The following is a 72,089-nucleotide window of genomic DNA, read 5'->3' as shown; positions in this document are numbered from 1 at the left end:
TTCTTATTTTGATAAAATTTAAGCGTATGAGAGGGTAAAACTGTAATTTCCTTAAAACACTTCTTTTATTCTAATTAAAACTCTTAAAAGTCAATTTATCAATGCTAATCAAATTATGATTTCAAAAGAACCTTCTAGAAGATTTTAGAAGACTATAATCAATCCTAATCGCATTAGAAATTATAAATCAATAATAGGCCCTCCTCTAGATCATTGGGCCGCATATAAAGAACAAACCGGGTCCAATTTAGTAATTTGGCCATAACTTCCTCATTATTCATCGGAATTGGGCTTATAATATAACGTTGGAAAGCTCTTTTCGAACCCGACCCAACTACACCATTATTGGACCCTTTCCATGGACCAAACTAAACTGGATTGGTTGTTTTCTTAAAATAGGTTTTCAAAAACAGAAAGAAAGAAAAGAATTAAAAAACTAAACACAATACTAGACTTTCCACACTTTCACTTCATTCGATTATGATTCGACGTGAAAAGTACTCATCACCGGGTTTGGTTTTGGGGCGACACAAATGGGTGTCTACACAACCCTACTAGCTTTAGGAATAATAATAGGCTCTCCTCTAGATCATTGGGCTGTATGTAAGAACCAAAACGGGCCCAGTTTAGTATTTTGGTCATAACTTCCTCATTATTTATCGAAATTGGGCTTATAATATATCGTTGGAAATCTCTTTTCGATTCCAATCAAACTACATAATTATTGGACCCTAATCATGGACCAAACTAAACTGGACTGGCTATTTTCATAAAATAGAGTAGGTTTTCGAAAACAGAAAGAAAGGTTTTTTATAAAAACTAACCACAACATTAGACTTTTCACACCTTCATTTCATTCGATTATCATTCGACGCGAAAGGTATTCATCACTGGGTTTGTTTTGGGGAGACACAAATGGGTGTCTACAGAAGCCCCCACTTTGACTGAGTTTGGAGAAACGCAAGTTTCGAAAACAAAAGTCAAAGTAGCGATAGGGACGGAGAATGATTCAAGGCGTTCTGCGACCCTATATCATTCTTGTATTGCCGATACATGCGAACTAGCGTTAGTTAAACAGATAAAAGAGTTAAGAAACGCGTATCTTGCACCGTCGAGCACATGTCACTGAAGTAATCGATTCTTGCACTTGTTGAAGACCGCTCTGCTTGTAGCTACCTCCAATTTCCGTTGTGATAGTCTTCCGCAAGCTAGGAAACACCATCGAAGATAACTCTGCTTGTAGTCATCCTCTGCCGTTTGTGACCATCCTCCGCAAGCTAGGGAACACGATAGAAGATGAATCTACTTGCAGCCATATTTAGTTGTTTGTGACAACTCTCCACAAGTTAGGGAACGCCGTCGAAGACCATTCTGCTTGTAACGATCCTCAATTATTGTTGCGATAATATTCCGAAGAAAATTACCGAAGACCACTGCTTGTTGATCCTCAACTCTTGCTTGAATTGTGCTGTTGCGATATTTGCTGTTATGCTAGTACGTCGACGCATTCTGTTGTTTGTGAACCATTACGTCGGTGCCTAGGGTGAGCCAATGCTTAGGCACTTTAAGAGATGTGAGACGATCATTTATCAAGTCGATCACTTTCTGCGATTGTAATTGAGCCTATTACTAAATCATGTCAATTTCTTATAGGGGCTAACTAGCGCACCAAGGAACCCAAACTGCTGCACGAGGTCCGCATAACCATATTACGGGGCCACACGCTTTCTTGCCGCACCAGCGCTTGCTGGAAGACGCTATCGCTGCACATTTTCCTTGTCGCCAGGCGACGAATTTGTCATCTGGGGTTGCAATCGGGATTTTTTAATAAATCCCCTTTTCTTCTTCATTTCGCCGTTGCTGCTGCTGTTTGCTCATGTTTGCTCAAGACTCCAATTTACTCGTTCTTGCTCATTTATCAACCAAATTCGCTCAAAACATCTTGCAAATTAAATCTTAGTTCATCTAGTTTCCCGATGCATGTAAGTTTTCTTCAAACTCACCTCGGTTTTTGCAGAATTTTCGCATGTTTGTTCACGAACTTTCTGAAAATTCAAAATTTGCTTTGCTTAATTTGCTTTGTTTGTTGAATTTCATGCCATGAAATTGCTTTATTATGCTTTTATATTGTCTTGGGAGTATTCTGAGACTTGTCTGACTCAATTTGGTGAAGAAACGAACAATTTACCATTGTCGAACCTCTTGAGTTCGTAAGAACAATGTTACTTGTTCTTCGCGTTGTTGCTAGCTATTCTTGTACAATTTGTCACAATAATTGTTATAGTATTGCAAGAAATTGTTTGACTGCTTGACAATGCCATTTATGCTTGAATTGAATTTGTGCTCTGTTTTAGTACTACGTACTCTATTTTTTGCAAACATAGTATCATGCGGCTAGGTGAACCTTAGATACTATAGAGCCTTAATTTACTATTATTCTGCATAATATAGCATGGCTAGACAACGCGGCTCTAGTTCACGGTCTAGGGACTCTCCTCGGGAGGACGAGCCCGTCGGCGAGGGCGAGGAGCCATCCACTACTCTAGGACCCTTCCCGGATAGGGATAAGCGCACTTTGTTCTTTGTTCCCGAGCACCATATCTCAGAGCGAGTGCGACGCGGGATTGTCAGCGGTAGGACTCGTAGCCATGGCTCTGGCAACGAGTCCATTGACTCGTTGTACGACACTTATTTTCGCAACCATGAGGAGTTGCGACTGCTATGGGAGTCTTGTGGGCTGACTCCCCTGCTTCGGGAAACTCAGGCCATGTATTCTTTTGATGCGAGCCACCACGTGGTTCGAACTTTGGCGGAGTTCTTTTGGGACACCACCAACACCTTCCACTTTCCTTAAGGCGAGATGACTGTTACCCGTGCTGACTTCAGTCTTATCTCGGGACTGGAGTTTCGTTCTGATGCGCTGCCATTTGATAGTACAATCACTGTCTTTTCTCTAGTGGTTGAGGAGTTGTTGGGTTCGATTACTATTTAGGCCCGTGACGAGGCTGAGCCGACACGACTTAGTTCTTAATGTATCCGCCGGTCCACTCTCGTGATGGCCTTTCAAGATGGTGCGACCACCCGTGAGCAGCGGGTGCGCATCTTCATTCTCATTTTGCTGTCAGGGACCTTTTCTCCTAGCTGAGGTAGTCGAGTACTGATTTCATGCTTGGCTTGCGACGCTTTTGCCGTCACACGACATTCATGGGGGATATTGCACTCTCCAGCTTCTAGAGAATCGTAGAGGTACACTTTATCCCTTTTAAAGTTAGCTCTTGATTCATATTAGCATTTGCTGATTTTCCTTTATCTTTGTAGATTTGGTTCTATGAGTAATTTCTATCGCTTGCGCCAGCGAGACCTTCGCCACGCGAGCTCCCTATCGGTGCCTATTGGGGAGGTCGCATCAGCAGTCGGGTCACTACTGCCCGTGTCCGAGACTTGATCCTCTTGGTATATTCCTTTGGACGCTTGTCTTTTGTATTGCCTTTTTTAGTAGACTTTTATCTTACAGACATGTTTTGTAGGAGCATGCTGTGGTGTATCGGCCGTGGGAAAATCTGGCCATTCCTGCGCTTGTCGTGCAATACACTGCCGAGCGTCGCTATTTCCAGGGGACGTATGAGGCCGTAGTGTACTTAGGTGAGAGAGTGGCTTTCCAGCACTCCTCGAACATCTTCATCGTCCCTGCTCGCCCGCCTCGACATATGTTCGACCAGGCGGTGCTGATAGACTTGGCGGAGAGGTCGCCTGTTGGTACTCCTTGGCGATCTTATGCCCGTCTAGGGCAGAGTTACGAGGAGGATTTGCTGCCACTGTTAGCTCCGACCCCTGCTTTATCCGAGGAGGCGGTAGTATACGTTTTGTCCTTTTGTTTTTTCTAAATATCCCCAAGTGGATTTTAATCACCTGGATTTACTTTTTGCCAGGCTACGCCTACAGAGTTCGTTGCTCCTCGGATGTCTATCAGCTACCAGGGGATGTATGACCCGGTTGAGGAGATGATTCCTCCGGCTCCTGAGGATCAGCGCTTTGTCGAGCGGTCTATTCCATGTCATCAGACTCGGGTGAGTTATCTGTTTACTACTTATTTGTACTTATCTTGTACTATTACTAACCTTGTTTTTTACAGTTCTCTCGCGAGGTAGTGACAGCAATGGTGAGGTGTATAGACGTCTTTCGCAGTCAGCTGGTGAGGATGCAAAACCGAGCTACCTGTTATCGTGATGACGTTGCTGAGGAGGTATCTCTTTTCTTTCTTTTGCATCATTTATCTTCATATTTTCTTTGTATCTGACTTGATTTAATTTTGCAGAGACAACCTATTCCTTCACCACGTACTCGGACGAGACCTGAGGCTAGGAGAGAGCCGTCGAGGTCAGGCTCGAGGCATCGCCGAACTTCTTCTGGTGGTCGTGGTGGTTGAGCTGATGCAGCTCGTACCGAGACACTGGAGGGTTGAGGCTCTTCATCTGAGGGTGCTAATACTGGGCCAAGGAGGCGCGACATCAACTCCTTCGATGGGTGGTGGGACGTACGAGGTTGGCTCGTCGTCGCAGCAGCCCCAATAGCCTCAGCCTTTGATGATCCAGTACCAGGGTGAGCCTGGGTGGGTTGGCCTTGATTTGAGGTTTCCGCCTAGCGAGTCTGGAGCTTGTTAGGGGCACACTCCCCGTTCTGCGATGTTCTTCGATATGATGAACATTCCACCTTATCTGCACCCTCCGACACCATAGTTGTACCTGTACTCTTTATTTAATTTGACTTTGTAGACTTTGCTAGTTGTATTCTATGACTTGTTCTTTAGACATTTTGTATATACAAATTATTATGTATTATGCCTATTCTATTTTTGTGTTTTATTTTTTTTCGTTTTATGTGCATATGCGTGTGTGTAAAAAATTGTGACTAATTTTGCGCTAAAATTTTCGTCATTTTTATTATTAATGGAGGGTATCCGACTTTTTTCCCTAAAAGAAAAAAAATGAAAAAATAAAATAATTTGGATTAGAAATAGCCTCAGTTTAATCCAAGGAAAAGGAAAAATATTCATTGCTTCCTTGAAGGGTCAAGTGATGGTTAATGCATTTTGTATGAAAAACTTGGAAGAGGAAGATGGGTACAATTGGGATTCAAGATCTATAGAGATAAGTTTTGAAGTATGTTTGAGCTTAGTTAAGAAGCTTATATTGATAAGATTCTTATAAGGTTCAACATTATATTGAAAGGAGTTTCAATCCCATGTAACATGGCACATTGCTTAATGATTCAATGCTTTGAGAAAGGTTGATGAAATTAAGGTTTGAGTGATGATCCTTATGCAGTTTGCAAAGGATGCATCATGCAAGTCATGGACTATACTTGTGTATTTGACTCACGTGTTTTAAAGAACAAGTGATGATAGATTTCAATCGAAATCCAATGTAACGTTGGAATACAAATTAGAAATTCCTAAGTTCCTTGCGAAAGGGCAAAGGAAAATTCTTAGTATATGGAGATGAAATGATTATAAGATTTAGAAATTGCAAAATTAATGTTTATGAGAATGTCTCATGAACTCTACTTACTAAACCCCTTCCATCTCCAAAGCATGAGAAACATGCTAATGAAACTGGATTGAGGCAAATGATGTAATTAGAAGTTGTATTTGTTTTTGGAGAAAAACAAGTTACATGTGTAATACATTCATTTGCAGAATTATGTTTATCAATTGAAACAAAGTTTCAATCTTATTTAATCGTGGTTTCAAGATTAAATAAAATGTCCAAAATAATTGTGATTTGATGGGCTCATCAAGTTGACCTGTTGAATGAAACCCCACATGTGAACTAAATTCATACATTATTTAAGTTCCTATTTCGGAATCATTAAAGTGGACATAAATGATTTCATAAATTGGACTAGCATGTAAGATTGATTGGATAGCGCAGTTTCATGGGCTATAGGAGCGTAGTGAAGCTCGGTCAATCACATGGATATGCATGAATGATGCATGATCGGACTATAGACCTACTTTAAAGTTCAAGTATAGAGCTTCCGGATATATTAGTGGATTCCTTTGACATGAGTGGAACATTGATTCCATTCAATGATCGATTTATCTGTGGTACACTCAAACGTCTAGCCGTAACTAGGGACTATAAAGGGTGTTTCCCGGTTACTTCATGAGTTGAGTGGGAGCTTTGGTTGCCACAAGATTATTGGATTGAGTCTACCTATTTAATTAGGAATGTGTCTTTTTGGTCCCTTGAAGAGGGAGAATTCAAAAAATGCATGGCCATGCTGAAATGTATTACATAGTAATCATTTGTTTTGTAATTCTAACTCAGTTTTTCAAGAAAATATTTGTAGATTAATATGATCATGACATGAGATGCAATCATATTATCAAATCGACACAAATTGACTTAAGGAGTTTGAATATTGCGCACTTGTCTCAGACAAGTGGGAGATTGAAGGAGTTATGTCTTCGATAAGTGCAATTTCTAGATATATCAAGGATCACTATTATGGAAATAATAAGTTCATTCTTTTGGGTCATCATTGTTTGTTGCTAGATATGACAAATGATCTTTGGGCTAGTTAAATAGTCCAAAGCTTAATAGAATGGATCCTATGAGGTCACACAATAAGGGTATTGGGTTAAACAAGTAAGAGGCCCATTAATGGGCCTCATGAGATTATGACATACCATGTAGAGTGTTGGGCTAGAGTAGTGTGTTTAGGATAAGGTGTTTGGGCTTGACATGGACTCTTATTTAGAGATATGATCTATAAATAAGATCCATGCCTAGGGTTGAATATAACAACCAACATACAGTAGATTGTGAAAGAAACAACTAAGTCCCAAAAACCCTAAATACTCTCCTCACCTCACGGCCCTCCCCTCTCCCCTCACGTCCGTACGTGCGGCGCCCCCTCATGGTGGCTCGTGGTGTTCATCGTGGTGGTCTGTGGTTAGCTCGTGTCTCTCCTCTCCGTTGAAGGTTAATTGAAGCGTGAAATCACGACTAACTAGCATTAGTGGAGGTTTAACCTGTGCCCGTGGACCAAGTAGAGGAATCACGCTTGGGTTTCTTTATCTCCCATTGTTCTTGCTCGATCGCACGTGGAATCACGCTTCAAAGGTACGATTATATGTTCTTTATGTGTTATGCATGAGATCCTTGGGTTAGGTGCTTTATGAATATGATTCATGTTTATTCCGCAATTAGTACCTATAAACTCCTACATGAACTCCTTGGCATCACGGTGAATAATGAGGAAATAGATGTGGCGCCATCAGCATTCCAGATGTCGGAATACGGGACAAGAGGTTTCATCGTAGACTCAGGCACCCCCTCAACTTGGTTAACTTCAGAGGCTTACGACACCATGATGAAGAAGTTGGTGTAATTGTTTGGTCCTTCGGTCCTGTACACGATCAATGGTACCGGACATTTTGATATATGTTATGAGAGTGGAAAGTTTGTAGATGGGAGACCTCCTGTTATAGGATTTGAGTTCGAGAATTATTTGTTAGAGATTAAGGAGAGTAATATGTGGTATAAGATACCTAGTTCCACCTTGCAATGTTTAATAATACTTAACGGACATAACGACACCGTATCCATGCTTTTAAGTAATCAACTTCTTGATGTTAATGTTGGGCATGATCCTAATAAGGGACTCTTGTATTTTGATGATACGATCATATGCCCTAATCCTTTGTATTTTTGAAATATTACTTCGTTTAATATGAAGAACTTGAATGGGAGGTTTTGGATTCAATACTTGATGCCTGTAGGGAATATTTCAAGCATTACCCTAAACTTGAACCCCACTGTGATCATACACTTAAGCATGGTGGCTTCCAAAGGGAAGAAAGCTAGAGAAAAAGAGTCGCCAACAAGTTTTAAGAACTTGTAAACCGTTCACAGGATGAATGTTTTCACCCCTTAACGATCCAAGAGATCGTTAACTCCAATAGGTCTGGAACCATGACCGGTAGTTTGGGGTTGAAGGTACAAATCCAACCTAAAAGAGATTTAAGCTGCCCTAATAATAGGCCTCTACTTTATTCTGATCGTATTCATGTGCGCTTTTTGACTAACATGCAATCAATAGGTTTACCCTAAACCTGTTTATCTATGTTGGTTGAATATTAATGCACAAATAAAACTATTATTGGTGATCACTTGAATTATAATCATATTAACCTTAAACAAGATTATTAATTATCTTATTGAGCGTGATTACAAGTACAAATTCCCTTTAAACATGCATAAAAGGCGTGATCAAGCAATAACAGGAAATATATATCAAGCAACATAATAATCATAATAATAATACTAATAAACATAATCATGTTAAAGCATAATAATAGCAAGATCCTAGGCATGATACTAACAAGATTAATAACAAATCCTAGCATGTCACTATACATCAAAGATCAAATATATAGCCTTAACATGATACTAACATGAATATTAAGAAAGAGAATAAAAGGCATCAAAGAAATCATAATTGACATTATATTCTTTACCCTAAACATGATAATAGGAAGATCAAAACACCCTAACATGACACTAGGAATCAAAATAACAACCTAAACATGATTTCTATATCATAATATCAATTAAACAATTAAATTACTTACTTGGATGCCTCGTATCTCTTTCTAATAACAAAATACACGTGTTAGTAACTTCAAGGAAAATAATAAAATAAAAGAATTAAATTAAATAACTGAAATAGAGATTTGGGACCAAACCCTCAGAAATTAAAACCTTTCACGTCTAGGGCGAAGGCTACTTCAAACAATTTTAGGTGTGTCTAGATCTTGTGAATGCGGAATTTCGTATTTGAGAAAAGGCTAGTTTAGAAAAAAGAGAGAGAATATCAAGAATTTCTTGATGAAAGTTGGTGATTAGAGAGAATTCAAAATTGATGAGAAGAATCGATAGTTGTTGATTGAAAACGGAGGTTTTAGGAGGCTATTTATAGAGAAAATCAGCCGGATATGATAAAAAACGAATCAGATTTTTGAAAAGAATAAAAACACGACTGCAGCGCCAAACACACGCCTGTCACCAGACGCTGCGTTGGAAAGCTCTTTTCAAACCCGACCCAACTACACCATTATTGGACCCTTTCCATGGAAATCTCTTTTCGAACCCGACCCAACTACACCATTATTGGACCCTTGCCATGGACCAAAACAAACTGGATTGGCTCTTTTCTTAAAATAGGTTTTCAAAAACAGAGAGAAAGAAAATAAAAACTAACCTCAACACTAGACTTTCCACACATTCACTTCATTCGATTATGATTTGACGTGAAGCTCATCACTGGGTTTGGTTTTGGGGAGACACAAATGGGTGTCTGCAGGCACCGAATTGGACTTCAATTAGTCTGTGCACCAAATAGGTGCACCACGTCTATACTTTTGAACATGTAGTAAAAAATATTGAATATTTTACAAAAAATGAACATTTAGTAAAAAAAATATGAACATGTCACAAAAACTGAACATTAACATGTAATTTTTATGTTCAATACAGTAAATGTTCAGTTTATATTACAAAACTACTGAATTATTACGCGTTAGAGAAACTTCCTTCAAAATTTGTCTGACTCGTAATAATTCAAAATTTGTGATTGTCCAGATTTTTCTTACTAAATATTTAAAATTTGTTATTTTTCATATTTTTTTACTAAATGTTCAAAAGTATAGGCGTGGTGCATTGTGATTGTTCAGATTTTTTTACTAAATGTTCAAAATTTGCGATGTTCAGATTTTTTTACTAAATGTTCAAAATTCGCGGTTGTTTAGATAATATTACTAAATGTTCAAAAGTATAGGCGTGATGCATTGCGATTGTTCAGATTTTTTAACTAAATGTTCAAAATTTTGCGATCTTTAGATGTTTTTACTACATGTTCAAAATTTGCAATTGTTCGGCTTTTTATACTAAATGTTCAAAAGTATAAGCGTGGTGCATCTTAAAATTTACGATTGGACTTTAGGCAAGGAAATAGCCTTTTGTGGACTTTTGGGCCAAAAATTTACCGACTGCTGCCATAGCATGAGCCGGGACAGCAGCAGGCGTCACATTGGTGTAGGAAGTAGCAGCAGGCATCACATTGTTGTAGGAAGTAGCGTACGGGGCAGCAGCGTGGTTAGAAGAACCACCAGCAGCAAGACTACGGGCAGCAGCAGTAAAAACAAAAGTAGGGGCAGCGACAGATTCATTGAGAGCAGAAGAGACACAAGCAGAGTTAGTAGAAGAACGCCCCTGTTTTCCATATGTATCGAGCCACCATTCAGGTAACCCATGGATAAGATAACATCCTGCATAATCATTCCCCCTACGACGACAATGAGTACAGTATAGGGTCGACTTATGATGACGTCACTTTGATAGTACATATCATGTTGATTAAATGTAGTAGAAGGAGAAGCAAGATAGTAGTCGTTCACCATTGTTGAGCATTAAAATGATAGCAAGCCACGCACACCACAACAACAATACGAGAAAGAAATTGATTTTAGGGATAAACCCTAACACTTTGTTTAGATAGGAAGAAATGGAAGGAAAAGAAGAGAAGAGAAATGGAGGGGGACAAAATCTCTTGTTTGGGTAAAAGATTGGGGGGAGGAAGGGGAAGGAGAGGGAGGGATCTCTCTCTTTAATAACCATAATCTCTCCAAAATTGGAGAGATTTGGAGGGAAAATGGAGCTCACCTCCCCCTCCCTTTCTTTTCCCTTCCCTTCCTCCATTTTCCCTCCCCTTCTTTTCCTTCCTTCTTTGCTATCCAAACAAAGCGTAAATGTCGAACTAGAAATAAAATTAAAAAATTTGTAGAAATTGATTAAGGGATTAGAATGTAGAATTTAGAATTTGATTTTAGGGATTAGAAATTAGAAAAAAAATTTAGAGTTTTAGGGATTAGAATTGTAGAGGCTCTGATACCATGTCAAGAATTGATTTTCCTTAGTTATATTACCGTATGAACAAGTACATATATATATATATATATACAACCAAACGAGAGATTAGGGCCGATAACATTGGCCCATTAGCTATACAATATAGGCTTAACATCTTAATAGTCGTGATGATCTCGCTTGTCGCATATTCTTAAGTGCACACTCATGCACCTAGAAATTGGTGTAACAACATCACAATATGAACATTAGCTTTTCAGAAAGTGAACATAGGCACAAAAAATATGAACATTAACTTTTCATAAAGTGAATATAGGCATAAAAATATGTGATTTTAGAGCGTCAATGACATTATCTATCAATTTACTAGGTTGGTATTGATTGAGCAATGAGCATACTAAAAAATTTGTAAATTAGGGGCCGTTTGGTTGGGGGTATTCATCAAAGGTAACGGGAATCAACTACCCTCATTCCCTTTGTTGTTGTTTATTAGACTATTTTTTCCCATTCCCTTTAGCCCTCCATTCCCCCAAATCCCTCCAAGTTGATTCCCCACCCACCTAGGTATTTCTATTCCATTCTTGAGCCACCACCTCAACACCAAAGCACCACCCTCTTACCTGTCCTCACCATCAGAAAATCACCCACCGTCGTACCGCTCCTCCCCTGACAGTCGCCTGTCACACTGCTCCTCCCCTAACAATTGGCCACCGCACCGCTCCTCCCCTGAGAGTCGCCCGCCACACTGCTCCTTTCTTGATAGTCTCCCACCGCACCGCTCCTCCCCTGATAGTCGCCACATCGCTCCTTCCTTGACAGTCGCTGCATCGCCTCCGCCAACCTTCTTATTGCCCCGCAAATCTGCTCCCTCCCCCGTAAAACTTCACACAGCCCCCCGCAAACCCTAAAAACTCTTCTCCCTTCCCTTAAAATTGTCAGCCGCCTCTCCTACCACCCTCAAAACCCTAGGGGTAGGGTTTCGAGGGTGGGGGAGGGTTGGCCGATGGGTTTTACGGGGAGTGAGACTAGTTTCTAGGGTTTTTCTTGCCTAAGGGAGGTTTTCGAGGGAGGGATGAGCGCGTTGAGGCCAGCGAGGGGTGGGGGAGGGCTGGCTAAGGGCGGCGAGGGGCGGGGGAGGGCTGGCGAAGGGTTCATTGGCTGGGAAAGATGGAAAATTAATGAAATGTGTGGTTGTGGTGGTGGGATTGTTTCCCTTTGTTTTTAAAACAAACAACAAAGCAAAACTAAGGTATTTTCGTTACATCCTATTCCATTCTCTTTGTTCATTCCATTCTGATTACCCCGTGCGAACCAAACGACCCTTTAGTTCATTATTCTCATAGTTTCCTAACATTTGGTTGGTCCATCATCTATCTCGATAGCCAATCATATCTACTTAGTAATCATATCACCCTACCATACCATATATAATAATCAGTAATAGTAATCTATTTTATAGTTCATAACAAACATATTTTTTTTAAAAAAAAACTTATTCAACACAAATGGATATGTATCAACCCGCTTTTGGTCATCTTAAAATAAATATGTTATTATAAATTGATTTGATTGACTAATATTTTTATAACACTATGCTAAAACGGATTGTTTGAATAGCAAAGTGGAAGAATAAAGGAAGGGAGGGAAGAAGAATGGAAAGGGTAGGGTTACATTTTCCTTCCAAATCTTTCTAACATTGGAAGGATTTGGTTTATTAAAGAGGGAGGGAAGCTAAATCCTTTCATTTCCTTACCCCTTCCTTCCTATTAAAAGAAGGGAGGATGTAGACACCTAAAAATGTCTCCCCAAAACCAAACCCGATGATGAACAACCTTTCACCGCCATTATTGGTCAGGTTGAGTATTTAATCTTGGAGTGCTTAAATACATATTTCCATTTCATAAACCAACCCAAGTTCTAGCCCATTTCCCCAAGCCATAACTTATTTTCCTCTTTTCGTGCCTTTAAACCCAAAATAATTCATTTCGTGTCCTTTAAAATCATTCATTTCGTATCCTTTTTATAAAAACATTTATTTAAGTTATTTTGGTCCATAATATGGGTTAAATGATTAAATATTTGGATGGGGATTTAAAATATCTTTCCAACGATATATTATAAGCCCAAATCCGAGTTATAACGAATAAGTTATGACCAAAATATTAAACTCAGCCCAAACCGAACCTAAGCCCACCTTATTTACGACCTAATGATCATGTGGAGGGTCCAAATGATTTAATCCAATTCCTAATCCAATTAGGATTAATTAGAATCTTCTATAAGTTTCTAAAAGATCCTAATTATCCGTTTTGAAAAGATAAGATTAAAGAGTTTAAAATTGAATAAAACTCCTTTTTTTGAAAATCCTATTTCTATCCGAATTGAAAGACATTCAAAGATAGACAGATATTATTTTCGTTCCTCATAGTTTTTATCCAAATTTTATATGGTTGGATAGCCCTTGAAATTATCTTTCCAATGATATATTATAATATCAATTCCGAGCTATAACGAAAAAGATATGAATAAAATGTCAAACTCTATCCAAAACTGATACCGTCTCACTATTTCGGCTATATCTTTTGTTATATAAAATATTTTAATCTGATTCTAATTGGTATAGAAAGTAGATTTCAAGATCTTTCCATAGATATCTTATTCATCTTATTTGGATTTCTGGATCAAAAGATATGATAAAAACAAAAACCGCAAAAACTGCAGTCTATCGAGTTTTATTCCGATTTAATTCGGATCTTATCTTAATTTTTCGACCCTTTTTTTTCTCTATAAATAGAGGTCATATCTCCCCTTTTTTCAAACATCAACAAGTTTGATCACAAAATAATTCTTTTCTCCCTCTTTAGAATAAACACTAGCCATCCATATTCACTATTCCTTCCTTTAACCACTCCTAGGAGTTCATACAATACCCAAAGTTCTATACTTAAACCAAGGCGTGAAAGGTATAATTAACTGAGGGTTTGGACCAAATTAAATCTACATTTATTTAATTTAATTTTAATTTGCTTTATATTATTATTGAAGTTGCTAACAGTTTATTCATGATGTAGCAATTTATAGGAACGCGCGGAATGTGAGTAATTAATTAATTTAATTACTCTTATTTTATTTTAATATTTCTAGCATCATGATTAGGTTATTTTATATTTTATTTAACTAATGATATTATGGTTAAGTTGCTTCCAATATTAATGTTTATTCTATTGTTATTATTGATCACTATATTGCATGTTTAAAGGGAATATGTAAATGAAAATCACGCCTAATAAGATAATTTGGACAACCGGTTTAGGTTCCTTTTTAATCTTGTTATTTAATTCAAGTGATCACAAATATTTTAGAATTATATGTTGCATTAATATTCAACTAATTTAGTTTAATAATAGTTTAGAGCAAATTGAATTTCTGTTTGTATGCCTTTGAGATCGCAGGAATCACTTTTCACTATAAGAATCGAGTAGAGGCCAATACGGGCGAATGTGACTCCATGACTCACTTCGTACCATCATCCCCGATCTTCCTTTCGTGGTTCCGAACCATATGGAGTTAGTAATCTCATGGATTACGGATGGGGTGTAACCTTCACGGGTCAATCGTTGTTGCCTATCGTTGTCCCTTATTCGTGGTTGCCTTTTATGATCCGTGAACGGTTTACAAGTTCCTTAAAAACTTGTTGGCGGCTCTCTACTTTATCTGTCCCTAATCTCATATGTCAATTCCCACTTCCTATGAGTGCCAAGAATATTCACCACATGCTTTTAACGTAGGCGCACTTCGAGCGACGCCTACAATTTGGCGATTCCACTGGGGAGGATTCTTGGTTATTTATCGATTTGAGTGATCGGTATTTAATTGAGATGAGTGGATGAAACTTGAAAGATTCTTGAATTGTATTCCTGCGATTTAATTGGCATTGTCACATATGCATATACATTTTAGGTCTCCTATTTTGCCACAATAGTACGTGTTCTACGTATGTGGCTAGCCCGGGGGATTTAAGCTCTATCAACCCGAAAACGTTCATGACAATAAGGGTTCATCCGAGTTTTTAAATCCACCCAAACCATGGAGTCGAGTTCGATTTCATCACGAACTCGCGAAGCCGCCCGTTGGCATACACCCTCAAGGGAGGATGCCTTGCTAACGCGTCCAAACTCTTAACCATGGTACCCTTTGACACCCAAATAAACTTGACCATAGTGGAACTTAGATCTTGACTTTAGGTTGCGAACTTCATTGCATCATTCGTGACGATGTGCTTATATGTGCATTTTTTTTATTGATTTTTTAATTATTTTTTTTATTAAACCCTTTTTGTTTTTATTTTTTTTAGAGTCGAGTCATAGATTTTTTTTAATTTTTGAGTCACCCGGATTTTTATTCCCGTATACTGCACAAGAGTCAACTTGGTTTGGTCATATCCGGAGTTCTAGAAAGAGTTACGTGTCGTACAACCTATGGATCTGTAGCTCCGAGTTTTATCTTTCATTTGGAGCTAGTTTTGTCCTAATCAGAGTCACAGATCAAAAGTTATAACCGATATACTACAACCTGTCCAGTTTCCTTTTAAAGTTACCTTTTTTATTTTATTTTTTTTTAAAAAAAAAATTCGTGTCAAGCTAGTCTTAGCCAAGTCCTTTAATCCGTGTCAACTCGTATAACATAGGATTATAGATTTTTTAATTATTTATTTATTTTTTTTATACCCATGAGTCATAACTCTTCTAGAATTCTAGTCCTCTTCCTAGTTTCTTGTGATCGATTTTTGTGTTAACCTTAACATGTGTTCTTTGTCTTTGATTGTGGTTGATCTTATTTATGAATAACGATTGCCAATGGACCGTTTCCACCTAGTAATAGCATAAACATTAAAATTGGACAAAATTAATCAAGTTAGTTTGTCTTTTAGTCTTCCGTGCTATTTGGTCATTGGGTCCTTTGTTTTTCACAACGTCCTCATGTCTAGCCATGCGATCATACCACGAGTCTTAATAAACTCACCTAATCACACATGTTGAGTCATTGCACACACTTTGTCTTCGAGTAATGCACTATATTGTTTAAGATCGTATACTAGGACCATGCATGCATCGTTTTCTGTCGTAGTAAAAATGAGTGGAGATTTTTCTCACTTGTTTTTAAATGTCTATTTTTTTCCTTCCTTTCCTATCTTGAGCAATGAGTCGAACAATTAAGTGAATTATTTTATTTCACAGTACTTGGTCAAGGAGCAGGGATAGATTAATACGGTTCGAGTCATTACCGCAACAATCTCTCAGATCTAATAAGCGTTCAAAGAGAACTTTGCCATCTCCACATTACTTATCACCTTTCAATGGCCACTAAAGAAGATATTGAGAACATCAACAAATCCATCGAGGCACTGTCTGTCATGATGCAAACCCTTACCACTAGGGTCACTACCATGGAACAAAACAAGGTCATTGTTTCCACCCTTGACAAATTAAAAGAGCAAATGAGCAAGATTTCTGAGGATTTCACCTATGTGGAACGGCCTCCCACTCCTTTGGATGTGAAGGACATACTACCTGAAAAGTTCTCCATTGCTGATATTCCAAAGTTCAAGCCTACTGACAATCCAATATTCCATTTGAAGACGTTCTCTGCTACCATGGCTCTTAAGGGATTGGACGTAACACTCTTCCCTACGGTGTTCCCTCTCTCCTTAGAACATGCTTGCCAACAATGGTTCTATTCCCTAGATGCTAAGCGTACTGCGACTTGGCAAGATGTCACCGAAAGTTTCATGAATCGTTATAAGTGTAACATTCAAACTAAAACTTCTGAACATGAACTCTCCATTCTCAAACAGAAAGAGAATGAAGGCTTCACCGCTTATCTGAACAGGTGGAGGGAAACGACTTCACTCTTGGTAGATCCTCCCAAAGAAAGAGAGATGGTTCGCCTCTTTATTCAAAATCTGACTCACAAGTATAGGGAACATCTCAAATTTCTTCCACTGAACACTTTTGAAGCTGTATACGACATCGGCATCAATATCGAGGATGAGCTTATAAAGACTGCTGGTAGTAACAATAATAACACTTGGAAAAACAAGAAGAACGACCATCCTTCTTCTTCGTCTCTAAGCACGAAAATACTACCAACAATATAAGCCAAGTTAATCTCAATGAAGTGTTAGCTCTTGATGCTCCATTGCCCAAGAAGAAAAGAACTTACACTCCTTTAGGAATGACTTATGATGCGGCCTTTGATCGCCTCTACAGTCAAGGCTTGATCACACCTATTGGGCCATTTTCAGAGCCAAAACCTGAAGAAAGGAGCGCCAAATGGAATCCCAATGCCCATTGCAAGTACCATCAAGGAAGGGGCCACACTACTGAGCAATGTTGGAATTTGAAGGACGTCATTCAAGACTTGGTGGATGCAAACAAACTTCATGTCCCTCCAGGCGGCAAGAAGTAATGAACACAAGGCGCACATCAGATCCTTTGTGCAAGATTTCATGATTTCTTTTTTGTCATTCATCTCCATTCCCCCATTCATGTCTAGCATAGGTTTTTCATTTCAAATTTTTATATGTCTCATGTATTTCGTTCACCTTTTCCATTAATAAAATGAGCAAATTTCCTTTACATCTTGATCATAGCATTTTTCATTCACTCATTCTCAAAAAAAAAAAAATCAATTACCGAACTAAACACAAGGTACACCAATGGCTTGAGGCAACTTTGCAACCCTGTCATTCCTTGTTAACCATTCAATCACATTCCATTTCTTCATCAACCACTTTGAGCCTCGTCTAACGTTTGGCCTTCATTTCTTCAGCCCACATTCACTTAACCCTGGGATTGGAAGATGTGTAATTGTATAACATTCAAAAAGCAAGTAAAAAAAAAAGCAGCAAAGCAACAATAAAACAATGTCTAAGGGCAAGTGTTCCAATGTCTTTGATATGAACACGTCTCAAATTGCGTCTCTCATCGAGTGCTTGGTACCGTGCCTGAGAAACATGAATGCTAAGTGAGTGATGGACCGCATGATCTGAGATTACCTACATTGATTCAAAAGAATGAAAAAAAAACGAAAAGCCAAAAAAAAAAAGGAAAATAAACTTGCAAAGTCCAAATTTTCAAATACACAATTACACATCTTGGGGGCTTCTCTCGGGTCTTGAGCCTTTTACCCCTTTCTTCCTTAAACCTTCAGCTTAACCACATTACAACCCTTGAAAGACCTCTTTGAGGTGTACACACACTTGTGCAAAGTTCGGTTAGAGCTACGTTCGGCCTAATTCCTAACGGATACGTAGGCAACCTCACATCGAGGTGCGGCCACATTCATATTCAATTCCTTGCATGATCGAGTCAAAGAATATCCCATGATTACCCCTACCCATCTAGAGCTAGACTTGGGGGCTTGAACCCATATCACATTAGCCTACCTAGCCTAAAGAGTCATCATCTTTGACTCTTCTCACATCTCTTTTCATCACCATAACCCTTGCAGCTAGCCTTAGTATCACATTCACACACTTCACTCACACATCCATATCCATATCAATCATCCTTCTCTTTAAGAGCCCTTTATCATGAAATCTTGTTTCAACACTGTGCATGTTTCATAATATTTAAAGACAACATTCATTAGAAGAAACATTGTATACTTGCTTAGCTTCCTAACTTGAGCAATATTCATTGTTTCATGCATCGCATAATGTGTTGAGAAACATTTATATATCAATGATTTTTAATCATACAAAGCATATCGTGCTTAGCTCCTTGACCTATGCAACGTTCATTATGTAATAATCACTTCATCTGTATACGTGCTTAGCTTCCAGACCTAACACTACAAGAAAACAACTTAATTACGACGGAAAAATTCCGTCGGAAACACCCTGTTTTCCGTCGGAAATCGTGTTTCCGACGGAATTCCGTCGGAACATGTCGTCGGAATAGTATTTGTCGGAAAATCAACCTTTTCCGACGGAATTTCCGTCGTAAACACTTTTCCGACGGAAATTCCGACGGATTTAAGCATCGAAAAAGGTTTTCAAGATACGGAAAAGTCCGTCGGAAATTTCCGACGGAAATTCCGTCGGAAAATATCCTTTTTAAAAAACAAAAAAAAAAGCCCGCACCACCCCCCACCGGCAATAGCCCCCACCGCTAAACCGCCACCTCCACCGCAACAAATTAAATACATAAACTCCTCAAATATTCCCCACAACCACCACCTACCACCCTAAGCGAACCACCACCGACCACCTACACTATACCTAATCTAGATCCACCCAACACTTAAAACCAACCCTCACCCACCCACCTAAAACCGACCAGACACACTGCACCCACACCAAATCCACCTTACCCCAACGACCAAACCTCGACCGAACACTAACCAAAACCCCACCAAACCCATACCCAGATCCAAGCACCTAAAACACCCAAACCCTAACCCAAACCCTGACCTAGATCTACACCACCGCCACCGACAAGTCCACCACCACCGCCGCAATTCAACCACAATTCACTATAAAATTAAAAAAAAATCTCAAAAAACAAAAATAAGTAAGAAAAAAGGTACATACCTTGAATTTCACCCAAAAAAACCCCAAAATTGGCTCGAATTTGGGTTTTAAAGGTCAAATTCGAACCTGAAAACTCTAGATCTAAAGTTTTCAGGGTCGAATTTGACATGAAAAACCATTTATTTCTAAAAATTGGCGAGAAATCGACTTGAACACCACCAACCAAACTCGCCGGCGTCTTGAACACCACCAAACCAAACTCGTCGGCATCATTATGAACACCACCTACCAAGAACAAAAGAAAGTAAGAGAAGAGGAGAGGCCAACAATGGAGAAAAAGAGAACAGAAAGGAGAGAGAAGAAGAGGAGAAAGGAAAACGAGAAGGAGAGGAAGCAGAGAGAGAATAAGAGGAGATAGGAAGCAGAGAAGAGGAAGGAGAGAGAAGAAGAGGAGAGCGGCGCATCAGGGAGAAGGAGGAAGGAGAGAGAAGGAGGAGAAAAGGATAGGAGGAAAGAGAGTGGAACCGTCTTATTTTAGGTTTCCTCTAAAGGGGTTTTTTAAAGGTTTTTTTTAAAATTAATTTCCGACGGATTTTAATTCCGTCGTAAATTTCCGACGGAATTAAAATCCGTCGGAAATAGTACTGTTCGATGGAAAATTCCGTCGCAAAAGTCAAAATTTACGACGGATTTTAATTCCGTCGGAAATTTCCGACGGATTTCCGACGAACTTTTATAATTCGTCGGAAATATCCGACGGAATAAAAATCCGTCGTAAATTTCGACTTTTGCGACGGAATTTTATGTCCGTCGGAACGATTCCGTCGCTATTTGTCTGTTTTCTTGTAGTGTAAGTGACGTTCAAGGTCATTTCTTTACACCATAAATGATGCTTAGCTCCAAGACCAAAGTTAATTCATCTATCGTGTCACATGATGTAATTGTCCTTAGCCTCCTGGCCTAAGGACATGCATCATGCATACATTACTTTCAAGAAAAGCAATTCATTCATGCGATTCATTTTTTCTTGCTCAACGAGGAAGTTCAAAACTACTTTCCTTTTTTTCGCGTCTTTTCTTTTGGGGAAGTTTAAAAAAAAAACTTTTTCAAAATTTTCTCATCGAGGGAAGTTCGAAAATAAAACTTCAGTTTTCACATCTTTCTTTTTTGGGAGAAAGTCGGTACCCTCCACTCATGACATAAATTGACGGAAAATTTTTGCTTTTGCATCTTTCGTTTGCTTGTGTCTACAGACACACATATACACACACACACACACTCACTCACAATCATACACATGTCATGTCACATCAAGTCAAACTTGGTCAAGTCAGTGGTCAAGTCAATCACAATATATACGAGTCCATTGGCAAATTTATTTTTGCAGGTCTCATCTACAGGCCACGTTCGGGGACAAGCGAACAATTACAACCCACGTCCGGGGACAAGCAGATCATCTACAGCCCACGTCCGGGGACAAGCAGACCATCTACAGCCCACGTTCGGGGACAATCGAACCACCATCATTTCACGACGCAAGGTTCTCGATACACAGAGACTTGCAATCTCATCATTTGTCGACTTTCCTCAAGCATGGAAAGTATTATTCGGTGGATTTCTTCAAGCATAGAAAAACGCCAAAATCATATGTCAACTTTCCTCAAGCATGGAAAGTGTCATCCGGTAGGTTTCTTCAGGCTTAGAAAGCTACCAAACTCATCTGTCGGCTTTCCTCAAGCATGGAAAGCATTTCAACAAATGTCATCCGGTGGATTCCTTCAATCATAGGAAAATACCAAACTCATTTGTCACCGATACAATGGTGTCTAATAAGCGTTCTATCCCTTTACTATTTTATCTGTGGAATTACCATTTTTTGCAGGTATCGGCGTATACATAGTGATTTAGGATCGCAGAACGTCTTAAATCATTCTCCATCCCTATTGACTATTTTGACTATCGTTTTCGAAACTGACGTTTCTACAAACTCAGTCAAAGTGGGGGCTTCTGTAGACACCTAAAAATGTCTCCCCAAAACCAAACCCGATGATGAACAACCTTTCACCGCCATTATTGGTCGGGTTGAGTATTTAATCTTGGAGTGCTTAAATCCATATTTCCATTTCATAAACCAACCCAACTTCTAGCCCATTTCCTCAAACCATAACTTATTTTCCTCTTTTCGTGCCTTTAAACCCAAAATAATTCATTTCGTGACCTTTAAAATCATTCATTTCGTGTCCTTTTTAAAAAACGTTCAATCCAGTTTATTTTGGTCCATAATCTGGGTCCAATGATTGAATAGTTGGATGGGGCTTTAAAAGAGCTTTCCAACGATATATTATAAGCCCAAATCCGAGTTATAACGAATAAGTTATGGCCAAAATATTAAACTGAGTCCAAACCGAACCTAAGCCCACCTTACCTACGACCCAATGATCATGTGGTCCAAATTATTTAATCCCATTCCTAAACCAATTAGGATTAATTAGAAGCTTCTATAAATTTCTAAAAGATCCTAATTATCCTTTTTGAAAAGATAAGATTGAAGAGTTTGAAATTGAATAAAACTCCTTTTTTTAAAGCCCTAATTTTATTCGAATTGAAAGACATTCAAAGATAGACAGATATTATTTTCGTGCCTCATAGTTTTTATCCAAATTTTATATGGTTGGATAGCCCTTGAAATTATCTTTCCAATGATATATTATGATACCAAATATAAGCTATAACGGAAAAGATATGAATAAAATGTCAAACTCTATCCAAAACTGATACCGTCTCACTATTTTGGCTATATCTTTTGTTATACAAAATATTTTAATCTGATTCTAATTGGGATAAAAAGTAGACTTCAAGAGCTTTTCAACGATATCTTATTCATATTATTCCGATTTCAGGATCAAAAGATATGATAAAAACAAAAACCGCAAAAACTGCAGTCTATCGAGTTTTATTCCGATTTAATTCGGATCTTATCTTAATTTTTCGACCCTTCTTTTTTCTCTATAAATAGAGGTCATATCTCCCCTTTTTTCAAACATCAACAAGGTTGATCACAAAATAATTCTTTTCTCCCTCTTTAGACTAAACACTAGCCATCCCTATTCACTATTCCTTCCTTTAAGCACTCCCAGGAGTTCATACAATACCCAAAGTTCTATACTTAAACCAAGGCGTGAAAGGTATAATTAACTGAGGGTTTGGACCAAATTAAATCTACATTTATTTAATTTAATTTTAATTTGCTTTATATTTTTATTGAAGTTACTAACAGTTTATTCATGATGTAACAATTTAAAGGAACGCGCGGAATGTGAGTAATTAATTAATTTAATTACTCTTATTTTATTTTAATATTGCTAGCATCATGATTAGTTTATTTTATCTTTTTTTTTTACTTAATGATATTATGGTTAAATTGCTTCCAATATTAATATTTATTCTATTGTTATTATTGATCACTATATTGCATGTTCAAGGGAATATGTAATTGAAAATCACGCCTAATAAGATAATTTGGACAACCGGTTTAGGTTCCTTTTTAATCTTGTTATTTAATTCAAGCGATCACAAATATTTTAGAATTATATGTTGCATTAATATTCAACCAATTTAGCTTAATAATAGTTTAGAGCAAATTGAATTTCTGTTTGTATGCCTTTGAGATCGCAGGAATCACTTTTCACTATAAGAATCGAGTAGAGGCCAATACGGGCGAATGTCACTCTGTGACTCACTTCGTACCATCATCTCCGATCTTCCTTTCGTGGTTCCGAACCATATGGAGTTAGTAATCTCATGGATTATGAATGGGGTGTAACCTTCACGGGTCAATCGTTGTTGCCTATCGTTGTCCCTTATTCGTGGTTGCCTTTTATGATCCGTGAACGGTTTACAAGTTCCTTAAAAACTTGTTGGCGGCTCCCTACTTTATTTGTCCATAATCGCATACGTCAATTCCCACTTCCTATGAGTGCCAAGCATATTCACCACATGCTTTTAACGTAGGCACACTTCCAGCGACGGCTACAGAGGATGAATCCCTTTTTTTTTTTCAATCCAATTCTCTCGATCCAAACAATTTGTAAATAAATTTGTATTGTAATTATTAATTTAATTTAAATCTTATAAACAAGCCTCAACTTGATGCATTAAATAACTAATTAATATAATAATGCAACCTAAGATAATATTAATTTGAAATGTATAACATATCATGCGTCGATAAATCGATAATTAATACTCCCTTCGTCCCATTATTACATGCATGTATCCCTTTTTGGAGGTGATCAAAATTAAGTGCCTCTTTCTATTTATAGTTTGTACTTTTTGATAATAATACTCCCTCCATTTCATAACGTTAGTCCCATATGGAATCAATCACATAAAATAAGAAAACAAATATATTTGGAATCTAACATTAAAGTACAACAGATTTCATAATTAGCTTACCTTATTTAACTATTTTGATTTTTCATTTGGAAAGCACAAGTCATAATTGCATAATTTAAGGTAAAATTTTCCTTATTTAGAGTCATGTCATCATTACACAATCAATTAATTAAAAAAAAATCAAGTTATAAATGAAATATATTCAATATGGGTATATCTTTTTGAAACGCCCAAAATAGTATATGGGACTAACATTATGAAACGGAGGGAGTATTCTCTTTTTGATGATTTGTCACCCTTTTTCTTTTTCTTTTTTGTACTTTAACATCAATTTCCAATACTTTCTCTCTCCTAATTCCCAACCACTTTTTCTTTCTCTCTATCTCTCTCTAATCCTACATGCATATTTATACTCCCAATTATTAGTTTTAAGGAATCTTAATTTTCTTAATTCCTGTGCAAAATGAGAAATAGGCATGTAATAAAGGGACGGATGGAGTACTTTATATTAATTTTTGCCGTATATTCCCACTTTTAGTTATTTTATTTGGGATACACTTGTTAGCTTTTGTCATTCAATTTATATACACTTCAATAATTATATACTAAAAGACACTCCAGCAATGACATGTGTCAGTTTCTGGTGTGTCCTTAGTATTTTAAAAAAAAAAAATATTTAATAGAAAATTTATTTCAAGAAATTATTTGTAAAATTTAAATACTACTCCGTATATAAATAGAAATGATATTTGCCTTTTTTTTAATATTCACATTCAATTCAATTAACTAATTAATATGAAAAATAGAATAGCAAAATATAATAATCTTTGTAAATATTTTTAAAAAATACAATCTTCTACTATAAGTTTTTATGTGGCAAATATAATATCCGTTTCAAAGATACAGTTGAGATAGACAAAAATTAATGATTAAAAACGAGATATTACAATATATGATCACTGATAAATATATACGTACATAATTAATTTATATGTGAGTGTTGGCATTTAACATTTTGCCTTATTTGGGACAAAATTAGTGGACAAAACCCTTTTTTTGATAAACCCCAAACCCTTACACCTACGTTTTCATTTCCTTCTCCTTTGGAGCTCTTTCATTCTCAAGCTGCGCCCTTTTTCTTTCTTCTCCAAGCGCATACTCTGATATCTTCATTGGAGAAGCTTCTGAGCTTTTCCTCCTCCAATGAAGCAGCTTCTGAGGTAAGATATTATTGTTAATTTTTTTTTTTAAATCACCGAATATCAATTTTACAATTTAGGGTTTAATTAAATTTAGTTGTCAGTATATTCAATTTAGGGTTCTTCTTAGGTGTATTATTGAAATCTTATTATTATCATCTGAAACGGTTAAAACCATCGATTTAGTTTCTATGATTTTGCTAGTATTATTCTTAAGTAAGAAGAATTTAATGTTGTTGGATTCTAATTTGATAATTGAGTCAAATGTGATTGCTAATGTGTTGTAGGATGTTGTTTATAGTTATTTATTGTAGGACAAAACTATGAAAATGTTTATCAATTTCACAATCTAGGGTTCATCATGGCCCCAACTCGGCCGCCCCGCCTGCCCTGCCTCAGGGTTGGCCCTGAAAATTTAGGGGCATTTGATGTTATGATATCGAATGTCATGTTGTAACACTTAAATGGATGTAATAATAGGGTATCTCATCTGGGTTTTCGCCCATGTTTTTATAAGTTTGTTGATCTCATTGTCAGTATATTGTTTTAACAAATTTCTGTTCATTTCACATACCAGCTTCAAAGGAAGGTTCAATAACTGGGACATCCTTATTAGGAATAGTCGTAAGTGTATATATCGCAACATACACAATACCAGTCACCCTCCTTATATTAGTGGTACATATGATGTACTTCAAGCAAGTTGTTTTCAGCATTGGTTCAAGAACTGGCAGAATTTAAGAAAGAACAAGCTTACTGCAAGCACTTTTAGCTCTGCAATTGGGTTTTGGCCTCATAGGAGAGTTCAATTGTGGTTAGAGAAGATAGGGGCGATTGAACCCTTTTCTGGTAATCTTGCGACCTGTTATAACAATATCAATGAGGAGGAAGCTCTGGAACGGTACAAGATATTAACTGACAAGTCTGTTGTGTTTCCTAAATTTCAAATTCTTAATAACAATAACTTTAATGGTGATGGTTGGCTTGGTGCCTCTCCTGATGGGGTTGTTGAAGAAAATGTTTATGGTTTGCCATCGGAGGGAGTGTTGGAGATTAAGTGCCCCTTCTTTGATGGTGATATTAACAAAGCTTTCCCTTGGAAGCGGATCCCACTTTATTGTATGCCACAGGCACAAGGTCTGATGGAGATACTGGATAGGGATTGGATGGATCTCTATGTTTGGACCCCAAATGGAAGCAGTTTGTTTAGGCTGTATCGAGATGTTGAATATTGGGATGCTATAAAGACAGCTTTAGATGATTTCTGGTGGAATCATGTCCAGCCAGCAAAGGAGCTGTACAGTAAGTCTAAGTTCACTGATCCCTTGACTCAATTAAGGTCTCTAAAACCAGAGCCCCGACATGAATTATGTAGTTATATTGTTTATGAAAGCAAGCATCTTGTGGACAATAAATCTATGCTATTGTGGCGTGAAATTCATGGCAAAATACAAGATTGTTGAAGTCAGATGTTGCATTTCCACTTATTGATCATTGCTATTGCTTGGAGCCAATGATGGCAAGGGAGGTAAGGTGAGCTACTTAGCTGTTAATATACTTTGATGGAAAGTTTATTTATTTATTTTTTCAATTTATATATGCCTTTAAACTATCTACATTAAATTTCCAACATGAATCTAGCCTATCTATTGTGCTTTATGTGTAACATAGATGACGTTTGCTGAACTTATTAATGCTTAATTACAAGGGCTAATCATGCTATCCAAAGTCCAAACAAGCAGCTCCCAGATTCTTTTTCCCATCTCTTTAGCTGATAGCTTCTTCGGTCTGTTAACAACTTAGTCTTAAGTCACCTTTTTGCTTCATGACTTTCCCTGTTCTTGAAGGCATTGGGGCTATCTGTACTGAAACTTAAAATCTGTTTATAGCTGAATGTAATCATGTGCTGACCTAAATTATCTATTTGATGGTCATATGCATGACTTTCCTCAATGTTGGTTTTCCTTAGCCTGATCTAAAGTCCCTAGTTGTTTTTAATATTGGTGTTTTCTTCTTATTGTTGCTTAATTACTTTATACTTTGTTAAATTTAGCAGTTTATACGAGTAATCTTCAATCTGACCTGGTGGTACCTTCAAAATGTCTACTGTACACCCCCGTTCCCAAATAAGTTAATTGCTTTTGGCATGGATAGTAATCATAGAGGGTAGAGGAAAACAAAGGTAAGAGAGTGTTGGAATAAAGCAAAAGAAATTGGTTGAGAGAAAAAGTGTGCAAATTATTTTGGGGCAACCAAAAAAGGAAATTGTGCATCTTATTTCAGGATAGGCAGAGTGCCAATCTAACTTTGCCATGGATGAATATGAAAATAAAGTTGCTTAATTCAATTTCCTTTAAGCCTGTTTTGCAGTAAATATCTGTATAAATATAAAGGAACTGATGAGTTTTCCATTGTATACCTAGTTTTGTTGTTATGAACTTGTGACTATTATTTGCCCTCTCACTTTTAGGCTTTTATCTTGATGTTTGAAGTGCTCCAGTACTTGCTTACTCATGAAACCCTGTATAATTCGTATGATTCTATTGTTAGGTTTGCAAAGCATTCAGGCTTTTCTGTCTTATAATATTGTGAGCAGAGTAGACAAATGCTATGTTTGGTATCTTAATATTGCGAATGTGATTTTAACTTCTGCAGCAGGAAGAAAACAAAATGACCTTTAGGATGATAATTGACGTGTTGCTTTTTATCCCTTTAGATTGATATACCAAGCATTTCTGTTGTAAGTTACTTGTGGATCTTGTCAGAAAGAGCTCATGCTATTGTGGTTTACTCTTATGAGGAATCTGAAATATAAGTTTAGAAAGAAAGTAGGGTAAAATGTGCGAGCTCCAAAAGGCCTTTTCCTAGATGAGAGTTTATTGATGTCATGCTGTCTTTGCCCTTTCTTTCAGACCCCTTTTGTTCCTGTCTAAATCATCCACTGTGTTAATATTCCGACTTTCTGAGAATTGGTATTTCAAGAACAGTTCGGAATACATCTGCCTAGTTACTTTCACATCTCTTTATGTAAAAGGAAAATGGTCATTTTGTGTTAAAGTTCCAATTGGTATAGTTCGTAAGATATGTTTACTGATACTTTTGATATTGTTACAGGTTGGCTTCAGAATGGTCTGATTGCTCCTATTTTCATATATCTCCTTGTCAATTATCGCCCATACTTTGTAAAACCCCAGCAATGTTCCTCTGATGGCTAGGCCATTGCCAGTTTGCCACCTTGTTCTAGGTAAACGCTCTGCCCTATTACTTGAAATTATCTGAATTCTTTCCCATTGAGTGTGTGGTATTTTTTGAATTAAATATATGTGGGTTTGTCCCCCTTTTTCAAACTCTTTCAACTGAATATCTTGTTGTGGGTTTGTCAGGGGCATCCATAATACTGCCTTCACCTTCCGGTTTGAAGCTTCTCATTGTTCGAAATTCTGATGATGACTCTCCTACTAAATTTGAGATTTGGGGCCCTTCAAATCTGGAAAAGGAGTTTCTTGTACCTCAGGCTGTTCATGGATCATTATTTACGGATGCATGGTAATTTGACTTCTGCATTATGAGTTCAGACGTAGGGTTATGTGGTAGAACATGAGTCTTTTCTTATTCATATGCTCATTGATCATTTTTCTTAACTAACAGGTTTGAAGGTGTTTCTTGGAACTTAGATGAAACACTCATTGCATATGTTGCTGAGGAGCCTACCCCTTTAAAGCCCCTTCAATAGTTTTGGTTATACAAGCGCGAGTACCTCCAATAAGGGTTGTAACAGCTGGGAAGGCCAAGGGGACTGGGAGGAGGGATGGGGAGAAACATATGTGAAAAAAAGGTGCCCTGCAGTTTTTGTTATTGATATTAACAGGTACTGAGTCACCATTTGATTTATATTGAAATTTAATGATTAAGCTGATGTGATGGATCCGAATTTGGGCCAGCCCATTAAGGTCTATCACCGAAGGGCCAAAAAGGGGCAGATGGGAAATGTGGGTCATACTCTTGGGAAATTCAACACCAACGGTAACCAAGAGGAAAGGATAGAAGCTGAAATCGAATTGGAGGAACAAGAAGAGCAGTAGCTTTTGACAAGGAAGCCAATTCAGGAAAAAGGAAGATTCACTACTTTAGCAACAATGGCAAAAGGGTTGCTGTTCCCTAAGCCTTGGAGGTCAACCATTATTAGTTTTAGGTTATGTTAGTGCTTGAGTATAAATTGTAATGTTGAAAGAAGTAGCCACTTATCCAGAAATTTGTATGAGAAACCTCATGAGAGTTGTAGCCTAAAGCTGCTTGAGATTAATAGCCTAAAGTTATCGCTATCTTGTAATCCTTTAGTTTCGATTATTAATTAAAATACTCAAGCTTACATTCACATTATTGTTAATTTAATTACTATTAAAGTGCGAGAAAAACTAGTCCTTGACAACTTGGTATCAGAGCATCAGCGTGCCGACGCGGCGGAGGAGAGGCTGGAAGGCGTCGAGTCAAGGCTGAGGTCTATCGAAGAGGCGCTCACAACCTAGGATGCCTCCATCGGGCACACAGTGGTCGAGGCGGTGAGCAAGGTTATGTTGGACACTCCAGACAACTTCACGGCGCTGTTTGAGGCTGAGAAGAAGCGACAGGAAGAGGACAAAATTCGGTTGGAGGGCGAATTGACCGTTCCTGGAGAGACCAGGAACTCCAGGTGACCGTGGTGGCCAAGGAGAATGAGAAATTTCGAGAGGAGGTGAAAGCCGCCATAACCGCCGCAGCTAAGGTGCCCAGAAATCCACCATCACCCATCCAATTAGAGCACGGTGAAAACAGCCAAGCCAACGACGAGAACGAGGTGTGTACTCCGCTCAACGGGGGGTTTGGGATGGACAAATGGAGGACAAGGGACCCTCGGGGGTGGAACGACGAGGGTGATGGAGGTGATGTCCGGTGGAAACCGAGGAAATTGGACATGCCGGTGTTCGAGGGTAAGGACCTGGACAATTGGGTGATGCGAGCGAAGATGTATTTCGATGTTCACCATCTTTCCGACGAAGAACGTGTAACCGCCGCGGTGGTTGCGATGGATGGTCCGGCCTTACAGTGGTATCATTGGGAGAATCGTCGTCGGCCGTTTGCCCATTGGACGGACCTAAGGTGTAGGTTACTCCACTCCGGCACGCTGCAGAAGCAATGGTTAGCGGTCACTCAGACCGGAACGGTGGAAGAGTATAAGAGAAAGTTTATTGAAATGGCTTTCCCCCTTGACGACATACCAGAAGAGATTATGAAGGGTCAATTCACAAACGGGCTTAAGGAGAACATTAGGGCCGAAATTCGGTTGTTGGCCCAGCAACCCTGGATCGGGCCATGGATTTGGCTGGAAAGATAGAGGAGAGAGACCGGGTCAGTAAAGGGAAAACGGGCGTCGGGTCGTGGCGAAGTGGACCCAACCCAAACGGGTCCGGGTTCGGGGGATCTGGTAGCAAGGTGGGTGGAGGCCTCATCTCCACTTATGGGCTACCCACCAATCCGAGCCCAAACAAGAGTTGGCCCAAAGTGAGTGAGTCTCAGATAACATAAACAAGCCCAGTGCCAGTTATTCCACCAAGTCTGTCAATGAGCCACGAAGGCTCACCGAAGCGGAATTGCAAGACCGAAGAGCGAAGGGTTTGTGCTTTCGGTGCGATGAACGTTGGGGGGTTGGGCACCGGTGTAATAGAAAGGGGCTTAGCGTGTTGATTGTGGCCGAAGGGCCGGAAGATGTAGAGGAGGAAGACTACGAAGGGGAAGAAGAGGCGGTGCAAGCATCACTATGTTCCTTAGTAGGCTTGACCAATTCGAAAACTATGAAGCTTAGAGGAATGATCCAAGGGAAAAGAAGTGTTAGTCATGGTCGACTTCGGATGGTGGAGGAGATTAAAATGCCGCTAGAGAAGGGAGGGGAATTCGAGGTATCTTTAGGTAATGGTGAGACCGTAAGAGGGAGAGGAGTATGTAGAGGGGTAAAGTTGAGCTTGAATGGGGGAGTGATGATAGTAGAGGATTTTTTGCCTTTAGGATTGGGGAATGTTGATGCCATACTTGGTGTACAATGGCTAGAGAAGTTGGGAGCGGTGACTACAAATTGGAAGACACATGTAGTGAGCTTTAAGGTGGAAGGGGTGTTGATTACTATCGTTGGGGATCCCACCTTGGAGAAAACTCGGGTATCTCTTAAGGCCATGATACGAAGCCTTTGCAAGAACAAGGGTGGTGTATTAGTGGAGATTAATCGGGTAGAAAAGGGAGGAGCGGCCCAAGAGGGAAGTGAGGTGCCACGGTTTTTAAGGGGAGTCATGGAGGAGTTTAACGAAGTGTTCAACATGCCCACCGGTTTACCACCAAACCGCAACCATGAACATGCCATCACTCTTAAAGGAGGGAGCAATCCGGTGAGTGTAAGACCTTACCGGTACCCTCAAGCCCAAAAAGATGAGATTGAAAAACTCATCAAGGAGATGATGGACGCCGGTATCATTCGGCCTTATACTAGTCCCTTTAGTAGCCCGGTTTTACTTGTGAAGAAGAAGGATGGCTCTTGGCGATTTTGTGTTGATTATAGAGCATTAAACAAGGAGACGGTACCGGATAAATATCCGATTCCGGTGATTGATGAGCTCCTTGATGAGCTACATGGTGCGGTGATTTTCTCCAAGTTGGACTTGAAGTCCGGATACCATCGAATTCGGGTGAGACTCGAGGATACGCACAAGAAGGCTTTTAGAACCCATGAAGGCCATTACGAACTCTCATGAAGAGCAGTAGCTTTTGACAAGGAAGCCAATTCAGGAAAAAGGAAGATTCACTACTTTAGTAACAATGGCAAAAGGGTTGCTGTTCCCTAAGCCTTGGAGGTCAACCATTATTAGTTTTAGGTTATGTTAGTGCTTGATTATAAATTGTAATGTTGAAATAAGTAGCCACTTATCCAGAAATTTGTATGAGAAACCTCATGAGAGTTGTAGCCTAAAGCTGCTTGAGATTAATAGCCTAAAGCTATTGCTATCTTGTAATCCTTTAGTTTCGATTATTAATTAAAATACTCAAGCTTACCTTCACATTATTGTTAATTTAATTACAATTAAAGTTCGAGAAAAACTAGTCCTTGACAGCTGAATACTTCTTCTCTTGGAGGATATACAAACTCAATTGTTTTTATTTGTTGTGCAGTGGAGAGGTGCGTGCTGTAGAAGGAATTAATAAGGCACTCAGTGTTGGTCAGGTTGTTTGGGCTCCAGCACCAATCGCCTCACAGCAGCATCTTGTAGTTGTTGGGTGGTCCGCAGAACCAAGAAAACTTGGCATGAAATACTGTACTAATAGACCATGTGCCTTGTATGCTGTAACATGTCCTTTCAACAAATTAGAAGCTTTCAAATCTGATCTCAAGTGAGTTGTTATTTTCAATATATCAATGTAGAGAATATGTATCTGTAAGTTTCTTCTTGATCATACATCTATGCTGTTTCTCTGTTTGAAGCGGATCAAATGCAGATGATGACTCCAATGCAGTTGTGTTGACAGAAGGAATTAGCAGTGCTTTCTATCCACGCTTTAGGTATGATTAAATTTCATGTTTTGCCACTTAAATTCTGTCCTGATTTATTGTTGTATGTTGGCTCTAGTTCACGTATCAAAGACTCAGGCTTCTAGCTTTAACTACTAGTGTGTGCTTATTCTTGAGCAATCACACCTATGCTTGTTTACATACTGCACCCTGGTTCTGATAGAAATGTTAAAGGAGATTTTTCTTTTTTTTTTGGAAAACATGTTAAAGGCGATTTAAGTGTAGCATAGCACTGGTTTATATTAGCTGTCCTGTGTATATATGTCAGTTCTATTGTCCAGATTTATGCTATTATGCTATGACTTATATCTAGATTAACGAAGCTAGTGAAAAACATGTAGACTATTCTTAGTGTGTATTATACATGGATGCCAAGTGAATGTATTTCTGTTGTTTTGACAGCCCAGATGGGAGATTTCTTGTGTTCTTATCAGCCAAAAGTGCTGTGGAATCAGGAGCACACAATGCTACATTTTCACTTCATAGAGTTGATTGGCAAAGTGATGGGAAGCCAAATGTGCTACAAATTGTTGATGTGGTTAGGTCTTTTGTCTTCAATATCAAGTTTGTTCATGGCAGTCCTTTAATTTTCATCGAAATAGTTCTTTTCTTTTCTTCCTTCTTTTCCCTTGTGCACATAGTTATGTAATTTGCAGTATGCTGGCCTGCAAATTTGGTATGGGTACTTCGCAGAGTAACCTTTTGGATAGAGCATTGTGTACTGTTTAACATGTTATTCATGGACAGAGTAATTTATGAACAATATTGTTTCAAATCATTACCTTTTTAAGAGAGTTATTGGTGTCATTTATGTTGTGATAATTTTCTGTTCCACATTAACACACAAATGTTTGGTCTCACTATCGTAGGTTCCTGTTGTGATGTCTGCGGAGAATGGTTGCTTCCCTGGACTATATTTTCCCAGCATCCTCATGAATCCATGGCTTTCTGATAAGCGTACTATGATTTTATCCTCGATCTGGAGGAGCACTCAAGTGCTACTTTCTGTGGATGTAGAGAGGTTTCTGATTCCACTTAAACATTCAGTATTTCAGTCTTCTTAATATGAAAATTTTCAGCTAATATGCATCTTTTTAATCCTGCAGTGGGAACTTGTCACGCATTACTCCCCATGATTCAAGCTCCTCATGGGAGGTTCTTTCGCTTGATGAGGATAATATCATTGCTGGTATGTATAATGATATTTATTTCTAGTCTCTGTAACTGCTTAACTATAAGACAACTCATCTTGCTCGTCATTTTGAAGTATGCAGCAGCCCTGTAGATATTCCTCGAATTAAGTATGGGTGTCTTCTTAAGCAGCAAGTCCCAAATGCCCCGTTGGAATTGGCAAGATGTTCCGAGCCCCCTCTTCAGATGTTCCAAGGAGGTTTATATCCTCATTCTCATCTAACTAATACTTTCAAGTACAGTGATTTTCAACATGTATACAGTCGATAACTTGATACAGATCACTCTGGATTACATCTTTTGGTGTAATCCTTTTACAGGTTTCATCTCGCCTCTCATCCCTTCAATTCAGTATAATGAAGATTCCAGTAAGACATATTTTGGAAAACTGTACAGAAGGTAATCAAAGATTATGTCTTCTGCTAAGTTGCATCACTGCATGAATGGTTTTCACTTGGAGTTTCTCTGTTAGATTAACATTCATGCTTAGAATTGATACATTTTTGTTTTCAAATTCCCATGTTATTACTAGCAAACAATATGCATGTACAAATGTCTGCATTTTTACTTCAGCTTTCGAAAATGCAAAATTCTCGACTGTGAGCTGTCTCTGCTGCTTCAAATATCTTCCACTGCATGATTTATCTGTTTTCGTTTCTTCATGTTGAATCTTTGTAACAGGAGCAAGTAAACCTTTTGAAGCTATATTTGTCTCCTCAACTGCAAAGAACGACATTTGTAATCCAGTGATTACAGTTCTTCATGGAGGTCCTCATGATGTCTCAACATCAAAGTTCTCTCAGACATCGGCATATTTGGCATCAACTGGTTATAATCTATTAATTGTTAATTATCGGTAATCAATTTTTTCCCAGCCATCTACTTATTTGATTATATTATATTCTATCACAACCCCGACGTCCCCAAGCCTGAGAAAGAGCTGAAAAAGGGCATGAGAGAAATGGTCTAAAATTAAAATACTTGCATTGAGAATATTGGACAATTCTACTTTTTATTTCCAAGGAAGCTTTCCCCTCTATTCATTACAGTGGCTACTTTTGTTATCTTCTTAACTAGTATACCTTGATTTTATGAGTACAAGATATCGGGTCATTCTTCTTGTAATGTCCAAATAGCAGTTCAATTGCTTGTTAATTACTTTTGTTGTGTCATTGAGCCTTGTGCATTAATGACCTTTAATTTAAGCCACTTTCTGCATCCTATCACAGAGGCTCTCTGGGATTTGGTGAAGAAGCACTGCAGTCTCTTCCCGGGAATGTTGGATCACAGGTCCGGTTTCATTATTGCAAATTCCAATTCCTTATTTGCACGTCATCAAGTTTCTATAGCTTTGTGGATATTGTGATCATATACCAACAAAGTGAAAGAAATCAAAACTAAAGTTTTTTCTGCAGGACGTCAATGATGTGCTTACTGCAATAGATCATGTTGTCGGCTTAAAATTGGCTGAACCACCTAGAATTGCTGTGTTTGGTGGTTCCCATGGTGGCTTTCTGAGTGCCCAACTTATTGGGCAGGTACACATTAAGGTTTTTCTTCGTGATTGCGTGACGTATTGATAATTAATATAATCACATGTATCTTTCCAGTGGCCCTTTCTTAAGCTTTCCATACAGTGTTTCATACCTCTTTTTAATTTGCATCTAAGTTTAGCAATACATGATACAGGTTATAATCCTATTCAACTGCTTACTTTCTGAAAGGTTGCTAATATGGGCTCTTAAGTTATACTTCATATTAATTTTATACTTGGTCTGATTTCGGTATTTGGTGGTAGCTCTAAGCCTTTTAACTCATGTGACTTGTTGTTTCATTCGTGCTATCTGTAATGTTTTTGTTAAAGAAAAATACTTGTGTAACTTTACCTCAAATTAAACTGTCAAACAGCTATCATGAAGTTTCTCCATCAACTATCACTCACTTTTTATTGTTTTTTAAGGAAGTAATAATTCAGCTTTTGAATGGGATAAAAGTTTGTCAGAAAGGATACTATTGAAGAACTTGAGATAATATATTGCTGCAATGAAGAAAAAAAAAATCAATAAATAAACTTACAAAATCAAGACATGTTATGAAAGTTATTTGTGGATAGAAACTTTAGGAACCTTCTTAAAAGAGGGAACAATGATTAGTTGTGTTCTAGCTTTGGTGTACCCATTGGTTGCTTTGACATGATCAGTTTTCTGGAAAGAAAAAGGAAATCACTAAGCGCCTTAAGGAACATTTTTGTGCTGCAGGCCCCTGAAAAATTTTCGGTAGCAGCAGTCTGGAATCCTGTTTGCAACCTTGCTTTGATGGTTGGAACTACTGATATTCCTGATTGGTGCTTTGTCAATGCTTATGGAAGTGATGGTAAAACGTACTTTACAGAAGCACCACCTAAGGACAATCTGAATATCTTATATGATAAGTCCCCTATCTCGCATGTCCATAAGGTATATATATGGCACAGCTTCTGATCTTGTCATCCAGCAGCTCTTGTAATTATTGTTGAAATGCCATGCTATGAGTAATTCTAATATTCTGACATTCTCATCTTCTGTCAGTTAATAGTGAGCTTCATTCCATCCCTAAATAAGATATGAATAAATGAGATGTGTCTGTCAACTTTGCAGGTCAAAGCACCTACACTGTTTCTTTTAGTTGTCCAGGATCTTCGAGTTCCTGTTCCTGATGGATTGCAAGTGAGTTATTGTCCTCCCAATTACACAATTATATAGATTCTTATTGCACATATTTTACATGATGCTTTCCAGTTTTTTTCTAAGAAAGAACATGTTTAGCAGTTCTTGGAAGACCAACATTGATTGTGAACTATCATTACTTTTAGCATTTACTAACAAAGTATCAATTTCTGCTGGCTATATGAAAGCCAATTTATCCTAGGCTCTGAGACCAATCAATCCTGTTAGAAGTTAATGGTGTCTAGAACTGGTTTAAGATTGTATAGGTTGATTTGGCGTATTTATCTCTATTAAGTGTAAAAAATGATTGATTGTGCTTATTCACTCTGCTAGTATGCGCGTGCACTAAAGGAGAGAGGAATTGAGGTTAAGGTATTTATGTTTCCTGATGACGTACATGAAATATCCAGGTAAAATGCTAGTCTTATTATAATCTAAATTCCTTTGTACACTTGAGTCCCTAATATTCTGTACACGTTCTTTTCATGTTATCCTCCTTTTGTATTCTGGTTATTTGGTTGCAGGCCTCAATCTGAAGTTGAGAGCTTTGTTAATATTGCAATGTGGTTCAAGAATCACTGTCAATAGATCAAGTGCCATATCCATGAAAAGATGCTTAACAGCAATGTCAGAGTAAACCAAATGCTAAAGTTGCTGAAGTTTACAAAGTACTTGTGTTCTTATCAAAGTTTTATGTCTAATTTGCTCATGAGCTGATTTTACTTTATATACTCTCGCCTATCTGAACACAAGGTTGTAGTTTACTGAATTGGTATGGTATGGAACTAAAGCACTTGTATTCGACGCTAGAATTTTGACGACCAACAACATGCTAGTCATTCAAATAATGCATAAATTGCTTTTACTGACCTATACAATGTGAGGAGACTCAGGAGAGAATCAAGAACGGCAGCATTTATGCAAAGGCATAAGTAATTGATTACAAAACAAAAGCAGGAAAAATGAACAATCAAATAGTCGTTTACATACATGCTTGTTTCTGTTTGCCCGTATTACATACAAAAAGGCACTGTAATCTGTACATACCAATTCGGATAACACCTGCTTAATTGCACAGTTAAGTGCATGCTAGGAAATTCCTGTACTTATTATAATCTCCTATCCCTCTCTAACACCCCCTCCCCTTCCCTCCAAAAAAAAAAAAGAAAAGAAAAAAACTCCATAGAATTTTAAGCCCCATTTCAAATGATAGCATTAAAACAGTATGAATGGAGACAGTACAAAATTCAGCTACAAAAGAGAAAAAGGCTGCACAGTCAAAAGAAATTTAACTATTTAAGATTCTAAGAGGTGAACATTAACAAATTGACCTAAAGAATGCCTCAAGATCTTCATCAGCTGAACTTTGATAAAAAACTGGAAAATCCCCAGTGTTGCCATCTATGGAAGTATTAGCATTTTCCTTCTCACCTGCTATTATGCCTTATTCTGTAGTAAACTCATTTCTGTGCATATCAGTAGCAGACGACCCTTCCCTTGCAGCCATGTTAACCGGTACCTTGGACTGTTCACCAGCTTTGATCTTCTTTCTTGAGCTCAAAGAACTTTGAACCAGTGGATTCACTTCATCCAGCATCTTATTGTTCGAATCACCTATTTTTTGACCATCTTGAAAAGCTCTAGCGAGGATATTGTTAGAAGAAGTGATACTGCCTCCTTGATGAGATTTAACTACAGTACTAGACCAGTAGAAGGAATAGACTTTCCTGATGTATTCTTTTCTGATGCTAGTCCTGCAGAAATACACCGTATGTCATTTGCAATTTTTCCTTGTGCTTGCTTCAATTTATTTAATCCTTCCTCCAGCCTTTTAATGTATCTTTTGCATTCATCCATTTGTCCTTGTGATTGCTGCAGATTATTTAATACTCTCTCTAGTGTTCTAATTTGACTTTTGCAATCAATTAATTCAGATTTCAAGCTATCAATCGATTGATGAAGATATATAAAGTTTGAATTCGTCGCTACCTGCGCATGTCAATTACAAGAATGTTACAGGACAGAATTACTCAGGAAACCTTTAATGGGTGCATTGCATATACAAAATAAGACAGAATAAAATCTTATTTAACGAAAAGCTCCTAATGACTTTTAAGAGCACAAGATAAGATAGTAAATCAAGAAAACGAACATGAATTTCACAAGTGGTCTTACAATGGTGCATTGCAATATTGCATACAAAATAAGACATAAGCTCCTTGAAATGCATCTCCACTTGCTTATATCTTTATTTATTTATTTTTTATTATTCTCACTCTTATTATGTCTTGGTACCAAACTACTTATACAAAAATTTGACTGTCAATAATTAGAATCAGACCTCGCTCATGATCAGATCGTTACGCTCTCGAGTATTCCAAATGTATGGCTCTGCATTTACTCCTTGAGATGACTGAAATGAAGCAGATGAGAAATTTTTCATTGGGTTTGGTGCACTTTGCTGCAGTTCATAACTCGAAGAAAGGGAATTCCATTGTCCATTTGCACATATACCCAATACCAATTCATGACGCATATGCTCAACATTTTCATAAGCAATTAGGTTGCATATGTCAAATTCAACATATTAATAGAAGAGTTAGAACAACAGAATAAGCCGACTATCAAAAAGATCCCAAGTACAAAAACACAAGTACATCTTGCTTGAAAACAAATATGAACTTTTTGCCATTTAGGATGTTAGTCCTGTCTTTTCAAGAATAGAATTGCAACTTCAATTTGAACTTCTGTTTTTTTTTTTTTGCAAAAAGCCTTAAAGTAAGCTGTTACTCTGTTAGCTTGTTACAGCAGTTGTGGTAACATGAAAACTTCATTGAATTTAAAGAAAATCCCAATCTACTAGGCACTCATATTCCAATGATGACATTAAACAATCAACGGATCATGAGTAACAAAGTGCTTATCTAACACAACAAGAGAGGTTCCTCAAGCATACCTGAATGAGGGTATGCAAGTCCCTGCTGATTTCCAATACTGGGAATCATATGATCAGATTGCTGAAGCCTCGGCCTTTGCTGTGAGCTTATTCCTGGTTGATTTGGGGAAATCAAACGAGGCCTTCCAATACTGGGAATCACATGATCAGATTGTTGAATCCTCGGCCTTTGCTGTGAGCTTACTCCTGGTTGATTTGGGGAAACGAAACGAGGCAACAACTGATGTGATGGGGCTCGATTAAAACCAGGATTCAACAAGCTTTGTGACGGGAGACTTCTAGGATTAGAAGGTGATGTGGATCTCTCAAGATTCTCACAAGGCTCGCAAGCTATAATAACATTGGATCTTCAGATTTTAATAAGGGCTAAAGAAATTACACGAAAATTAAAAGGATAGTACTCTAATTCTCGCAGGAATAGAGGGTCTCTTCCTAGTCGCAACTAGAAGATGATCACAAGTCGCAACAAGTGATGTTTTTGATTAACAATCAAACGAGAAAATATTAAGAATCCTAATCCTAATATATCTACTAATCATATTTTAACCAACTACAAAATCTATCCCAACATAAATAAATTAAATAAATATATATGGCTAAAACTCTTAAAGCCTAAAAATAGGAAAAATCCTTTCAAGTGAAAGGTAAAAACCCATAGGCAAAAATCCTAACAATTAATACTCCGTAATAACTAAAAGATAGTGTAGGCTTTCTTAAAATTCCATGAATTTTCAAGAATACCCATATTGGTCTATTGCTCCCGCATCAGAAGGGGAAGGATCAAGTGCAACATTAGTATTATTACTTGCAGAAGCTTCCAGGCCTACCACTAGCTGCTGTTGTTGCTTAGTACCAGATTCAACTCCATTGAAATTTAGAATTGCTGGAGAATGGCGAGGAAACATAGGAGGGTAATTGTTGTGGCAAGGGCTAGCCTCTTTGAGCTTCTTCCTCATAGATTCTGAACCAATTGGGCTATTAGAGTGCGGGTTTCTAAGAGGTTGTAGACGAGAAGTAACTTCTTCATCAGTTTGGCTATTTGACTGCAGATTTCTTAGAGGTTGCATATTGGACCCAAGATGTACACCAGTTTGGCTACTAAGGCTGTGAATTGGTTAAAAGCTGCATAAAAGACCCAAAATCTTCATCCATAGGATCCTACTGAAAAACCCAAAAATTAAACCACATTTAGAAAATGCTACTCATGTCAAGAAAACAAAGTGATACAAATCCGATCAAGAACTTACATAACAACAACAACAGAAAATCGTAACTCCAAAAATGATTTGGGGTCGACTAACGTGGAAACGTTACTAAAAAATGAGACAAGCATGTCACGTTGATTTATTCTATAATATGCTAAATTGAATGAACCAACAAATTAATAAACAGATTAAACACCCACCTACTTCTTTCTCTTAACTCCCCATTGATAAATCATCAAAACCAGTTAACAAGATATAATCAAAGAACATCACCAAGATTCTGATACTCAGCAGAAAAACAAAACATACAAGAAGCAAATATTCAACATTTCTACATTATGCAAGTTGAATGAACTAATAATCAAACACCCATTAACTTCTTTCTTTAAATTAGCCATTAATAAGTCGTTTCGAAGGTATAACCAACCTAGAAAATCGAAAATGCAGAATTCAATTGAGAGAAATCATCAAAGAACAACACCAAGATTATACTAACAATAATTTAAGCAGAACAAAAACATATAACAAGCTGATATTCGACATTTCTACATTATGCCAAGTTGAACGAACTAATAATCAAACACCCATTAATTTCTTTCTCTTAATTAGCCATTAATAAGTCATTTAGAAGGTAAAGGTATAATCAACGTAGAAAATCGAAAATGCAGAATTCAATTGAGAGAAATCATCAAGAACAACTTCAAGATCATACTAACAATGTTTAAGCAGAACAAAATTTAATTAAAATAAATCAAGTTAAAGAAAATCATATATGTCAAATTAGAGAGGATGATTAGTGTAAATGATTTTCTGTGTGTTGTATTACGGTATTCACAATATTTATATACAACCTAGGAGAAGAGATTAGGGCTTAACATTGGCCCATTAGCTAAATATAATACAAGGTCTAACACCCCCTCAAGTTGGAGCATGCATATCACAAATGCCCAACTTGTCAAGTAAGTATAAGAACTGAGACTTGCCCAACGCCTTAGTAAAAATATCCCCTAGTTGATCTGTTGTCTTCACATATGACGTACTAATAATCCCATCCTGAATTGCGTCCCGGACATAATGACAATCAACCTCAATGTGCTTAGCACGTTCATGGAAGACCGGATTCTGCGCAATATACAACGCAGATTGACTATCACAAAAAAGACTCATCACAAAAAAGACTCATCGCTCGCGGATGTAAAACTCCCAAACTTTTGATCAGTGCTTTCAACCACTTTAACTCATCAGTGGCCTTAGACATCGAACGATACTCTGACTTCGCAGAAGATTTAGCAACAATATCCTGCTTCTTTGTCTTCCAAGAAATAGGAGAGTTACCAAGAAACACCAACCAACCAGTAATAGAACGGCGCGACAAAGGACAACTAGCCCAATCCGCACCACACCAACCTGTCAAATGCAAGTCACAATCCGAACTCAATAATATCCCTTGACCCGGACAACCCTTCTAATAACGAACTGTGCGCAGAGCAGCCTCCCAATGAGCCTGACGAGGGTGTTGCATAAATTGTGACAGAATATGAACAGTATATGCCAAATCAGGTCTAGTGAAAGACAAATATATCAGACGACCCACAAGACGCCGATACATTTCGGGCTCTGCAACCTGAGGGGTCTCTGAAGTTGCCAGAGTATGATTTTGCTCAATAGGGGTACCTGCCGGGCGTGCCCCTAGTAAACCAGACTCTGCGATAATATCAAGAGTATATTTCCTTTGACACAAAAATATGCCCTCCGAATTACGTGCAACCTCAATACCAAGAAAATACTTTAACACACCCAAATCATTCATATGAAAATAGTCACTCAAATATGATTTGAATTGTGCAATAGTAGAAGAATCATTACCATCAATGATTAAATCATCAACATACACTAGAACACTAAGTTGTATAGATCCAGTTTGTAGAGTAAATAGTGAGTGACAAAAGTACGATTGCAGAAAACCGTACCTTTTCAGAGGGGTGGCCAACTTAGAAAACCAACATTGAGGTGCTTGTCGGAGGCCATACAGAGACTTTTGTAGTCGAAAGACACTAGGTGAAAAAACGTAATTGGCACCGGTTCAAAACCCCTCAATGCCACCGGTTTTGAATCGGTGCCAATGTGGTGGGTGCCAATTACTTGGATGAAAAGCCATCGGTTCAAACCGGTGGCAAAAATGGATAATGGCACCGGTTAACCGGTGCCTAAAGTGACCCAAAAAAAATTAATCCTTGTTTTTGGCACCGGTTGGCACCGGTTAACCGGTGCCAAAAAAGCCCAAATTATTAATTTTTTTTTGTCTTTTTTTCACTTTAAAATTTAATAAACTAAAATAAATAAGAACACAAAATGTAAAATCAATATAATCAAATCTCTACCATATATAATAAAAAAAGTTATACAATATACATCAATAAAATAAATCAATTACAACATGTAAATAAAAAAAAAATTACAGTATAAATAAAAAAAATTTACAACATCACAATAAAAAATAACCCCATACAATATCTAAATCTATAAACTTGCATCTTGCATCAATGTACCTGCACCAATTAAAATAAAAAAAATCGATTAAAATAAATTAAAAACAAAACGAATTAAAAAGAACGATTTCCCTTAATATTGTTAAAATAGAAATTAATTCCCATTATGCTTCGTTTTAAAAACAAATTCCCAAAGTAGTGTCCACGTAGGATTGGTTTTTGGTTCAACTTAAAACCGCTAACGGTATTAGCGGTTTTGCAATTTTTGTAAAATAAAGTCAAAGAGACCTGTTTTTATTGAAAGGCGGTCTCTTTGAAGTTATAATTGTAATTGCTAGCGCTCTCTTTTCTTGTTGTGGGCTAAGAATTAACAAGGACACAAAGAGACCTGTTGTATTGAAAGGCGGTCTCTTTGAAATAATTTTCCTGTAGACTATGCCCTGTGAATTAACCAAGGACGCAAAGAGACCTGTTATTGTTAGAGGCAGTCTCTTTTTTAAAACCGCTACTACCATTAGCGGTTTTAAGTTGAACCAAAAGCAAAAAAACGATCCTACGTGGACACTATGTAGGGAAATTATTATTAAATCAATGTATTATGGGAATTGATTTTTATTTCAACAATATTATGGGAAATCGTTCAATTAAAAAAAGAAAATAGACCCCGAAAATAAAAACAAAAACGAATTAAACTAACCCAGAAAATAAAAAACAAAACGAATTAAAATCCAGAAAATAACCCAGAAAATAAAAAAACAAAAACGAATTGAAATAATCCTGAAAATAAAAAATAAAAACAAATTAAAATCCAGAAAAAAAAATTCGAGTAAAATAAAAAAACCTAGAAAATAAAAAAAATGAATTAAAATCGATTAAAATAAAAAAAAATCGATTAAAACAAAAACCCAGAAAATAAAAAACAAAAAGAAATAAAATCGATTAAATAAAAAAAAATCGATTAAACAAAAAAAAACCCAGAAATTTAAAAAATTAAAAAACGAATTAAAATCGATTAACAAATCGATTAAAACAAAAACCCAGAAAATAAGAAACAAAAACGAAATAAAATCGATTAACATAAAAAAACATCGATTAAAATAAAAAAAAAACCCAGAAAAAAAAAGAATTAAAATCGATTAACATAAAAAAAAAATCGATTTCATCATAACCCAGCAACAATTTCGAAGTTAAGATCTAAATTGAATAATTGAATTAAAGATTAAAGATAAAGATCCCAAAAAAACCAACCTCAAGTTTTTGATTAACGAGGAAGGACGACCGACTGACGACGACCGAACAACGACAACGAGGGAGGACGACTGGTGACACTTCATTATTAAAAAATTGTTGTTGGTGTCGATCTTGGTAGTAGTGTGGCGGCGGCGGTGGTGGTCGATAAAGGGAGATTGAAGAGAGAGACGAGAGAAGAGGAGGAGGGGACGAGAAGGAGACGAGAGTGAAGGATAGAGGAGATCCAAATGGACTCAGAGAAGGATGCATGCATAAGGAAGAGGAGAGAGAAGGGAGAAGAGAGACACACGAATTGAAATGAAGGAGGAAAGAGGGGAGAGAAAAGGAGGCTAGGGTTTAACTTGAAGGGAGAGGGCCAATTTTTTTTTAAAAAAATTAGAAAGGCACCGGTTCGGTTTAAACCGGTGGCAATACTATCCCCCGCCCATTTTTCCCCTTTTTTGTCACCGGTTCTTAAAAACCGGTGGCAATTGCGCGGTGCCTTTTTGCCTTTTTCTACTAGTGAGACCGAATCAGAACTAGAAGTATGGAAGCCCGGGGGTGGTTTCATATAAACTTCCTCATCAAGATCACCATGGAGCAAGGCATTATGAACGTCCATTTGATGAAGTTCCCAATTTTTCGCCGCAGCAATAGCTAAGAATGCACGAACTGTGACCATTTTAGCAACCGGGGCAAATGTCTCATTGTAGTCAATACCTTCAACCTGATGATTGCCAAATATAACAAGACAAGCCTTTAAACGCTCAACCGTGCCATCCGAATTATGTTTCACTTTATAAACCCACCTGCATCCGAGAGCTTTCTTCCTCGGAGGTAAGGTTGCCATAATCCAAGTCTCATTATCTTCCAATGCGGAGATTTCCTTTTGCATAGCTTCCCTCCACCCTTCATGTTGCATAGCCTCTTTGAAATTACGAGGCTCAACTGCCGTATCAATAGCTACAATAAAGACACGATGGCGCATAGAAAATTTGTCACAATTCACATAGTGTGCTAAAGGATAGGGAGTACCTGAGGAGCTTGGAGAAGACGATGAACTCGGAGAGATAGATGGACCCGGAAGAGAAATAGTATGTGCGACGTAATCACGGTGCCAACCAGGAGGATGTATGTTGCGTTGATCACGACTCAAATTAAGAGGAGGTGAAGAGTGAGTGCTCGGATCAGCGTTGGAGCTGCTATCCGGAGCACTGGCAGTGGCAGCAGCTGACTGTCCTGCGTTGTGGTGGCGGGCAGCAGTCCCTGCAGTAGCAGATTGGCTGCGGGCAGTACTGGAAGCCGCGATGGGGCTGCAGTCCAGGCTGCCAACAGCAGCAGATGTGGAAGAGGGAGCAGAGTCAGCAGGGGAAGCAGCAGTAACAGGGGAGGCAGCAGGGCTGTGCAACTCGGGTTGAGGCTCGGGATCAAGGGTGGCCTCACCAATCTCTAAAATATGTACAAGGTCATCCAAAAAATCAATGTCAACCCCTACATTGTCATTAGACATAGTGTCCGTACCCACTTGACTATCATCCGCAAAAGGGAATTCATTCTCAAAAAATTTGACATCACGAGAAACAAAAATGTCACCCGACTCCAAATCATACACCTTCCATCCCTTCTTACCATGAGGATAGCCCACAAACACACACTTCCGACTACGAGGTGCAAACTTGTCACCCTTAGCCTTTTGATTATGGACAAAGCAAAGACACCCAAACACTTTTAATTCATCAAAGTTAGGTGCAACACCAAAAAGCATTTCAAATGGAGTCTTATTGTCTAGGACACGAGAAGGAGTACGATTAATTAAATAAACCACCCCAAGTACACACTCACCCCAAAAAGTAAGTGGCAAATTGCCTTGAAACATTAGAGCACGACTGACATTTAAAATATGTTGATGCTTACGTTCTACACGGCCATTTTGTTGTGGTGTACCAACACAAGATGTTTGAAAAAGAATGCCATGTTCATCAAAATACGGAATCATGTGTTTAAATTCCGTCCCATTATTACTCCGCACACATTTCATAGTAACTTCAAATTGACATTTAATCATAGAAAAGAAAGAGCAAAACGAAGAATAAACTTCAGTTTTATCATTCAACAAATAGACCCAAACACCTCTTGAAAAATCATCAACAATAGTAAAAAAAATAGTGAGCGCCACAACTAGAAGGTGTTTTATATGGCCCCCACAAATCACAATGTATTAATTCAAAAATACGACTAGCCCTACTATCACTATCAGGAAAACTATCCCGAGTTTGTTTAGCCTGTGGACAAACATCACATGTTTTATTCAAAAGTTTGCTACTAGAACTAGCACTAATTGCAGGAACTAACTTGACAATTCTGTCCGACGGATGTCCCATACGACGATGCCAGAGCTCAAATGTAGACACTTCTTGATCCGTCACCGCACATACTTTGGGAAGTCGCCAGAAATAATATAGTCCATCTATTCGTTCACCGCCTCTAATCAGGCTCCCCAAATGTTGGTCCTGTATAGCACACAAAGAGTCAGTGAATCATATAAAACAATGGGAATCATCAATCATTTTAGAGACCGAAATTAAATTGCAATTTAATTCCGGAACAAAAAGAACATTTTCCAAAATAATGCAATATGTTAGGTGCACCCTTCCCATCTTCGTAGCCATAGCATGTGCACCATCGGGGCACGGAGGAATATCAGTCACATTCATCAAACAAGTTGCATCCCCCGTAACATGGTGAGACGCACCCGTGTCGATAATCCAAAATGGGGAAAAATACTCACCACTCATTTTTTCTTTTTGGTTATTAACCATATTCAAAAGAAGGCGAACATGCTCGGGTTTAAATTCAGAGAGAGCAGAAAGAGTATCTTGCGGAATAGGAGGGGAGTCCCCAGAGCAGCCCACGACATTTGCACGCACCGGGGGTTTGCTTGAGTTGGATACAGCAGCAGCAGAGGTAGAAGCACCCTGCTGTCCCGAGAAAGAAGCAGGGCCTTTGGAGGTAGCACCCTGCTGTCCTGAGAAAGAAGCAGCAGCAGCAGAAGGGGAGGCACGACCCTTCTTTCCATACTTCTCCAGCCACCAGTTAGGGTAGCCGAGGAGCACAAAACAGCCAGCATTGTCATGTCCTTGCCGTTTGCAATGATGGCAATAAAGCTTTGATTTGTCAACCCGATTAGGCAACTGAAATTGTCTACGATCCGAGGGAAGAGCAAACACATGAGCATCCTCACCTGCCACAGTGTTATGAGTTTGAGCAATACTCCTAGAACTCTCTTCTTGAAGAAGTGCTTGATAAGCACGATCAAGAGTTGCGGGGGGCTGTTGAGGGAGAAGATTGGTGCGGACCGTAGCATACTTGGCATCATCAATACCAACCAGAAATTGATGCAAAATCTCCTCCTCCCTGTCCTTCTCGTATGCAGCAGCAACACCACAAGAGCAAGAGCCACACTTGCATCCATGTGGAGTTTTAAGGCGCAAAAGGTCATCAAAATAGCCCATCAATTGGGTGTAATAATCTTCGACAGTCATGTTGGGAAAATGCTTGCAATTCGTGATTGCTGCCCTCAATTGTTGCAAGCGAGGACCACTTGCTTCACAGTAGCGCTTCTCTAGGTATTCCCACAGCCGTTTAGCTTCTTCAAAGTACGGAATAGAGGCAGCAATTTTCGGCTCAATAGCCCTCAAAATCCAAGATACCAACATTGAGTTTACCGTATTCCAATCAAGCATCTTCTTTTTCTCTGTAGGTTTGGAGATAGTGCCATCTACAAAGCCGAATTTGCGCCTAGATTTCAAGGATAGGGACATATCCCTTGACCATGGTAGATAATTCTCACCCTTCAAAATCACGTGAGAAATTAGGTTTCCGGGTTGATCACCTGAACCAAGGTAGAATAGAGATGAAGGATCGATTTTTGTTTCGTCCCCCATTGTCGATTATCAATAGAGAAAAATAGAGATTAGAGTGTAGAGTTTTAGAGTGGTAGTGATAGAGATTTAGAGATTAGAGAAAAAATTTAGAGTTTTAGGGTTTAGATTGATTTTGGCTCCAATACCATGTCAAATTAGAGAGGATGATTAGTGTAAATGATTTTCTGTGTGTTGTATTACGGTATTCACAATATTTATATACAACCTAGGAGAAGAGATTAGGGCTTAACATTGGCCCATTAGCTAAATATAATACAAGGTCTAACAATATATAAGAAGTCGTTCCAAAATCTTCACTATCGTGTTCGTGCCATGGCAATTTAGAATCTTCAAAGTCTAGATTTAATCAGTGTTCAGTGTGCAGGGGAAGTAAAGAGAGCTTAATTCTTTTCTATATATGGAAAATTTAATGTTCGGGTTTGATCAGAGGTTTAAATATGTTTTTGTAAGCGATACAATATACTCCCTCCATTTTGTACTCATCAATGTTAGAAGGGTCAAAACCACATCTGATCCGATTTAAAACCGACTCAAAAAATATTCAATTTAGATTTCAAATCGCGTGAACACAATAATTTAAAATTAGACTCGACCCGACTTCATCAAACCCGATCTGATCATTCGAACTGACACCTCTACCCAATATTAATCACTAACACTTGCTAGTACCAGTAGAGTATTAATCAAGAGTTGGTGGGAACTCACCTTGGTTTGAGCCTTTCCAAGTGAACATAAGTTGTGGGTTTGATAGGAGTAAAAAAAAAGGATTATTGCCTCCGTTTTTTAATTGCAACAACTTAGCTGGACATACTTACCGATACAAAACTTTGATTATCAAAATCTTTAATTTTTTATTAATATAAATCATGAAATTTTGATATCTCCAAAGTATATATTGTAGATAATTCATCTATGACAAAATTTAGTTATTATACATTAGTTAAAAATACAAGCTAAGGGCCTGTTCTCATTGACTGAACGCATCAGCTGAACTGAACTAAACAGAAATAAAATGAATATTTTATAAGAGAAGGAAATTAGGATCTGAACTGAACTTAACTGAGCTGGTCAAAGCCATTGATTGAATGGTAGAAAAAATTCAAATTTGTTGCATTTAAAAATTGGAGAGAAAATACTTCGTAGCATTATATCCTTACCAGATAAGGAATTGTTGAAATTAATATAAATTGAATGAAAAAGAAAAGTGTCACAATTGATGCAAAATGGAGGGAGTACAATGTATATGTATGGATTATACTATGCACTTGCTCAAGCTCACTTTTGGGTGGTAAAAGAAAATAAAAAGAGCTCACTTTTCGAGTTGATTTTTTTTAGGACTTTTCAGGTTTAGAACTAAAAGAGTGTTTTTAGCCTTGTCAAAACTCACACTATTTACGAGCTGGTCTAGATCAGACTAGTGAGTCGGATCATTGATGATTAGGGGGTGAAAGTTTGGTTTGCGTTGTGGTTTATAGCCTAAACCAAAACTAAACCATATTAGTTCTGTTTGGGATTTTTCAAACTGCACTAGACCATCTTATATTTTGGTCAAAATCTAATCACACTGTTTTTATTCATTTTCTTTAAAAAAAATAAAAAAAAACAAACTGCACTGCAATTTTTTGTGCATAGTGTTTTGGCCGGGTTTTTATTTATTACTGTTTTGGGCCGAACAAACATAAACTATTTTTGGTCGTATATATTTTTTGCTGAAAATTAGATTTGGGCTGCAATTTAGATATGAACCTATATTTTGGTTTGGTTTGTCAAATCCTAAAATCGAAACTAAACACAAACTGTAATTTTTTTAATTTCTCAAACCGCAGCGAACTATATTATTTAATAAACACACCGCACTATTAATTCATTTGGTTTGTGCTTCAATTCGATTCAATTTTAAACCGTATTAGTTTCATCCATGTTGATGATCACCTCTAGTCGGGACTCTAGACCATCAAATTGTCGTTAATTGTTTCCATTTACCCCGTATTCTACATTATGCTAAGTTTTCTAAGCCCAAAAACAATTACTTGTATCCCCAGCCCATTCTTATTCAATACCGAACCCTAAACCAACCCTCCTTAATTTATTTCCGCCGAAACTCATAACTCATCCCCCTTTCTAGAGGAGAGAGAGAGAAAACCAAAACCCTAACAATGGTGAATTGTATGAAACCAATTATCAAACGACACTTCAAAGATAAAAGGTGTGAAAAGATAATTTCTATTAATCCTATTTGATACTCAAAATATTTGTATCGCTACAGATTTCATTCACACTGGATACTAATAAAATCCATATCAATACATATTTCTTCATAATTGTATTGATATTGTTCTATGATTATGAATCCTTATTGATACAGATTTATTTCTTATACAAATACTGTGATATATACAATCTTTCTTGATACCTAGTAATAATATTAAAAAGAAGCATTTCTCAAGAGAGTTGTTGTGACACGTGACACCCTTCTCTAAGCTTAGGCAAAGACGTGTACTTCAAATTCATGTCAACACTTCATTTTTAAAAATAATGATTGTAATTGCTAAAAATGAAGGAAAAATACACTTTAATAATCCCAACTATGAGCGATTTACCTACAATAATCCCAACTAATTACATTTATTTTCTACTAATCCTAACTATTAGCTCAGTTTTCCTCCAGTAGTCCAAACCGGTCAACACAAAGTCAACAACCTGTTATAATAGGTACCATAACATGTGTCAACACGTAATTGGTCTAAATTTTTAAAAAAAATTAAAACAAAAAATAAAAAAACAAAAACCCCAAACCCCGAAACCCAGCAGCCACCGCTCGCGTGCCCTAGCCTCCACCGGAAACCAGCTAGCCACTCATATCAACAACCAAAACCGGCCTGCCAGTCCTTTGCCACCCATCTAACCCACCCCGACCTTTACAACCACCAACCTAGCCCACGCCAACCCGGAAAACCACCAACCTAAGCTACAACAACCCTCGAAACCTGACCCCCTACTTGAATCCCCCGCTTGAACTGCCCCTCCTCCCTTCTCCCACCACCGAAATGGACGATTTTGAGAGTGGGGAAATGGAGAAGGGGCGTTTTTGGTGGTGGAGGAATGGGTGGTGTTTATTTGTTTAAGTTTGAATCGATTTTCCGGTGAAGGGAAGGGAAGGGAGGAGAGTGATTTTAGGGGGTTAGGGTCGATTGGGGGTGTGTATTTCGAGGGTAAGGAGGGCCGGCCGACCATTTTTGGGAGGTCAGGAAGGTGGTAAGCCATTTTCGATTGCCTGTGGGTGGCTAGGAACGGCGTGGTTGGTTGGGCTAATTGGCTGATCTATTTCTTTTTTTTAAAAAGAAAGCCAATCATGTGCTGACATGTGGCATTTAGAAAACAAAAAATAAAGTTTACCCTTTCAACAGGTAGCCGGTTTTTGGGACTGCTGGAGGAAAACTGAGCTAATAGTTAGCAGTAGTGATGCAACAATCGCCGTTGTATCGCCACCACCAACGGCGGCAGCAGTAGTAATCGCCGCAGCTAGCGCGACAACCGATGGCAGTAGCAGTAGCTAACATCAGGAGCAATGTGTGGCTGCAGAAACCGTCACCATCAGAGGCAAAAGTAGAAGCGGGCGATTGTCAGAAATGGACAAGGAAATAGAGGGGGAAGGGAAGTGGGCCGGAGGAGACAAGGGTTGCCGCTTGCCGGAGGTGGCAAGGGCTCCACCTGCTGGAGTAGAGGTTAAGGTTCTAATTTTAAAAAAAAAATTTATTTATTTTATCTTATCTATATTATTTATTATTTTCGGGCTTATCACGTGTTGCCCCGTGTCTGGTAACCTCTTACATCAAGTTGGATGACCGGTTGGGGGTGATAAAAATTAATAGGGTGCAAAGTTGGGAGTGATAGGGAACAAATTGATGTAGGGATTAATATCGGCGGATGCAGCAAATCTGGGATTAATGCATGGTGGCAATTTTCCCTTAAATGTTTCACATTATCAACTTTTTAATATTTTCATACTAAATTATATATATTTAAGGTCTTGTATTTTTGTGCATTGGCATATGTTTCAAGCTTTATTGTGTCAATTATTCTAAGACAAAGGGAGTATAATTTATTCTAAACTTAGAAAAAAAATTTATTCAATTGTAAAGTAATTACCTAGCATCTAATGATGTCAAATTTTCATAATCGAAAAAATCTACTAAAATATGAAAATGTCGCATTACTTGAAACACTCTCTTGGTGTTTATTAAGTGTGAAGAGTAAATTAAAATGGTGAAATAAGACTTTGATTTCTAAACAAGATTTTTGGGTGAAATGAAACAATACGATGGAGGGTGTTTTGGGTGTTTTTGTCCCTCGGGAGAGTTACATCACAAAGTCTGGTCCGGCTTGAGCTGTACCTGCAAAAACACGGAGACTCCGGGTGGTTGGAGCTCCGCCTCCGACAATCAAGTTAGTACTTGAATAGGAGTAAAAAGGTACGGAAATTTAGGTGGGTATCTTCTCGGATTCCGAGATCAGGATGTCTCTATCAAAGAGATTAATTGTATAAAAAATGGTAAAACGTGCCCTCCAAGTGGAGGGAATCTCCCTATTTATAGGGTCCTCGGGAATAATGCCCCTGATTAGGTCATCTTCCCCTAATCATTGGTTGGCTGCGCCGCATTGCGGCTTTCTCGGGATTTGGACCTTGAAGGCCGCCTTTTCTCCCATTTCTTTGGAGTGCCACGTGTCAAGCAAAGATTGGTCCATTTTGGTTTAACCCTTGGGCGACACGTGTCACCCTCTTATTGGACCACGTGGTGGGGTAAAATTACCCTTAACATTTGCCCCTAACAGATGTGATGTGGCATGCCATGTGGCATCTGTGACACGCGTCACTCATCCATTGGTGGTAATTTTACCGCCACTTTTTTTTATTATTCACCTTCTGAGGGAATTACGGGGATGCCCCCGGATTTACCCCCTATATATAGTCGTTTACCCCTCATTATCTTGTACGCTTACAAAAACTTTCAAGAGAGATAAACTTAGAGAGAGAGTTTGCCTTCCGTCTGTGAGAAGAGCAAGCAATCAAGCTCGTGAAGGAGTTTATAGGTACTACGCAGCGGAAATAACATGAATCATATTCAATCAAGTACCAATCCAGAATCGTATGCATAACACACAAGACACATAATCATACCTTTGACGTGGGAATTCCACGAAGCTATTCGACAGGCAAATCAGGGAGAGAATAGTGCCCCAAACGTTGCTCCTCTACTTAGTCCACGAGATTCGAATGAGCCGTCCACCAATACTAGATTGGTCGAGTGATTGAGGAAAACCGCGATCACCACCTTTACGGACAACCGACCACCGCACGAACCACCACCGGCGTGAGGAGGAGGAGAGAGTTGTGAGAGAGGACTTTGAGAGGGGTTGGGTTTCGTGTTTGCTAATTAGGGTTTGATCACATTGACCAGTTAATTTCTTACATGCAAACCTAGGCACCTAGTCTATTTATAATCTCATTATAATTAGACTAGGGCACGAAGCCCAAAACATCTTATAATCCTCTACATGGCCAGCCACCTAGAGTGATGGACCTCGTCCTTTACTGCTCGATCCAGCCCCTTTGTGTGACCTTATAGGATCCGTCTAATTGGGCGTTGGGCTATTTTACTAGTCCAAATATCGTTACCTCTAGATATGGCAAAACGACGACCCAAAAGTATGAACTTAATTATCTCCATAATTTGATCCATTTATATATCTAGTAATTGCACATGACGAAGACATAACTCCTTCAATATCCCACTTGTCTAAGACAAGGGTGCAATATTCAAATTCCTTAAGTCAATATATGTGTCGATTTGATAATATGATTGAATCACATGTCGAAATCATATTAATCTACAAATCATTTCTTGAAATCTGAGTTAGAATTACAAAACCAAATTATTACTGTGTAATGCATTTGAACGTGGCCACGTATTTTCTGAATTCTCCCTCTTCAAGCGGCCATGACACATTTCCTAATTTAATAGGTAGACTCTACCCAATCTTGTGGTAACATGACTCCCACTCAACTTCTGAAATAACTGGGAAACACCCTTTATAATCTCCAGTTACAGCTAGACGTTTGAGTGTACCACAGTTACAACATCCATTGAATGAAATCTATGTTCCACTCATGTCAAAGGAATCCACTAATATACACAGAAGCTCTATACTTGAACTTCAAAGTAGGTCAATAGTTCGATGATGCATCATTCATGCATATCCAAGTGATTGACCGAGCATCACTATGCCCCTATAGCCCATGAAACTGCGCTATCCAATCAATCTTACATGCTAGTTCATTTATTGAAATCATTTATGTCCACTTTAATGATCTCGAACTAGGAACTTTAAATAATATATGAATTTTGTTCACCTGTGGGGTTTCAATTCACCAGGTCATCAACCTGATGAGCCCATCAATTCATAATTATTTTGGACATTTTATTTATTTTCTAAAACCATAATTAAATAAGAAAAATAATAATTTCTATTTTAAACATAATTCTGCAAATTGATGCCTTTCTCATGTAATATGTTTTCTCAAAACATATACAACTTAAATTACATAACTTGCTTCAATCCTAAGACTTTAATATGACTTACATACCTTAGTCCATGGAAGGGGTTTAGTGATTTCTCACTCATAATAAAACTTTGCAGAACATGACCTTCCGCTGGTCAATGATCTCATAATTGAGGTGATATCTCATATTTTTTTGTTTGGATTTGTGATGTGACTCTGGCTCCTTTGTTCTTGGGCAAAGGTGACCTGTTAGTCACATGACATTCTAATCCGAACTTCCTATCTAACCATCTTACTATAGTTTAATACACATATTCTGACATTGAGTATGCAACAGTGCTTTGCTTTAAACTCTTCAAGCACACTGTCCTTCTCCATCTAGACACAAATATGCACTTAGATCACCATCTAGAATCATCTTGCCTATTTGGAAAACTTACATTCGTGTGACCTTTTGACAAATTGCTTTAATTACCATTTAACACAATAGCTAGAAGAATTCCTCTTAGTGCTTCTCAAGTACTCTAGGATTTGTTCCTGGTAACTCTCTGTATGTTTATTCTGAATTTGCTTGAAACTTGCTACATATGCACAAGTCATATGCAAAATCTTGCTTTGTACATTTCATGGCACAAGTAATGGATCCTTTTGCAGAAGCATAACGTACATTATCCATACAACTCAACTCTATTAGCTTTTGAAGCACTGAGTGTAATACCATGAAACATGGGAAGACATCCTCTCTTAGAGTCTTGCTTCATGAATTCGTCAAGATCCTTATCAACATAAGTCTCTCAATTTATTCCAATCATTCTTCAAGATTCACTTCATGGATCTTAATTCCCAATATGTACTCAACATCTCCTAAGTCTCTCATACAGAAACAATCTTTCTAAACATTGCTTGATTTATTCAAGCATTGATATATCATTTCATATGAACTGTATGTCAACTATATACTAGACTAAAAAGACCAATTACTCCCACTAAACTTCTTGTCTCTACAATATTCCCTTTTCGCTCTTTAAGGAAATCAAACTGTTTGATTGCCTAATCAAAACGAATGTTCCAACTCCCTGATGCTTACTTCAATTCATAAAATGAATTTCTGAAGTTTGCAAAACTTTCTAGGAATTTATGGATTTTAAAACTCTTAGGATGTATCATATACATACTCACCATCAAGAACATTTCATGAAGGTGATTTTGATCTTCCACAACTAGAAATAATCCGAATAGGCTTACCCAACTAATAGGTATGACCCTATTTGTAAGACTATTATGGAGTAACACATCTTTACAAACATGGAGTCCATAATGGATTTCACGGCTTTAAGCCATTTCCCGAGTTGGCACTTATCCAAAGCTTGCTTGTAGGCCAAGGACTCTAACCGTTCTAATAAGAAAATTTTAGAATCCACCTTTTCTCAGAATTTCAACAAACTGTTTGTTTTCGTCCCAAGTAACCTACGATAGGTATGAGAGATAATAGATTATTCTCTTTAACTTTTTGAAGCCTTTCATTCTAGTGGGACGATAGAAGCCTCGCTAGTGGAATTATCTTGCTTCGAAACATGGTTTATCAAATAGCTGATTTCATGCGCATTCGTCTCTGATGTAGTGTTATCCACATCCATTTGTTGCTCGTCTCGAATCTCATCGAGATCTAACTTTACTCCCACTTGGCTTTGTAGGAAGACATTCTTTCTATTTAGACATTATCGCGAGCAACAAACACTTTGTTTCTACGCAATTGTAGGAATAATACCTCTGAGTTTTCATGAGAAAACCCATGAAGAACTACTTTTCTGATTTAGGCTGTATTATATTATCTTTGTAAACATTTTACATTGATATCATAACCCTTAATCCTGTTTAGAAAAGATAACTTTTGGAACATTTCCAAATTATAACTCTTATGACATCTTTTCTACTGCTTTGGTTAAGTTTCTTGTTTAGTATATTCGCAATTGTTGTTGTTCTAATGCATATCCTCAAAACGATATTTGTAAATCATTAAATCTTGGATCGAATAATGGCAAGCAAAGTTTGATTCATTCTTCGTAAACATACACTTTAATTTTAATGTTTCTGGATTGTGGATTAATTCAACAATTCACTTTAGATGATCATTCCTTTTGAGTTAAATATTTACCACAACAATCATATTGTGGTGATAATTTGTTCATCTCAAACCAATTTTACATTTCATTTTGGAATTTTGAACATTTCAATGCTTCCAAGCTTTACTTCGTTAAGTAATTATCGATATATTTACTTAAATCGTTAGTAAGAGCAATGAAGTAGTTAAATCTCTTTGCTAATTTTGAACTTATTGGTTCACATACATCATATGTATAAGTTCCAAAGGTCATTTTAGCTTTTTTTACCCTTTCTACTAAAAGGCAACTTGTTCATCCTAACTTATCAATCATGACTTCTAACTCTCAAGTGATTCATAATCATATGAGAATAAGAGTCCATCCATAACTTTGGATGTGCAAATGGTTAATGTGACCTAACCTTACTTTGTTATAAGTAAGTATATTTTGAATCATCTAAATTTTACTTTTGTGATCTACTTATATCAATGTCATAAAACTAAATTAACTCATATCTAGCAAAACGAAAACAATTTATTACCTTGGTCATGGATCAACACTTGTCCAAGCCAAGTAAACCAAATTCAGTATTCAAAACAAGAAAACCGAAATATTGTCTCATCAAAACTGGAAATTGTTCTAAAATCATGATAAACTAATCAAAATTTAAAACTATGAAGCTATTTCTGGTCACTCAAAACTTTTAGTGCACCTTCAAGCTCCATTTCCATGCTAGCCTCACTTATTTGCAGTTCCTGCGCAACATCACTATGTTTAGAACTGCAACTTGGTATCACATACCTAAGTGAAAGCTAAAATGTTTATAACATAATACCTGAGGTTGATGCTCCATTATTCTTGAGGAATTCGAGGTATTTCTGGCAATTTCGCTTCCAATGCCCCTTCTTCTTGCAGTAAAAGCATTCACTTTCACTTGCAGCCTTGGGCTTTGGAGTCGTCTTAGGCTTTTCAGGAGCTTTGGCAACTTGCTTGCCCTTGCTCTTGGCACTAGCCTTTTGCCCCTTCTTCTTGAACCCCTTTCCCTTTTGATTCATAAGAACTTCCTTCTTAGGTTCCTTTGGATTTGTTTCTCAGCACTAACCAGCATTGCATGCAATTGATTCATAGTCTTTGCAGTGGCAGTCATGTTAAAATTAATGATGAATTGGTTGAAACTTTCTGGTAGTGAATGAAGAATGATGTCTGTTGCCAAATAATCACTATATGGGTGCCCTAGTTTCTCCATACTTTGAATTAGGGCGATCATTTTGAAAACATGATCATGAACTGTGGCTCCTCCATCCTACAATCCAGAATCTCACAATGGAGCTCATACCTTTCAACTCTAGCTTGTTTCTTAAACAAAGCTTTGAGTTCTTGCATGATTGAGTAGGCATCCTGGTCCTCAAAACGCTTTTGAAGACTACGCTCCATGGTAGCAATCATTAAGTAAGTGATAGGTATAGCTCTGTCATGAGCTTCCTTGTGCTTCTTGATCTCTGCTGCAGTTGGATTTTCTGGCAGAGATCCTGGAAATGGGGTGTCAATGACATCCTCTCCACCTCCAGATTTCAGAACAAGCCTTAGCATTCTTTCCCAGTTGGAAAAGTTATCCCCTGTCAACCTATCCTTCTCAAGGAATGGTCGAAGGTTGTAAATGTTATTGTCATTGTGATTACAGCTACCCATCTATGTCAAAATAAGGCAAAGTTTAATAAATATGTTTAATTTAAAATTAAAGTACCATAAACGCATTCATTTGGTAGCTTTAAAACACTTTATTCAATAATTATTTGATCCCAATTGAATTTAAGTGATTCCAAGATCCTTTATTTGTGCAATAATTGAACGGAATTTGGCCCTACCATCAATCATTACATTTTCAAGGTGAGTAAACTCTTTACTAATTACAACTCTTGTAACTCTTGGTTGAATAATTAATCATCACATGTTTAATTATTTCCCTTTGCTTCAAGGTTCTAAACTCTTTAGGTAACCTTGTTGAGCATAACCAATTAAAAGTGTAAAATTTATTTTACCCCCACTCCTCTAAGATATAATATGACACCTAGCTTTGGCATGACCCATCATAAATATCAAAGGTTTCATCGGGTTTTTAATTGGAAAAGCAATCTCAATATTACCGGGACCTAGATTTATTATGTTGTGATTATTTAGTGAACTCTAGCGCATCATCAATCAACATAAATAAAATCTAACATGCATAATCTACTAATGCAATAAAATAAAGCATGACATAGTATGACCCCTTAGTCCTAAGAAAACTAGAAATGAAAAAGCTCCCACTTGAATCATCATAAATCTCCATCCACCTTGCTCCTTTGGGCCTTCACTTAATGGGCTTCTTTGGACTAAAACTATTTAAATAACTATTCTATTTACTTTAAATAAAAGTTACAAAAATACTTAACGGTACGCAGGCCGTATTTAGATTACAAAAATACTTCACGATGCGCAGATCGTATTTAAGAATCTATGGGCCATACTAGTCTATATATAGCAACATAATATCATATATTATAAAAGTTCCATATAATAAATCACTCAACATGCTTGTCTAAACTACAACATCGAATGTTCATAATAAAGTCAACGCATTTCCTAAAATATCTTATATTTTAATCATAATTAGATAATATCATATATTATTCATGACCATTTATAAAATATCATATATTTAATTTAGTCATGAGATAGAATCAAATCATATTTTAATCTAGAAAGAAAAATCATATTTAATCTTCCATGATTATCCTAAAAAATTTAGGAGATTCTATCCTAATTACTAGCCAAACAAATAATTTTAAAATCAATTATATCCTAATCTAATTATGGGATAATCACATTATTTAAATAAAATATTATCCTTTTGGAATATGCTCAAATATCCTAATCAATCTTATCCAAAATTTACCACTTTAATTAGGATAATCACCAATTTAACAACTTTAAATATGGATAATATCAAATATACCAACTTTTGAATATTTGATTTTATTTTAAAATAAAAGATTTTATCCATATAAAACCAATTTTATCTTTTAAAATAAAAGATCATATTTTTCAAAATATTTTATCTTATCCAAAATAAAACTGATTTTATCCCAAAATAATTCATAATTATCTTGAAATAATTTTTAAAATAAGATTTTTTTTTTTGAAAAACCGCCAGTCACCATCGTCGGCCACCGTGGTTGGCTAGCCGAAGCTAGCCACGGTGGTTGGCTGCCTCAACAGCAACCACTGCCACAAGGCAGTAGCTCTGGCAGCCATGCAACGCTTGCACGCTGCTGCTCACAGCCACCCCCGACCTCCGCCCTCCCCTTCCCTCCCTCTAGGACCAGCAGCGGCGGCAGCCACCGTGGCTGCAGCCTCTAATTTCCCTTTTTTTTTTTTTAATTTTTAATTTTTAATTTAATTAAAATAACTTTTATCAAAATTAAATTAAATCAGTCCAAAAATTAAAATTAAATCAACATTCAATCTTAAAATTAGGGTTTATCATAAAATTAATCTCAATTTAATTCTAACTTTTAAAATTAAATTGATGATCATACACAAAACACTTTTACGCATAAATCAATCCAATTAAAATTATGAATCATAAAAAAAATCGAATTAAATCAAAATCAAGCACAAAAATCATATTTTAGGGCTAGGATTTTCGAAAAATTCGAAAAATAGGGTTAGGGGGTTCGAAATTTTCGAACATATTGGGGCTAAATTCGGTCATCTTCATGGCTATTTGAGCATAATTAAATCACATTTAATCGATTCCAAAAGTTTAATCACATTAAATATAATAATTGAACCATAATTAAATTAATTTCTTCGTTTTAATTGATTATAAAATTAACATGGACATCAAATAATTGTATTATTATGATCTAGCGCGTTCACGCAAGAGGCTAACTGATACCACTGAAGGAGTTTATAGGCACTACACAGCGGAAATAACATGAATCATATTCAATCAAGTACCAATGCAGAATCGCATGCATAACACACAAGACACATAATCATACCTTTGACGTGTGAATTCCACGAAGCTATTCGATCAGCAAATCATGGAGAGAATAGAGCCCCAAGCGTTGCTCCTCTACTTAGTCCACGAGATTCGAACGAGTCGTCCACCAATACTAGATTGGTCGAGTGATTGAGGAAAACCGCGATCACCACCTTTACGGACAACTGACCACTGCACGAACCACCACCGGCGTGAGGAGGAGGAGAGAGCTGTGAGAGAGGACTTTGAGAGGGGCTGGGTTTCGTGTTTACTAATTAGGGTTTGATCACACTGACCAGGTAATTGCTTACATGCAGACCTAGGCACCTAGTCTATTTATAATCTCATCATAATTAGACTAGGGCACGAAGCCCAAAACATCTTCTAATCCTCTACATAGCCGGCCACCTAGAGTGATGAGGCCCATGATGGGCCTCATCCTCTAATGCTCAATCTAGCCCCTTTGTGTGACCTTATAGGATCCGTCCAATTGGGCTTTGGGCTATTTTACTAGTCCAAAGATCGTTAGTACCTCTAGCTATGGCAAAACGACGACCCAAAAGTACGAACTTAATTATCTCCATAATTTGATCCATTCATATATCTAGTAATTGCACATGACGAAGACATAACTCCTTCAGCTCGTTCCCATCTACCACAGCCGGTTTTCGTTCTTACCTTCAGATATCAAATCTCAAGGTACCCTCTCTGTCTCTCTCAGCTATTTTCATTTTTTTCGCTTGTACATATTTCTTGCAATAAATGGATGCATCACCAACACACACGGCACAGCCTAGATTAGAGTCCAACCGGTCTCCAGGTATGGCTGAGTCTAGGACTTGGAGTGCCGCCTCTAGGTGATGGGACCACCCTTATGCTTGGAATCCGACCGTCTATGTGTCTGTGTAGGACACGATGGCTCGGGCAATGCAAACGACCCCAGATCCTGATTATAGAAGTGAGGGCTCAGGCGGCCAAACGCCTGAGGGAGAGACGTTAGGTAGGGAAAACCTGACGGCTGCTGAGAGGTCCCCTCCTCATGCCCCTTTTACCCCTGTAGATTCCTTTCTTGAGGAATGCGATCAGGGAGACGGTGAGGAAGCAGTCTCCATGCCTTGCTCGCAGGATGGGGAGTCATCCAGGTGTGACGGAGAGAGATCCGTCTCCAGTTCCGAGAGTAGTGACGAGCCAATGTCACCACTTGAGGATAACGTGGTTGAGGAGAGGAAAAAATGGAGCGAGAAAGACGATCCCTTCAACATCCACATCTCTGCCAAAGATAGAGCGAGCATGGAGAAGGACTTGGAGAAGTTTAAACTCATGCGCCCTCTAGGAGATGGATATAGCATCCGGGTGCCGCCTGCTGGTGGCACCGTCTCCTGGAAAGATGATGAGAGGAACGCTAATGCCTAATTTGGCCGTTATGAGGCGGCGTTCCTGGCTCGGCTAAGATTTCCCCTTCACGAGGCGGTGAAGGCAATTTTGAGAGGCTACGACCTTGGAGTATGGCAACTGACCCCCAATTCTTGGGCCAACATCTTGGGGTATGTTGCCGCCTGCGAATTCCAAGGGCTACATCCCGGCTTGGAGGCATTTTCCCAAATGCACTATCTTAGCCGCAACCCAGGCGGCTGGAGGGCATGGTATACCTTGACCACGTACCCTCAATATATGATGACCTAGGACAAGGAGTCCAAGTTTCATGGCTGGAAGCACCGCTTCTACTTACTGTCTTCCCCTAGTCGGGGAGAGAATTTCGAACTCCGCCGGTACAATAAGAAGCCTGAGCTGATGGGCCGGAAGTGTTGTCTTCCCCGGATTCCGGATGAAGACTATGAAAAAATAATAGAAACCAACTTCTTCGGTCTTTAGACAACTACCCTCTCAACCAGGGAATCAATAAAGGTTCTAAAGAACTGGATTCTTAAGAGCGCCTGGCTCAGAGACGAGTGATTTTTGTCCGCCTGCGGACTCAGTACCATGTTCACTAAACGTATGCACTTGAGCACTATGACCGTTTGTACTACAATTGTGTCGGAGTTGTGTACATACTGATTTCCTTGTTCTTTTTGTAGAAGAAGCTTTGCGAATGCTCCCAGACGACAAAACACCCAGACAGTCCTCAACCGAGATCCGCAAAGAGATGGCGGAGAGGCAGGCGGCTGCTATTAGGGCCAAGGTAAAACGCCCGACTCTTTTTCTTTAACAAGCTTTGCAAGTCGTTTTACCGGATGTATATCTAACTTGAATTCTTTTGGTAGGGAGGAGAGATCCTGAAGAAGTTTGAGAAGAGCCTCAAACGAGCAAGGGAGGACTCCGCCTCTACCCCCAGCAAGTCCAAGAAATCATCTACAATGACTCCTGAAGCCTCAGCCAAGAAGACATAAATGCGCATCGGGGGGATGAACAAAAAGATAGGCGGAAGCCTGGGCCTTGATCTAGCCAACCCCCTATCAGTAGGCGGAGGTTTCACAACGCCTGCAGGTGGCTCCCACCTTGCCGCTTCTGAAGGTAAGGAAGATCCATTTGAATCCCCACCTGAGCTAGAGTGGCCTTTGCGAGTGAAATCCCATTCTCAACAGACTTCTTCCTCATACGGTCGGCAACAGATTGGTTTCGCCTTTATTTCGCACTCTTCAAATGTTGATTCTGGCGTAGATCAATCCCCCCTGATGGCCAGACGTTCAGAAGCACGAAAAGGCCATGCTTGCGGCTGTCCACAAGAAGGACAAGGATGCTATCCCTAGGATAGAGAAGTTCAATCTTGAACGCATCCTGTCCCTTCTGGCTGAGGTAAGATATATAAACAAAATAGTTTCCAAGTGTTTACTCTGCCTGCATAGCTAATACGGTTTGTATTTGCAGGCTTTGTTGCGGGTAGACGGTCTCAAGCGTCCTTACACCCGCAAGCGGGAAGAGGTAAAGAGAGCCAATAAGTCAGTCAGAGACGCTAACAATGTTGCTCAATACTCCTGTACCATAAATGAACTTGAGACTAAAGCCACAATAATGACACAAGTGGCGAGGATTGAGCGGCTAGAGGCGGACTTAAGGAAAGCCAAGAAGAAGGCCAACGATGCTGAGACATTGCTAAAAAAGGCGCAGGTGGATCTTGGCAAGGCTCAGGCGGATCTAGGAAAGCTCAAGGGTGTTTCCCAAGAGAACATAGATCTCAAGGCCCAGGTGAAACGTCTGGAGAACGAGGCTGCTAAGGCGTAGTTGAACTTTGCGGCGACCTTAAAGGCAGAACAAGAGCGCCTGGTCTCTGAGAGTGATGCTGACTACGACGTCCGGAAGAAGATCGTCTGGCATGCCTTGTACCCGAGGAAGTGTAGTGAATAATTTCAAGCCTTTAAAATCCCACTAGCTTGAATCCCACTGTGATCATACACTAAAGTACGGTGGCGTCCAAAAGGGAAGAAGATAGAGAAAAAGAGTCGCCAACAAGTTTTTAAGGAACTTGTAAACCGTTCACGAGGTGAAGGTTACACCCCTTAACTATCCAAGAGATCGTCAACTCCATAAGGTCATGAACCAAATAAGGGTTCGGGGATGATGGTACAAATCCAACCTAAAAGAGATTGAACCTGCCCTAATAATAGGCCTCTACTTTATTCTGATCGTATTCATGTGCGCTTTCTGACTAACATACAATCAATAGGATTAACCCTAAACCTGTTTATCTATGTTGGTTGAATTTAATGCACAATTAAACTATTATTGGCGATCACTTGAATTATAATCACAATTAACCTAACAAGATTATTAATTATCTTATTAAGCGTGATTGCAAGTACAAATTCCCTTTAACATACAATAAAAGGTGATCAAGCAATAACGATATAAAATATGATACATATCAAGCAACATAAATAAATAATCAACATCATTAATAATAATAATATCAATCATAATCATAATCATGTTAAAGCATAGCGAGATCCTAGGCATGATACTAACAAGATTAATAACAAACCCTAGCATGTCACTAAGCAATAAAAATCAAATCTTTAGCCCTAACATGATACTAACATGAATTAATATTAGGAAGAGAATAAAATGCATCATACTTTTAATCATACTTGATATTAAAGTTACCCTAGACATGATACTAGGAATCAAAATAACAATCTAAGCATGATTTCTACATCATAATATCAATTAAAACCATTTAATTACTTACTTGGATGCCTCGTACCTCTTTCTAATAACAAAATACACACGTTAGTAACTTCAAGGAAAATAATAAAACAAACAATTAAATTAAATAATTGAAAAAGAGATTTGGGACCAAACCCTCAGAAATTAAAACCTTTCACGTCTAGGGAGAAGGCAACTTCGAATATGGCTAGGTGTCAAGATCTTGTGAATGCGGAATTTTGTATTAAAACAAAGTTTAGAAAAGAAAGAATGAATGTTAATGAAAGTTGATGAAAAGAGATGAGTGAAAAGGATTATTTGACTGTAGATGGATGCTAATTTTACAAATGAATATTGATAATTGGTGAATGAAGAGAGTTGATTAAAACTTAAGAATAAAGAGAATTGTTGAATCAAAACGGAGTTTTTAATGCGATATTTATAGAGAAAATCATCCAAAAAAGATAATTTAACAAAACAGAGTCTGAAGATCGCAGAAACACATTGGCGCCAGCCCTGGCTAGTTTTTAATGGCTAGCGTCTGGTGCCAATCCTGGTTCCAGGCGCCAAGGCCTGGGGTTGGACGCCAAAGTAGTTTTCAACGCGTTTTCGAAAATCTGATAAATTTTCTGTCCTGGAAGATAAAATAATATAATTCCATGGAAAATGCTATTTGATCTTAATTAAAACTCTGAAGAGTCCTAATTGAATTAGGTATGAAAAAGAACCTTCTAGAATGTTCTAGAAGACTAAAACCATTCCTAATTGCATTAGGAATGATAAATTATATTAGGCCCTCCCCTAGATCATTGGGCCGTACTTAAAGCTCAAACCTGGCCCAGTTTAGTAAATTGGTCATAACTTCCTCAATATTCATCGGAATTGGGCTTATAATATATCGTTAGAAATGTCTTTGAAAACCCCATCTAACTACACCACTATTGGACCCATATCATGGACCAACCAAACTGGATTGGCTGTTTTCTTTAAAATAAAGTTTTCAAAAACAGGGAGAAGAGAAAAGAAATAAAACTTTCCGCAACACTAGACCTTTCCACACTTTCGTTTCATTCGATTATGATTCGACGCAAAAAACATTCATTACCGGGTTTGGTTTTGGGGAGACACAAATGGGTGTCTACAGGAAGGAGTACGACATTTGGGCACTGGCTCAAAAGTACGCGGAAGAGGTGGTGTACTTGTGAAAGAAAGGTGAGCCGGAGCCCGAGTCGTTCGCCACCTGGGCTAAGACTGAGCTGCCAGAGCCTAAGCTTCCCGCCTCTAGTCAAGCACTTGAGGTTCCTTCTGAAGATGAGGATGAAGAGAAGAATGACCAAAAGGACCCGTCTGTGGCTTAACCATGATTTCTGCGGCAGTATGCCATTTTTAATTTCTTCTTGTTCAGCGGCTGTATGCCAAATCAACTTTCTTTTCGGCCTGCGTGCTGAGTATTTCTTGTTTTTATGGCTGAGGAGTCGGGTTAATTGACAATTTGCTTCATTCTCTCGGACGGGGTCCGGTTAACATTGTTATACCACAAACGTTTGGTTGGGTAGATTTTAATGAATGTGCCGACTGAGTCGATTTTGATCATTTTATCATTTTGCGTTTAAATTTGCATTTTTAGTTTTGCATGTATACTTGATATTTTTTCCTAACTTATGGAAAGCATGCGACAATTGATAATCCGGCTGTTCTGGCCCCTGGGCGGCTGTGAGGTTGGTTTCAACTTAAGTCGATTGATTGGCTTGGAAACGTCTGAATGCTTTAAAGAGCATGATATGTTTGTAAGTCAATCAGTCACAATAGTGATTGCCCCAAACCAAGTGCAGAGCCGTCCAAACAACAGGCGTTCTAGCCATTTACCCAAACGGTAAATGACCGTCTGAGAAGATTACATAGCCATTACACAACTCTTTATGCCCCAATGGGAGTCTGTGCAATTTTGGAATGAAAAGCCTAAGTAAGAACTTCGGTCGGTCACCGACTGATGTCTTTGGACATCCGATATTTCAAAAACTTAGTCGTTCTTTAGACTGTTCTGGTCAGACAACTATGAGTTGACCAATTTGGTCGTTCAATCTTTGTCGTCTGTATAGGTACGTAGAGCAAACAGATAGGCTTCTCTCTGCAACGATTGCACCAGGAGGGGTATCGCTGGACGCCATTGTCCATGTTGGGACAGGCGGTTTTATAAAATGAATAACCATCCGGCCATTGGCCTCTAGTCTTGGTTGAGACCGGATGTATAGCTATTAAGAATTTTTGTGCCTAGTTTATTTATCTGGCCATTGGCCGCATTTCACTTGGACGTTGAATTTTCTACTAAGTTTCAAACTTAGTCGGTTTAGCAAATGACCCGTCTGTGCATTGCCCAGACGGTATAAAAATTATGAAAGCAATAACATAATTGAAAACAAAAGGCAATTTCTCATTAATAGACTTCTTGTTTACAAAAACTTTACAACTCTCAGAAGTAGTACTTTTTCAGATTGTCTACATTCCACGTTCTAGGCAGGCGTCTTTCTTCTGGAGTTTCCAGGCGGTAGGTGCCGTCTCTATTTTCTTCATAGATCCAGTAGGGCCTTCCCAATTAGGAGTCAGCTTTCCAAGCTTGTTGGCCCTACCGGTTGCCTCCATTTTTCTCAACACGAAGTCACCAACTTTCAAAGGGGGCTTGTTGAAAGGAATGGTGTCCCTCGAAAAAGTGTATTATTCTGAGAGAGGGTTCAGAATTATTAGAAAGCTAATATATTCAGCATGGCAAGTGATCGAAATGCCTAGGTGGAGGCCGCTTCCGATCAGTAATGTTAATGTATAATTAATATTACAGCTTAATCTTGACTGAACCCTTCGGGTCACACCCCAAGAAATTAACGAACCGACTCGACGAATTAATTTGGAAGAAATTAATGAGTCGCCCGAGTATTAAATATTTAGACGTCGGAAATTCAAGTTTAGAGTGTCGAAACCGAGCGTCGGAAGTCGAGTAAAAAATAGTAAATGACGAGACGCGCAAATAATAATAAATCGACAAAATTTCCCAAAATATCCCTAGCATTGAAATTCCCCAAGCATCCGAGTGCTAAGGGAATAATGCACAAGCATGGTGGCTAGCATGCGCACCAACCCGAGCCAAAGCTGGCTGATGCGTGCTAGCGCACCATTGCTAGCAGCCGCAGCACCCAAGGGCAGCAGCTGCTAGTAGCTCACACTTGGTGTTCGTGGCATGCTAGCAGCAGCTCGCACTTGGAGTGTGTGGCTTGCTAGCCGCATCAGCAGCCCGCACCTTCAAGTGTGGGGCTGGGCTCGTTTATTTTTATTATCATGTTTTTTCTAGGTTATTTATTATCATGTTTTTTCAAGGTTATTTATGGCTTATTTTTCTGGTTTTAAGTTGCTAATTAGATTAGTGGCTCGGTTTTATTATTTTTAATCCCGTTTTTAATGCGAATTTTGGCCCAGACTCCAGATTTTTGCCTAAAAATAGTGAATTTTGGGTGGAAAAGGCGTTCTGGAAGTGGTTTCACTCCTTTGTGGCTGTGATTTTAGCCAAATTCCAACCAGAAATGCCTTTTTGAGGGATTTTTCGTTTTGACAAAATTTTTTTAAGTCTTTCTTACCTTAATTATTTGATGGCATAACATGGTGATTATGTATTGATTTATTTGCATTATTTTTCTGCAATGTTAATCTCTTTAAAGCATATTTACTTGGTAGTATTTAGTGCTTATAAGGTTGATTATTTTTCACCTAATTGCAAACTAATTGCATTGTAGTGTGAAATTTTTGTTTTTGTGGCTTTTAAAGTGCTAAAGATTCAATATTTAATTATGTTAAGTGATTGAAACTTTAAAAGTTACTAAATTCCATGAATTTTATGTTGAACTTTGTTGTTTTAATCATTTTGGTTGTTTGGAAACATAAAGTTTCAAACTTTGTGATAGAAATTTGGCTATCTTCATATTAGAAGATATAATTTTCAAGGATTCACAAATGTGAGTAGTTGGATTTTTCATTTGAATATTAAAGTTCATATTTTTCCAACTCCCTCTAACTTTGTAAAAATCTCAAGATTAATTTAAATTGATTAAATTAATAATGAGAAATTTCCTTATTTATTTTGTTGCACCAAGTTAAACCAATTTAATTAAAGAATGGTTCTTGGGAATTATTTTGATTAAATGCACTTGGATGGATTTTATTTAAGTTAGACTTGTTTAATTTTCATTTTGCACATTGCATTAGTTCTAAAAGTAATTTAGAATTAATTTTTAACTCACGCAAAATCGGGTTTAAAAACCCAAGAGTATGGCACACAAACCAAGATAACACCCTTCGGCTAGCCGGGCTGCACAGCAGCCCGCATGTGGCTGCCAAGGGCTGATGCTTGGTGCGCGCCACTGATGGTGCGTGGCTGGTGCGTTGAGGCAGCAAGCACCACTGCCAAGCAGCAGTGTGCCGCACCAGCATAGCTGTGCGCGCTAGCCACTGCTTGGTGCAGGCTTGCTGCTCGTGTGTGGGATGGTGCGGCAGTGGTGTGCGGGGTGTGCTGCGAGGCTTGCGGCATGGTGCGTATAGCTACCAAGCTTATGTGCACCTCCCCTTGATTAGCACATATACCACAATGTAAGGCAATAATTTTTTGCGTTTAGCCGTTTTATTTATTTTAATTAATCTTGTTTATTTTAATTAAAATTTTTTGGAGGCTAGGCCTCGGTTTTGAGCGGCATTGGCAAAATTTTATTTTGACAAATTTTGGGTTCTACTAGCTTAATTAATTAACCACCTAGATTAGTTACTAGTTTGCGCGTTTGTTTAATGCATTATTACTTGTTTACCATTGTAAAATGCATGGGTCATTCACATATAGTGAATGGATGAATGGAATGTATATTCTCTCACAGGTTTTATGGCAACTAGTGAGACCCGATTAGGATAGAAAATACGGACTACGTGCCGTGATGTATTTTTGTAAATCTAAATACAGTCTACGTACCGTTGAGTATTTTTGTACCTTAATATTCAGATTAATCCTAGTCGTCGATACTAGTAGTTGCATAATTTTTGGTTAAGTCTTGAAGAAGGAGTTTCTTGGATGACGACGCCTTAAAGTTGCAAGTGAAGGTCTTTTGAAGACATGAAGAATTCAAGGGGTCATGCTAATTGCCAATATGCATCTTATACTTATGCTTTATATATTTATGCTTGTGCTAATATATGAATCATATGTTAGATGCATGTTTAGGTTTTCAAAATGTTGTGATGATTAATTAAGTTCACTTAAATCAACCAAATTAGAAATCCTAGGTCCCTACAAATATTGAGTTAAAACTTGCCTTTCCAAAACAACACTTGCAAACTGAATGGGTGTAATGGTGGGCTATGCCAAAGCGAGTCACCATTATTACTTTAAGGTTGGTAAGGCACACCGGGTGTGCAAGATGGTTTTGGTTGAACTCATTGGTATGAGTGAGGAGTCCTCACATGCCGTGGCAAAAAAGATACATCGTCAAGATACATTGGATACGACGATTATCTAACCAAGAATGGCTCGGAGCCATTAGCAAGGTAATGCTTACCTTAGGGTAACAAGTGTTAGGACAAGCCAAAGCATTCCTAAAATACTTGTTGATCCCTTGGATCTTGGAATCGCCTTATTTTCACAAAACGGAGACAATTTTACGTGTAAATAAGACGTTAAATAAGTATTGTAATATGCATGAATTAAATTCAATATTATTTAAGTATTTTGAATGGTTTTTCATTTTAAATTCTTTCAATTGTAGAATCATGTCTTCGAATAACTCAAACAACCAGTTTTCATTACGCTTAATTCTCGATAAGGAGAAGTTGAGTGGGACCAATTTTCTTGATTGGCAAAGGAATTTGCGCATCGCTCTTATGTAAGAACAGAAAGAGTATGTCCTTGATGAGGAAATGCCCGAGGCTCCCAATGAGGAGGTGACTCAGGCTGCCTGAACCGATGGCAAGTAGCCGATCGGGATGTCAAGTGCATTATGCTAGCCATTATGTCTTGTGAACTTAAGAAAACCTTCTTTGAGAAGGAATCGGCCTATGAGATCATATCCGAGTTACAGAATATGTTTCAAGAGCAGGCTCGAACTGAAAGGTTTGAAACCCACAGTCACATCCTTGAGACTAAGCTCAAGAAAGGAGATCCAGTCAGCCCACATATGCTCAAAATGATCGGATTATTTGAGAACATGGGAAGGCTTGATGCGGGGTACTCAATTGAGATGGATATTGACATCATTCTCCATTCCCTTCATAAAGACTATGACCAGTTCAAGATGAACTACAACATACATAGCAGGGAGAAAACCCTCACTAAGCTTCATAGGATGTTGAAGCAAGCTGAGCAGACGCTCAAAGATGAGGGAAAGCATGATATGCTTATGATCAAGAAGGGCAAGTCGTTCAAACGGGTAGGCAAAAAGAAGAAGGCCTGTAAGGGGAAAGGAAAGAAGAACTTTCCGCCTAAGCCGAAAGCTACCAAAGACAACAACGAAAAGAAGGTAGCATCTTCTAAGTCTGATTCCGAAGGCTTCTATTGCAAGAAGAAGGGGCATTGGAAGAGAGACTGCCTCAAGCTCAAGGAAGATAAGAAGAACGTAACTGTTGCTTCTGTATCAAGTATTTTTCGTTATAGACTTTAACTTCACTAGCATAGCTTCATGGGTATTAGATACCGGATGTGGCTCACACCTTTGTTCCAATTCTCAGGCACTAAGGAACATTAGGAGGCTAGCGAAGGGAGAGATCAAGCTCCGGGTAGGCAATGGAGCAAGGATTGGTGCCATATCCGTAGGATCTCTTAATTTGTCTTTGCCCACGGGGCTAGTTTTGGAACTTGACAATGTTTATT

At 38.1% G+C, this 72,089-nt stretch overlaps 2 protein-coding genes and 1 pseudogene across 2 annotated transcripts; 2 read left to right on the top strand and 1 right to left on the bottom strand.

Moving 5' to 3' along the window:
* The first annotated feature begins 24,898 nt into the window (after nucleotides 1-24,898).
* Nucleotides 24,899-26,529, top strand: LOC110692484. Its single transcript, XM_021869493.1, has 2 exons — nucleotides 24,899-25,082; nucleotides 25,639-26,529. Exons 1-2 carry the CDS (start codon nucleotides 25,066-25,068, stop codon nucleotides 26,522-26,524), a joined length of 903 nt encoding a protein of 300 aa, XP_021725185.1. The 5' UTR covers nucleotides 24,899-25,065; the 3' UTR covers nucleotides 26,525-26,529.
* Nucleotides 26,530-28,176: 1,647 nt separating this feature from the next.
* Nucleotides 28,177-38,357, top strand: LOC110692483 (annotated as a pseudogene).
* LOC110692563 lies at nucleotides 37,990-48,369 on the bottom strand. Its single transcript, XM_021869599.1, has 9 exons — nucleotides 47,074-48,369; nucleotides 46,659-46,935; nucleotides 44,936-46,468; nucleotides 42,180-42,599; nucleotides 41,936-42,113; nucleotides 41,659-41,853; nucleotides 40,243-40,605; nucleotides 39,502-39,848; nucleotides 37,990-38,237 (listed from the first exon to the last, which is right to left on the bottom strand). Exons 1-9 carry the CDS (start codon nucleotides 48,367-48,369, stop codon nucleotides 37,990-37,992), a joined length of 4,857 nt encoding a protein of 1,618 aa, XP_021725291.1.
* Nucleotides 48,370-72,089: the final 23,720 nt, after the last annotated feature.

This window comes from Chenopodium quinoa, unplaced genomic scaffold (assembly GCF_001683475.1).
Source record: "Chenopodium quinoa cultivar QQ74 unplaced genomic scaffold, ASM168347v1, whole genome shotgun sequence".
In the NCBI taxonomy this organism is placed as follows: Eukaryota; Viridiplantae; Streptophyta; class Magnoliopsida; order Caryophyllales; family Amaranthaceae; genus Chenopodium; species Chenopodium quinoa.
This window is presented reverse-complemented; position numbering and strand designations above follow the sequence as displayed.

Bases quoted from the DNA above. Each gene is read 5' to 3' on its own strand.
- LOC110692563 (XM_021869599.1), bottom strand. From the start codon at position 48,369: ATGGGGGACGAAACAAAAATCGATCCTTCATCTCTATTCTACCTTGGT. The intron at 42,114-42,179 runs GTTATTAGAAGG...TGCATTTGACAG, and splicing joins GGCTGCTCTGCGCACAGTTC to GTTGGTGTGGTGCGGATTGG. The intron at 40,606-41,658 runs GTTGGGCATTTG...ACCAATTCACAG, and splicing joins TTCTTATACTTACTTGACAA to CCTTAGTAGCCAAACTGGTG.